The sequence below is a fragment of the Barbatula barbatula genome (assembly GCF_947034865.1).
Source record: "Barbatula barbatula genome assembly, chromosome: 21".
NCBI classification, from domain to species: Eukaryota; Metazoa; Chordata; class Actinopteri; order Cypriniformes; family Nemacheilidae; genus Barbatula; species Barbatula barbatula.
This window is the reverse complement of record NC_136784.1, coordinates 20,883,845-20,953,514: the sequence shown is the minus strand read 5'-3', so window position 1 is coordinate 20,953,514 and position 69,670 is coordinate 20,883,845. Positions and strand designations below refer to the sequence as shown.

Sequence of the window (69,670 nt, the reverse complement as noted above, 5' to 3'; positions counted from 1 at the left end):
GGGTAGACCACTCAGGATCTCCTCGTCCCGTCCAGGGGCCAGACATGGAGGTTCCAGAGGTCTGGTCTCGGATGCCACAACGTGCCCTTCCCCTGAGAAAGAAGGTCCTTCGTCAGGGGAATCTGCCAGGGGGGAGTTGTCGTCAGGAGCATTAGCTCCGAGAACCAAGTCCGGTTGGGCCAGTAAGGCGCAACTAGTAGCACTTGATGCTCCTTCTCCCTGACCTTGCACAGGACGTGTGCAATGAGGCTCACTGGGGGGAAGGCGTACTTCCGCTTGTCCCGCGGCCAGCTGTGCACCAAGGCATCCGTGCCGAGGGGGGCCTCGGTCAGGGAGTACCAAAGCGGGCAATGGGTGGTGTCCAGGGAGGCGAACAGGTCCACCTGTGCCTGCCCGAACTGCACCCAAATGAGCTGGACTGCGCGGGGGTGGAGCCGCCACTCTCCACGGGGCGTCGACTGACGAGAGAGCGCATCGGCTGTCTGGTTCAGGTCGCCCGGGATGTGAGTGGCTAACAGGGACTTCGTCACCTGCTGGCTCCACAAGAGGAGGCGTCGGGCGAGTTGCGATAGCTGCCGTGAACGAATACCACCCTGTCGGTTGATATACGCCACAGCAGTCGTGCTGTCCGACCGGACCAGCACGTGCTTGTCCTGCACGAGGGGAAGGAACCTCCTCAGTGCAAGCAGCACCGCCAACAACTCTAGGCGATTGATATGCCAGCGCAGGCGGGGGCCCGTCCAGAGACCCGACACTGCGTGCCCGTTGCACACAGCACCCCAACCCTGCAGGGAGGCGTCGGTCGTCACCACGACGCGCCTCGAAACCTGCCCAAGAGGGACCCCTGTCCGCAAAAAGGTCATTGAAGACCATGGGGTTAGGGTGCGCCGGCAGAAGGGCGTGATCGGGACGCGCCTGCTGCCGGTGTGCCACGCACTCCAAGGAACTCTGCTCTGTAGCCAGTGCTGTAGCGGTCTCATGTGCATCAACCCGAGGGGGACCACCCCCGCCGAGGACGCCATGTGTCCCAGGAGCCTCTGAAAACGTTTCAGAGGGACCGCTGGCTGCTGCCTGAAGTTCCTCAGGCAGGTCAGCACCGACTGGGCACGCTCGGAAGAAAGACGTGCCATCATGGAGACAGAGTCGAGTTCCATACCGAGGAAAAGGATGCTCTGCACAGGGGAGAGCTTGCTCTTCTCTCGGTTGACCTGTAACCCCAAATGGTCTAGGTGCCTGAGCACCAGGTCCCTGTGTGTACACAACAGATCTCGCGAGTGTGCCAAGATGAGCCAGTCGTCGAGATAGTTGAGTATGCGCACCCCATGGGGTTGCCGAGCACCGTCCTGCGGAGGGTGCGAGCGGCTGTGAAAAAGACCCAGGGAGAGAGACAGCTCTTTTCGTGAGAATGTGGGCACCAGGCCCTAAAAAGGGCCCGGCTGGTGTTGCTGGGACGGAGCAGGTACCGCCCCAATCCGACCCTCCAGCGATGTAGTTGCTTGGGTCGGGCCCGGTGAACTCGATCTCCCTGGGTTCACCCCGTCAGGAACGCTTCTGCTTCTGCGGAGGTTGGTGACGGGATGGTGCTCTCCTCTTCGACGTCCTTCTCCGGGAGGCCGCCTGTGCAGGGGGCGCTGGGGCCGGAGTCTGAGTCGAAGAGGGGCGGGGCTGCTGGGAAGCAGACGCTGCGCGGGACCTCGACGGACGATAGGCGGCCGGGTCGCGGCGGGGCAGGATATGTTTTATCGCCTCCGTCTGCTTCTTTACAGTCGAGAACTGCTGGGAGAAGTCCTCGACCGTATCACCAAACAGCCCACCCTGCGCGAACCTTCTCAGCGTCCCGCATCTGCGCAAGGTTCAACCAAAGGTGTCTCTCCTGGACCACTAATGTGGACATCGTACGACCCAGGGCTCGCGCCGTCACCTTCGTCGCCCGAAGAGCGAGGTCAGTGGCAGTGCGTAGTTCCTGCATAATCCCTAGGTCGGACTTTCCCTCGTGCAACTCCTTCAACGCCTTGGCCTGATAGACCTGCAGGATGGCCACAGCGTGAAGAGCCGAGGCAGCTTGACCCGCAGCGTTGTAAGCCTTCTGATGCCACTGCTGCCGCAGAACGGGAAGCACTCGAGGTGGCGGCTGATTCTCGGAAGAACGCAGCTACCCGTGAACGCAACGTCTGAATTACCATCCGCCCGCAGTGCGGGCAAGATGTATCCACAAACGCTGCCTCAGCGTGCTGGAGTCCCAGACACACGAGGCAGAGATTGTGTCCGTCCCCTTCCTCGATGAGTGCGCCGCACCCACGAGCACAGCGGGACATGCCGCGCTGGAAAAACTCTAAGCCCTGAAAAGGGCTCGCTCTTTAGAAAGATGCCTTGGAGGTTGCCGAGACGCCCAGGGGAAGTCACAGGAAAAGGGACAGTCCGCTGCACCACGTCGTAAGACCAGCAACACGTAGATATTTTCTGCGGAGTCGTCAAAATCAGGATGCGAAGGCTCCGAAGAACAAAAGGTGAATGAATGCGGCACGCCGGCTCCCTTTTATACCCGGATATCCGGGGGCGGAGTCCGGCATGCAAATTTCATTAGCCAATTTTCATTGGCCTGTTCAAGTCAGTCAGAGAAGGTAGGTTCTCAAGTCAAACCCCATTCTGTCGACACAACGTCGAGAGACCGACAGAAAGGGAACCGCGAGCCGTGCCTGGCTTGGCGGTGGACTTTTCCGTAGCGCACTTCTGTGAGGCGGTATCCGCCAGGGAAGAGGCGTAGGGGCAGAAAAGCTCCGCCTAGGTCCTTTGTTAATTAATCATCATTTATCAAACATGTTTTATGTTCACTAATTATTTACTTACACTTATGGTTTAGAGCACAGCATTTTAAAATCCATGCCTGAAACTTTTAAAACGCATGATCACTCTACTTGGTGTCATGAAACAGGGTGAACGTGGTGGAAGAACCCAAGTGCAAGGCAGCAGGGACGATGGGGTTAACAAAAATACTTTAATAACAAACCAGAACAAAAACACCCACGATGGGGAAAACACTAACTAAACTAAATACAAAAACAGAAAACAACCACTATCATTCATGATTCTGCCACTAGACTAGAAAATCAAGACAAGAGAAGGCTGAATCATGACAACTTTGAATTGAAGCATTATGTGCTAGGGATGGGCAAATTAAGCCTCATGAAACAATGAGGCTTTCCCCTGAATGTTTCGGGAAAAGATTCGAAGCATCAAGAGTGTCGAGAACAGCGCCATCTGGTGCTTATTTCTAAAAAAAGAAGCCAGAAGCCTGTGGAAGAAGCTCTGTCAGCTGACGTAAACACAACACACTCCAGTTTCATTGTTGTGTTCAAATAAAAGCTCCTTGTCACATACCAGGCATCTCACCTTCTGAAAAAGGTCATATGAAAGTAAGAAATTATATACAACAATAAAATAAGTTAAATATTAAATAACAAATTAATATACATACATTTTATATAGTATATATATAGTTTTTTTCAAATTGTAATCTTTTTTTTGATGCATACAAACATTGGAAGCTGTAAACTCAAAACATTCCTAGATTAGAGAAATCTTTCTTTTTTGGCTGCTGCCATTGCTGCCTTACAAACCCTTCACCAAATACCAACACCAAATTACCTAAAAAACAAAACAAAATAAAAACATTTACAAATCAGCTGTCAAAATTGCAATTAAACCTAAATAACAACGTTATGAACATGTTTTATAAACACCATTATTGAATATACCTACTTGTTTATTTATAATATCCATTTTACATGCAGAATGACATCTTTTTATAATGATGATATGAGCTGTTCACAGCTTTAAACTATGACGATCTCAGTCTTGTTTTTGACTACTTTAGTGTAGTTAGTCCTAGTCCTGTTTTGTCATGTTATTGTATCCATTTTGTTCTGTTACCCCCTCGGGGGTCTTTGTTTTGTTATTATTATTAAATATCTGTTAACCCCTTACTGGGGTCCTCTGTCCGTGTCTCACCACCCGTGATCATGACAGCTGCGTTTATTGTTGCTGGAGACTCTGACCCAAATTTCCCAAGCATGTTTCTTGTCACACCAGAGGAAACAAAACTATGTGCCATGTTTACACAAAGATGGTAGGAGCTTACTCCGTGACCCCCCTCCCCCACCTGGGACAGTCAGATCCCCTTTCTATGTTTCTCACCCCAAGTATTCACCCCTAATCAATCGTGTAAAGTCATCAGTAAGGACCATCAAAGTGTGTCCTGCGGGGGCAGACTTCACCCTCCAGGAAAGGCTGTTCATACAGACATTGACTGGTACTTCTCCTCTGTACTGGATTTCATCAACACAGATCATCACGTACCCAAATCAGAAGCCACGGATGAATAAGGAGGTGCGCCTCCTGTTGAAAGCACGCAATACTGCCTTCAGAATAACGTGGGGGTCAGCTGTGGCCTGGTGGTTAGAGTGTTGGGCTTGTGATCAGAAGGTTGCAGGTTTGAATCTCAGTACCAGCAGGTACCTGAAGTGCCCTTGAGCAAGGCACCTTACCCCTGATTGCTCTGCAGTAATGTGACACTGTAGAAAAAAACTACTTGTAAGTCGCTTTCGATAAAAGCATCTGCCAAATGAATAAATGTAAATGTAGATCAGGTGATGCACAAGCCTACAGCCGGGGATCGTGGCAAAATGGCGCCCTGATCAGTCAGATGTTGAGGAGCTCCGTAAACTTCATTGTTTAATTTGACGTGTAATGCAGCAGTTAAAGTCTTTTGGACTCATCATTTGTACCAGATCCCATTTAACAGGTTGTTGCATTGGTTGTCACTCAAAATGTGGAAATCTGAGAAAAGAAAAGGTAGAAATGGACCTCAAATGGATGCTAATGCTAACAAACCTGTTAAGGCATCTCAAGCCCGCCAAGAACTTCTGATGGACAACATGCATGACTACTTGAACAACGATGCTAACTCTGCAGTGTTCATGCTGTGTGAGGAAGAATGCCCCTGTCTTCCAGAATCCCTGTGTAAGCCCCCTGCTATCAAACAACGCAAGATCAAGAGTGTTGACACAACTGCCATCCTCTCACAACTTAGAGAGTTTTCAAGGCTGATTAATAATCGCTTGGACGCTTTGGAAAAGATGGTAAGGGAAAACTCGCATGTGATCGCTCGTATGAAAGAAGTGATTAACGAGAACAACAGGCAGATTTCGGAAGTGAAAGATGTCATTGACTTTATTAGTGCTGAAGTTAAAGTCTGAAAGTCAAAGTCAGCGCGACTGAGTCACTAGCTAAAAGAGTCGAGTTCAACTCGCATGAACAGGAGAAACGGATTCTGGACCTTGAGGCTTACTCTCGTCGGTTGAGTCTCAGAGCTCATGGGATACTTGAAAGTGAACGAGAAGATGTCCGAAATAGGATCATCGATGTTTGCCAACACCTTCTACCAGACGCCAGAGACAAACTCTCGTGCCGGATGCCGTGGACACCGTTCATCGCCTGGGTCACAAACGTCTGAACGACAGCAAGTCAAGAGGAATCATTGTCCAGTTTACCTCCCGTTTTCAACGCGTCCAATCTGGCGCGCTGCTAAAGATTCAAAAACCTGAAAATTTCCAAGGATCTGTCTCCAGCGGATAGAGAACGAAGAAGCAAGCTATGGCCCGTCATGGAAAAGGCAAGAAAAGAGAACAAGCGAGCTCACTTTGTGGGTGGAAAAGCTTTTGTAGAAGGATCTGAAGGATTCCCTCCTGACTAATGGGTTTCTCGTTTATTCTGATCATCTTTTGACTTTAATACTGATTCCATCCTCTTGGCTGGTTGGCCCTTTTCGATGTTCTGGTCTATCATCAGTCAGTTCTGCCCAGGATACCGAAGACACTCATCTGACGGTGCTACACTCTTGGTTATTGTAAGACATGTAAAATTATGCCCCTTTACGTGGTTTAAATAGTTCTACTTTAGAACATGTTACAGTTTCTTTCTTTTTTTATATATTGAAACGATCTAGTATGTTTCAGACACTTGTGTTGTCTGGCTTGTATAATACAATACGGTCTCGTATCGATCTGGTATACTTATGTTTTCATATTTCATTAAAAGTATTGCTTAATTGGAATTTCCTACTGTACATCAATATCTTATTCAGATTTTTTGAGTTGCGGTTCCCATCATGCTCATTCCTTGACCGGTTAAAGCTCTTCACAAGAAGTTTCTTGTATAGGTTATCTAGGTCTATTCAACTCTTTTTTTCTTTCTTTTTTTTCAATTTCCTTTCATTTAGGTCATGTCTTTATCTGTTGTTTCTTTAAATGCTATGGGCTAAGAAATCAAACTAAGCGAAAGGCTGTTTTCTTATATCTTAAACAATTCAAAACAGATTTTTGCTTCCTCCAAGAATGTCACTCAACTATAGAGGATCTTAATTTCTGGAGGTCACAATGGGAACTGGACATATGGATGTTTCGTGGTACGACACATACAGCTGCAGTATGCATCTAAAAAAATAAATTTAAAGGAAATTTGTTGCATAATGTGAGTGATCAAGATGGATGTTATATCTGTCTCGTTACTGAAAAATCAAATTTGACGTGTATTCTTGTTTGTGTTTATGGCTATAATCAGCAGAAACAAAATGAAGCCTTCATTAGTCGTTTAGAGGATCAGGTGTTAAAGTTATTAACTAAATACCCCAAAATAAGTATGGAATTTGGGTGAGATTTTAATGTTGCCTTATATGGCAGCATAGACAGATGACCTCCAAAACTCCATGACAATACTAGTTTATACTTGAAAATGTTTATGCAAAGATTCTCATTGATCGATAGTTGGAGAGTGTTACACCCCTCTCAGAAGATGTTCACATGGATTAATAACTCTCTATCCTCGCAATCTAGAATTGACATGTGGCTTATCTGTAAAGAATTATGTAATACTTCTTCTGATATTTTGCCATCACCTTTTTCTGACCACAAGAGTATCTTTATTTGTAAAAAAAATTCTACCTCTGACAATATGCACGGATTGTCTTCTTACTGGAAACTTAAAAACTCCATTCTCTCTTACAGGGAAGTAGAAGATGAAATTAACAAGATAATTCACAAAAATTGGAATAAAGCAAGAGAGGAGAATAGTTACAGCAGCAATTGGGAATTGACTAAATATGAAATTTGCAAATATCTTAGGAAATTTAGTATTGATTTGGCAAAAAAGAAACAACGGCAAAATCACCAAACTTTTATTTAAAAATATGGATGATTTCCTTGACTGTGAAAAAGTCGAATTGGTTGATTTACAGTGCAAATTAGACAACATATATATACATAAAGCTGAAGGGGCATATATTAGAAAAAATGGATTGAAGAGGGTGAACAAAACTCAGCACGTTTTTTCAGGTTGGAAAGACAGCAAGTTAAAAACAGCCAAATGCAAAAAACTAATGATTAATGGTAACATAAGTGAAGACCCTAAAAGTATAGCAAAATTCTGTGCCGTAGATTTGTATACTTAAAATTTTTCTCAACAACATAAGAATGATTTCTTTAAATCTTTACCTAATATAAACCAGTTGAGTGATTTAGATAAACACTTTTGTGACGCCACTATCACATTGAAGGAAATATAGGAAGCTATTAACTGTTTAAAAACCAACAAATCTCCTTTTTAATCACAGTATAGCACCATTCTTGTTAAATGTTTATAAGGAAAGTATAGAAAAACTATAACTTTCAGCCACATTAAGTCTAGGATTAATAACTCTTACCAAAATACCAAAATCGATACCAAAATCAAATAAAGATCCTCTCTTAATTGACAATTGGCGCCCAATCACACTATTAAATAATGATTATAAAATAATAGCTGCAGTCCTAGCAAAAAGATTAAAATCTGTTTTGAACTCTATAATTGACGAAACACAGTCAGGATTTGAACAGCAGAAAAGACACATTTCTAATAATATACGGCTAGTGTTAGATATGTTAGACTATTCAGAATTAATTGACAGTGATGGCTTCATTTTCTTTTTAGATTATTACAAAGCCTTCGACACATTTGAACAAAAAAATTGTATTTCATCTCTTTGAAAAATCGGCATTGGTGATTTGTTCTGCAGGATGGTCCAAATGCTTTACATAAACGGAAACAGCCCTATTAAGCTAAGCAATGGTAATCACCTAGATTTTTATAATAAAACGAGGAGTTAGATGTCCAGTTTCCCCTTACCTATTCCTAATTGCAACACAATTCCTTAGCGTACATATCAATAACAGTTGTTTAATGGTTACAAAGGGACCTGTCCTTAAAAGGTCAGTTCTAAATTAATTAATGAGGTTTTAATAAAATTAGTATGGAAAAATAAATCTCATTTATATGAGAAAGTCAGTCGTATTAAACTCCTATAATAGTGGTGGTTTTAATTTTATTGATTTTGATTCTCTTAATAATACATTTAAAATGAATTGGCTGAATCAGTACCTAGCCAAACCTTCTTCTATTTGGAATATTATCCCTCAACTTGTTTTTTCACAACTTGGTGGCATTCATTTCCTCTTAATGTGTAATTATGATGTATACAAACTCCCTATCAAACTCTCCAACTTTCATCGTCAGGTTCTCTTAGCATGGGCACTAATTTATAAACATAACTTTTCACCACAGAGATGTTTTATTTGGAACAATAAGAACATTTTATTCAAGTACAAATCTCTATTTTATGATACTTGGTTCAGTAAGGGTTTATTTTTGGTAGAGCAGTTATTTAATAAACAAGGTATTTTGTTCAGATATTCAGAATTTCTTTCAGAACACCACATACCAATAACCCCAAAAGAATTTGTTACAGTAATGGGTACTATTCTATGTTCTAGGTACAATTATTATCTGTTCATATCCACCTGTACATTAATGTTCATAGTATATAGTCATCTGTATATATTGTTCATAGTATATACCTACTGTCATATTTTCATAAGAACATACCTACTGTAAAGTATTTTCATAGTCCATGCCCACTGTATAATATTTTCTCAATAATGTATTCTGTATTTATTCTAACTTTATATCCTGCACTTGCTAACTGCACTTCTGGTTAGACCTACACTACATTTCATTACACTGTACTTGTATATGTGTAATGACAATAAAGTTGAATCTAATCTAATCTATTCCTTCTGTCTCATATATTTCCTTTTTAAAAACTGTAATTAGTCCTCCCCAGTATCTACTAATTGATGGAACACATGTGAGAATAATTGCGCCATCAGAGGACGAGGCTGTCTTTGTTAACAGGAAGAATTTCCACAGCATCAATGTGCAAATAGTGTTCAATGCGGCCTGTAAGATTTTGGACATTGTGGCTAAATGGCTAGGCTCCACACATGATGCGAGAGTGCTCTCTGAGAGTGGCATCAGACAGCTTTTTGAGAGACGCTATGTGCCAGCTAATTGCCACTTGTTAGGGGACAGTGGCTACCCATGCAAACCATGGCTCCTTACACCTTACCTCCAGCCACGCCAAGGGCCCCAACTAAACTATAACAGGTAAGCCAAACAATACAAAAATCATGGAAATGAAATGCAAGTAATATGTTAGAGCATCCAAGTAGTGCAATATTTTCATGAAATAATTAAAGGTCTGTATTCTATTGTAGGGCCCACAAGACAACAAGAGCGGTGGTGGAGCGTGGCATAGGCCAGCTTAAGAGGCGCTTTCATGTTCTCCACGGAGAGTTGCGGCTGAGGCCTGAAAAAGTCAGCAAAGTCATCATAGCCTGTGCAATATTACACAATATTTGCAAGGTTAGACAGATTGCAGAACCTCTGGAGGATGGCGATGAGGATGGTGGTGAAGAAGATATTCACATTCCACAGGGGAACCTAGCCCAGAGTGGACTGCCTTACAGGGCAAACTTCACAAATTTACATTTCAGGCAAGCTGTAGCCCCATGTCATTTGAGAATTTGTGATGGTATTAAGAACTACCACAGTTTAACTGCACATCACCTGCAATTGTTAAATGCAAGACACAGAACACAATCTCTAAATGGTTTATTTTTTAGGTGTTCAATTTTAAGGCGGTAGTACTCCTCCTGAAGGGAAAGGACTTTTTTTTGTTGTTCAAACACATCAATTGTGAGTTGCAATCTTCTCTCCTGCAGGGATGCTGACGGAGCAGGTGCTGCGGATGGGAATTGTGTTTGATCTGCCGGGCTATGCAGATGGTGCAGATGGTTCAGGCGGCAATCTTGTCGGCAAACTTGATGGGCCCGGTTCTTGTGATGGCTCCATGCTACAGAAATACATAGGCCTAGTTTAATTATTGTTTTGATTAAATTAATTTAATACGATGAGCATGGATAACACATGAAATGGCTTCTGCAATGAATAAACACTGTTGATATGAATAACCCTGTGTCCTACCTTTGCTGCATTTCAAGGGCCTGCATCATTGACGTGTCAATGCCTGTTGGCAGCCCGGTGACAATGTCTTTCAAGTCCTGGGACACTCTGAGGTCAGTGTCGGCCACTTGGGACAGCCGCTTTGCAGGTGGTCCACCCCCTAGAAAGAAACAGTCAATGAACACAGTACTTAGGCATGTAAATTAACTTTGCCAGCAGGAGCAAGTTGGCAGATTATGTGGTAGGCTATAGTATTTTGCTCACCTGTGATTGAGGATTCCCGCCTGTGTGCTGCAATCTCATCTTTTGCCTTGGACTGCAGCACATACCACCTTTTCTCACAATCGTCACCTGTCCACACCACCAGTGGAAAAGAGGCATTGATATTGTGTCCCAGGCGCGCCTCTTGCCTTGGCTAGTGACAGTTGGGCCAAATTTTCCTCGTAACATACCTTTATGTTCGTTCACCAACTGGGCCAGCAACAAACCTTGCTCCTCAGTCCAGTTCGGCTTGCGATTCCTTTTTTCTCCATTTTCTGTGTTTGTAGGATATTTGTTAACTAGCCTTCATAAATAGACCAGCCAGCAATCACAGACATTGATAAAAGCTGAGCCGTGTTACCCTCGTTAAGACCACACTGAGTTGTAACGTTGCAATTTCTACTTCATTAAGGACAGCCCCTTGAGATAGGCCATCTTGTTTTCAATGGGGTCCATATGGGAGTAAAAGTACAAAATATGCCAGCTAGGATATTAATCTGAGCAAATAAGACACGAATCATTATTTGAACAGGGTGTAATGAGCTTAAGTTTTCACATATTTTAGATTCTAATGTTAGGCTATAACCCTATTTTCTTGAATGTGAAATATTATTTACAATTACAGTCTGCATAAGATTAGAGTGTATAATTATGTTTATTGATTTGAGGGTACATCCTTTGCTCATTATCACCAAAACTTCATTTTCATCAAACTTGTAGGATCAACCAATCACGGCTTTTGAAATGATGACTCATACCTAGCAACGGGGTCAACCACACCTCTTCAATAAGATAGGATTTTCCATCCATTCCTTGCTCAAAGTTCACTGAAAATGTTCTGGAATCACTTCTAAGCTAAAACTCCTGGCAAGGAATTTTTAGGTTAAGTTAGGAGCTCTCTGAGAGGATTCTCAGAATCTTTAGGGATACGGGCCCTGGTCTTTACAGCAGAAATAAAGTGAAAGAAATCTCATTTAAGCTCATACCCAAGTTCTATCCTGTTGAGAAATGTATACAAAGATTTAAGTCTGATATTGATCTAACATGCTCTTTTTGTTTGAATTTTGATGAAACAGTGGTTCATCTTTTTTGGTCATGTCACTACACTTTGGAATGATATTGATGCTTTTGTTAAGTGTAAGATCTGGCCAGGCTTCTCAATACACATGAGAAACATTATATTTGGCTACTTTGACTCAGAGCCCACAAATGAGAATATCTGTTTTGTTATTAATTTAATTATTTTCCTAAGCAAAGTCACAATTCACAAATGCAAATTCTCAAACAGTAAACCTGTGTTCTCAGTCTTGTTAAAAGAAGTAGAAAATTAACTAAATATGATCTCAATTTCTACTAATAAGAAAGCTGTAAGGACTGTAAGAATTTGTACTGTTTTTGATCTCTTTATGTCAATATCTTTGTATTGTAATCTGGCCCTACTTTTCTTTTTTTATTTCTTTTTATATATTTATTTATTAGTTTTTTAATTTATTTATAAGTATATATGTGTCCTATTTGTTGTTTATAGATTTTTTGGTTGATATTATGTGATGTATACTTTCTCCTTTGTTATGTTCCTGTTCTAAGCATCAATCATAAAAACCAAGCCTACAGCCCATCCAGAGCTAACCTGAAGGGCATCAAAGAGGCCAAGCACTGATACACAGTGCCCTGCATCTCAGCCCGAGCCCGACGGGACCTGACATATTTACGCACTCGGGCTGGGCTTCGTACCAATTTTACATTATAGTTCCCAAGCGGGCCGAGCTTCGGCCTTGTTTTCGGCTTGTCCTCCTTTTAAGATATTAGAAATTCATTAATATTTCTAATTTATATGAGAAATTAAATAAAGAAGCGATAAGAAGTTGCTGAATTTAAAACATCTAACAAGTTTACATATCACGCTGATATGTTCCTTCAGGACGAGTTGTAGAAGAAAGGAGGACTGGACTAAAACTTTTTTAGATATTGTTCTTGTGGCTGTACTCATGTTAGAAGGCTGTCTCGTTTTCTGTTATTTCTGTTTAGACTTTTTCCATTGATAAGTGTAAGGTAAAACAATCTGCACGTTGTTCATTATTATTATTTTAAGTCATTTCGATTTTACACGTGTTCTTTTGTTCTCAGTGCGTTGTTCGCTGTTGCAAGCAGCAGAGCACTTCAGTTTATTAAAAAAGTGACCTTATACTGTGGTGGTGAGAATAAACGATTAAACTAACATTGTGATATACTTCAATTGTTGCGTTTTTTTCTTTATTGCGTTTTCTTTTCTTTAAACAATCTTTCGATGTTATTGCCACTTTCACAAGTTCGCCCCCGCAAATTCTGGCTGCAGGTAATTACGATTTATGCAGGACCGAGCCCGAGCCCTGAGCGCCTATCCCCCCAAAAATTGCGGACGGCGCCGGACAGTGCACGGTGCTGGGCCCTGATGACCCCCAAAAGATGCAGAAATCCGGTGGACCGCTACCGGCGCTTCGGCTGGGCGGGTTGGGTAGAACGGTTGAGATTTCTTGGCATGGCCTGCGGCAGTTTCCGGGAAGCAAGCGGAGGTTTAGAAGCAGTGGGTGCTCGGCGATATTGGTGTCGAGTGTGAGATTCCTGTAGTGCTGAATGCGCTGGTTCCTGAGGCTGTTATCACTGCATGCTCCGTGCTCTGGCTCCTGGGGCTGGTGCTACGGCGAGGCCAGCACCCTTGAGCGACCAATGCGCGTTGCGTGACCGATGCATGAAATAGCTTGTGCTCTTGTGTAACCAATGTGTGTTGCGTGACCAATGCACGTAGGTGACTTGGGCCCTAGTGCGACTAATGCGCGATGTGTGACCAATGCCCGTGAAGAATAAATAGACACTGGTGTTTGGATGTTGGGCGGGAATACGGCGAAGGGAAGCTGGAGCTGAGGATTGATGGTGCGGGACGTAGCTTGTTGATTTGGGATGGGTGTTCGCGGAACGCGAAGGGGAGGGAGGGTGGACTAAGGGGCACGTTGGAGGATGATCTGCACACCGCGCAGGAGATATTGGGGCAGTTTAGAAAAACGCGGTTGTGCAGGTCTGTATCCAGTGCTCCCCAGTACGGACACTGGTTCCAATGAGCTACGCGGATTGAGCATTTGGCTGAGAACAACTTATGGTATGTGTAGAAATGGGAACCTCCGTAAGAAAGCGCGAGCTCCGCGATTATAGCGAGGTAATCGCTGAGCTCGCGTCTCCTGTGTGGCTGAGCTGAGCATATGACCTCGGTGAAGCGATTGAAGGCGATTGTGAATTCGGTGAACGAGAGTATACGGGATGAGTGTTGTGCTGGGTTTTTGTGTGTGATTGTGAACGGACCGCAGTCGATTTCGCGGTCCGGGGCGGGCGGGGGGAGAATGGAGAGAAGAGACGCTAGGTCGAAATCCGCACCTGACAGTATCTGTGCTCTGAGGGCATTGGAGACTGGAGGAGGTTCCTGAACTGGTGCGTTGAGCGGGGCTGGCATTTGGGTAGCCGTCAGAAGGGAGAAGGAAGACCGGGCCTGTGGGAGGGAAAACAGGGAGGGTATGGGGGCAGCTGCTCTGTCAGCTGCGGCGGCCTCATGGGGTTGCTGACCGCCGGGGCTGCTGGCCATGGACAATCAGGTTGGTCCGGGGGGGCGTAGCCTCTTTGGCTGGCGCGCGGAGGTGGACTCACGCGGGCTGGGCGTCTTGTGGATGGTGCGAGGTCACCGCTCGGTGAGGAGTCGTTCGAGTCATCGTCCCGGACTTGGCTCCTGCTTGCTGGAGTGGTGTCTCTTCCTGGCGGATGGTGGGCTTGGAGCCACCTCCGGGCGGGGATGCGGATGTTTCCGGGAGCGGCTGGCTATGTTTGATGAGGTACTTTGCCCGGCGGTCCGCGCCTCGGGCTGTTCAGAGGTGAGTAGGTAGTATAACTCGGGTTTTTTGAGTCTCCTGGCATACTGGATGTTAGCGTCTTCTAGAGCTCGTTTAAGCGCGGGGATCGTCCATTTCTCTATGGGCGGGATTAAGCGAGATGCTGGAGAATGGGATGATGCTATAGAAGACCCGGAAGACCTGGGAAGGGAAGGCGTCCTGGTCGTTTTGCTTCTTGGGGTGCTGGCTGCCTCGCGGAATGGAGGACGGCCGCGAGGTGTAGAAGTAGGCGGTTTCTCTGTCGAGGGCCGGGTGGAGTTTGCTTTCGGTTTGGTTTTGTGCTTTCGGGTAGAGCTCGGATTTTTGTTTGGGCTCCGCTCCCTGCTCACGGATGATGCGGCTGAGAGGTTTTGCTCGCTTGAGGAGTCTTCGCCTGACGTTTCTGGGGCAGGGGTAACATTGGAGGTAAAGGAAGGTAATTTCCTGGACTCTGCCATGGTTTCCGCTGCGGATCGATGCGAAATCGGACGAGATGATTGAGGTGAGGAGCTTCTCTATATTTATATGTGTTCAGCTGACGCTGGTTGGATAATTAGTCTGATTAGCGATTATGTGCTTGGTGTGCGGTAATTTGCCAGGGCTACTCCCGAACTTTGTTTATTAAACATCATTAAGTGTTGATCTGATAGACTTAAATGATCAAACAGTCAACTCATCATCGGGCGTTAGCCGCTTGGTTGTCGCTTTAAAAAATCTACAAGTTAAATTTACCAATAAAATGCTCCAAAAATGTTTCTAAATTAACTTAATAAAGGAAAAAATATTTTTTTTAACTACTTTGCCATTAAAAAAAACAAAATGGAAACTATTTTAACGGCTGCAACAGTAATGGGATGTGACACAACAACTAAAAAATATCGGGGCTCACTAACTTGGATCGCTTCTGTCCATCATTTATTTGAACAACTCTATATCCATCACACTACTACTCACCTCAACTTATCATTGTATAAACTCATCTGTATATTTCTGTTTATAGTAATAACCATATGTATACCATGTTCACTGTACACACCCATCTGTAAACTACTTCATAATACAGATGTGTTCCTGCTATTATGCAACCACTGTATATCCTGCACTTGCTGCTATTGCACTTCTCTTTAGACAAAACTAGATTTTGTTGACTTGTGTAATGAAAATAAGTTAAACAACATGGTGCAGTGTGAACATTTACATTGAGTCATTTAGCAGATGCTTTTATCCAAAGCGACTTACAAAGAGTTCAGGGAGCAATAAGCGATATGTCATAAAAGAGCAATAATACAATAGGTGCTAATACAAAGATACTAGTTTCAACAAAAGCTCTTAACTTAAACAAAACACTGCGTCTCTTTCTAGACTCTTTCATCAACCGCTCAGGATTGGAAGCCTGGTGACAGGAGCTGGAGCAACGGGGGTGAGCTGGCATTTGACACTTTCCAAACTACTGGGGCAGTGCAACTGGCACTTAATGCAATGGGTGCTTGACTTTAGACAGCGCTACAGACTGCAAAGTATGTTTTATAGAAAAAATACCAGTTGTACATCTACATCTTCTCTCAGACAAAATTATGATTAAAGTAATTTAATCCTCATGTTGTGTTCAATTCAATTTTATTTATATAGCACTTTTCACAACGTGCATTGTTCCAAAGCAGCTTTACAGGAGAAAATAAGACAAAAACACAAGAAAGGGTAAAACACAGTTCATGGTGTTTATATAACAAGTTAAATGATTCTAGTAGATAATATCTAATGTCAGCATCTCCTGGTGGTTTATTTAGCATATTTTGCATTAAGTGAATGCTTGTGTCTTTAATCTAGATTTAAATTGGGCGAGTGTGTCTGATCCTGGAATAATATCATGAAGGTTATTCCAGAGTTTAGGTGCTACGTATGAGAAAGCTCGACCCACTTTGGTGGATTTAGTTATTCTAGGTGTTATCAAAAGAGTTTTGAGATCTTAGAGAGCGTGATGGGTTGTAGTGTGATAGAAGCTCTGTTAGGTAGGTAGGGGCTAAACCCTTTAAGGCTTTATAAGTGATTAAAAGAACTTTAAAGTCAATACGATACTTAATGTGTAGCCAGTGAAGGGTTGATAACATTGGGGTTATGTGATGGTATTTTCTGGACCTGGTTAGAACTCTGGCAGCTGTGTTCTGAACTAACTGTAGTTTGTTTATTGATGATGAAGGACAAACACTAAGTAGCGCATTACAGTGAAAGGAAATTACAAGACATCCAATGTTTTATATCTTTGATGCACTCTGCCAATTTGGATAGCTGGGAGGAATCATCTGGTTTTGATGAGATATATAGCTGAGTATCATCTGCATAGCAACAGAAGCTAATTCCATGTTTTCTAATAATGTTTCCAATGGGCAGCATATATGGACAATAGCAGGGGTCCTAGAACCGATCCCTGAGGTAATCCATAATTTACTTGAGTTAGATTTGATGATTTTGACCTGAACATTTTTTTACCCCAAAATGTTAAGTTAATGTTTTTGGATTGGACTGAACTGAACTTTGTTCAAAAATTTTATGACAACCTCTCACAAAATAATGTTTTTTTGTTGATTTTGGGTTTTTTTTCCCCCGCCTTGTTATTACACTTGAGGTGTTCCCGGGTCAAAATAAAATGCCTAACATAGAGAGCTAACAATTTACTCAATAAGCTATATTATCACCAAATATTGGATTCAATCTTTTTGTCAATATAGCATACTGAATGACTAGCTATCTTTGGTAGGCGGGTCATTTTGACCCGGGAACACCACAAGTGTGATTCTGGTACACAATTAATCAAACTGTCATTTTGTACACAATTAAAGCATTTCAAATGAAAACTCAGATTAAATTATGCTTTATTAACAAAGGAGGAGCGCATGCAAATCTTTACGCAGCTGCCAGCTATTAGCCATTACATCTCCCATCCTATCAAATCAAACCCTCTAAATAGTTAAAAATCGCCTTACCTCCTTCACCCTACATGTTTGTAGCATCCCTCCTCCACCATCTAAACCTCCTTCTACCCCTCCTTTGCCCAGCTCGGGCAAACACAGAGATCTGAGCCCTTGCCTCGGACAAGGGGGAAAGCATACCGACCCAGAGCCCTCTCCCTGGGCAGCACGCCAAATACGCATATACTTTCTCTGCTTAACTTACCTATCTCCTATTAAAATATTTGCTAAGGCAAACTTGTGAACTAGGCTTATGTTTAATCTGTTTAAAAAAGAAACCCAAAACCAGTCCTAAATGAAAGAAACAAGTTGACAAAAAGATTATATCTATAATATGGTATATCGAGTGATTTATAAGATCTCTGTGGTAGGCAGGATTTAACCTTTTCCTTTCTGGAGTTCTGTCTAGGAGTCATTGTCCATGTTAAAAAGACCAGTGTTCTTTATAAAAGTAGATATTTATAAAAGATACACATCTATACACAAAGGCAGAGTAAATGGAGCACACACTGTACATCCATACGCTGCATTAGTGAATGTCTTTGGATTATATTATATTCTTCTCCATCAGCCCGACTGCACATATCAATCAGTGATTGGAGGGAAAAGTTCACTAGCGTCCTGTGATGTAGCGCAGGATTGCGTTGGGCACGTCCATGCTTTCATCTTTCACGAGCACGATGTCATAAGAGTTTAAATACGACTGCTTTCTCTCATCCACCTGAGAAAACACAACAGCATATTCACTCTCATCCACTCTCTGGATTTACTGTGTTTTCTGTGTTCTTTAAAGATTTACCTTGTCATTTAGGTATCCGATCGTCAGGATGTTCTGCATGTCGGTGACTCCGTCGGCCATGTTGAGATCTCCGAGCGAGTCTCCGAGTAGGAGAACATTAGAGCGGCTGTGAAGCTCTTGAAAGTGTTGAGTGTTTAGCAGCGCTCCTTCACGTTTGTTATATATGTGAATCAGCTGGCCTTTAAACGCTCTCAACACACCCTGAACACATGATGAACATCAAACTGAACATGTCAATCACTTTCCATCTATCTCAAACACACGGGTAAATGATGGATGTATAACTCTCAAATAAATATGATGGCATTTAAAAAAAAAATATTTGGTTCATGTAGAGCTGAAGCAATGAAGTCAAGGGAGAGTTAATATTCTGAGATGATCTCGAGGATCTTCACATCAGATGTTTTGTTTAAGAAGGTTTATGGCATTATAAGGATTTCATAAATTGACGCCATCTGAAATCAAGTCATGATTATTTCAGAATGTGATGACGAAGATGACAAACACAGCTTCTGTTCACGAGTCTGTGAAATCTCTGTGTCATGTTATTAAACGCTTTTGAGATCATGAATAAATTATCCGAACAAATGTGTTTGTGACTTACAGACTCATCAAAGTCCATGTAGTTGGAGACGACTTTGACATTGGAATAGAAAACACCAGCCTGTCTGATCACCTCCTCTAACACATCACCAATCCCAGCCGAGAAAATCAACAGAGGAACACACGTCACATTCAGATGATGAAAAAACTCCTGGTATCCAGCCCTGACAACACACACAACATCAGTACTGCCGAAAAACACACACACACAGTGTAATGATTTTGTGTGTCGGTCAGATGACAGTAACAGAGTTGTTGTGTTACCTCAGCATGGCTTCAGATTCTCTGACAACATGAGCCAAATCATCTTTCTTGATCTTCTGCTGCACCAACAGATCATGAGCTTTAGTCCACCTGCGCACACACACACGAAAGACAAACTCCATCAGAAACAGTACAACATACAAACACAACAGAAATCATCACAGACAAACAATATACAGGGTGCTTCAAAGGAATAAGAGATGAAAACTTTGATTTCTGTGCCTCTCACCATTCCACCATGAGCGGTAACTTCTCCTCCGCTGAGCGTGTGCAGTCGATCTCAATGGGATAATATGTATTCAGAAGATTCTCAAGCTACACAAGACGCATTTCATCATCATCATCAGCTTATATTTGTCATGTCATGACAAGTCAAATGAATGTTTTGCTTTCATACCTCAGCTTTACACGCTTCACTGATCAGTCTGTCGTCTTCCAAAATATCTACAAAAACACATCTGATATTATACAACATGAAAAACATTTCATAGGCACATTTTCTGAAGGCGGTTGCGTCCTTCATATCATTGTAAATATCATTTATCATTACTCAGTTTCTGTGAATAATCAGTCTATGTAACCTATGTACTGTTTTAATAATTCACTAACACAATATAAAGCTTTATGGATTGAAGGGTTATAACGGGAGGTGAATTTGTTTTAATGGATACTATTATCGCTACACTGGTATTATATTGGTGTGATGTAATTCCTATGTGAATAATGCCCAAAACACACTCTAAAGGGGATTTGTAATGGTTTTATTGGAAACAATTAGAATTTCTGTAATGGTTTTTATGGTTTTCTTTCAGCAGGGTAACTAAACTTATACTGTGCTTCACACTATTGACAATATTGAGCTGAAATGTAATAGCAATGTCTGTCAAATAAATCACAATTAGATATTTTCCCCAAAAGGCACAGGCCTAACTGAGACACTATGTTAGTATAGAATATTTGATATTAGTGTTATATAATAGAGGCCTGCTTTCACAGACGAGCCTACGCTTTAGTCAGCACTGTGTCTTAGCCAAACTAAGATATTCAAGTCTTAAGAAAACACATGTCTGTTATTTACTGTGAAGACAGCTCAAACATTGATTTGAGTCTGGGACAAGTCTTGTCTGTCAAACAGGGCCATAAACTATATGATACATACTTTCTATAACACTATTTTATCTCTCTGTATTCAAGTATTTCTTTACATGTGAAGTCCATTATTCAAGTATAGTAGGAAAACAGGGTGTTTTATACAGTTACTCTATGATGTTCTCTTCTCGTTTATTGAGTACACTTGCCTTTCTAGGACTCTGCACTATTTGAAAGTCGACTTAAAAAGCTCGTAAATGTTTAGCTGTCCATCCGCACACTACTGATCTGTTGACAGGTGTTTTCATCACTGCAGTCAGCAGAAGAGAGAAATGAACACCCTCAGTAGTGTTCACTCAATAACAACAAACACTACAGCTTTGATGCTTATCATATGTGTTATGATGATGAATGTATTGACTCACTGTGACAGGTGGGACAGCGTTTTCCATTGTGAGCGAATCTGGTGAGAGTCATATCAAAATCTGAGATCACCTACGAAACACACAAACACAATGCTGTCATTCAAACTAAACGTGTGTGTGTGTGTGTGTGTACCTGTAGTGTACCTGTAGTGTACTGGATCCAGAGTTTCTCATGGAGGTTAAGATCTCTTGAACTCTCGCCGGCTCTCTCATACACACGTAACTCTTTAATAACTCTGCAATCTGATAAACATCAAAGTTAATATTTATAATGAAAACATACAGTACATTACAAACATCATCAGGTGTCTTCTTCCTTCAGTTTATGATGTTATGTTGAATGATTGACACTTTAATATTAAACACAAACACCATGACAGACGTTTCATAAAGAGAGAGAAAAGAGCTTGTGTTCTCAGAGAATAAGTCCCACCTTCTAAATAGAAGAGCCAATCGTCAATTGTTAAAGTCACGTTGTCTCTGCTTAAGCTCCGGTTTTCATAGAAACATGACGTGCACACATGTGTTAGCTGCTTGCGACCTCAGCAATCTAAAACATTGTTTTCATGATATTTAAGCCTCATAGAAAACATTCATGTGTCAGTACATCTCCAATCTAGACTATAGCCGGAGCTGCTATGTCCTCTGAATCACAGCCATATTACAGCTGGCTGATGAGAACACTGCAAACTGCGTGTCTGTATAAAAGGTTGTTTATTTATCATTTTAATATAGCTTTATGCAAGTAATCTTATGGATATAGTGTTTTATACTTAGATTTTAAATATATACACGTGTTACTGAAGTGGATTCTTCCTCTTGAACAGCATCAGACTGAGGAGGATGTTCATCATCTTGAAAGACCCCAGTGAGCACACAACAGCATTAGCAACAATGAATATTATCTTGTTTTAACTGTTGAACTGGACTGTTGCCTACATTATTTGAGCCTGTTTATTTAATTACTTGTTGACGGAGTGTTAAGGTGTTAGCATTTGTTGTGCCATTTAAGTACTGTGTTACTGTTACAGCTAGACATTATAGTTTTTCACTTAAAAGCACGAAGCTAGTTGATCGCTGTTTGATCCGTTGCCCATTCAAGTCGTTCAGGCTTTGTTTTGCTAATCGAGAAGGCGTGTTCATCTCTTTTCTATTGGCGCTCATCTCAACACATATCTAAACACTGTCTTCCTGTAGTACCACAATACATATCAATCCCTGTACACATCCCACATTGGGCCTCATTCATGAAACAAGAGCAGAGTGATTTTTTGAGGAAATCGTTGGTAACGTTGTTTTGACGTACATTTTCATATTCATATTCTCAAAATGTTAGTTGGTAAAAAGAAATCTACACTTGTTCAATACCATGTGTAACCAGAAGGTAAAACCGCACATACGTCTTTTATCATTTTTTACTTTAAAATGCAGAGCTGTACTACACAGCCGTCCAATCACAGAGGAGAAGAGGCGGGACAAACCATCATACAAAACAGCGAGAAGTTAATATGAACGGTTAATGCATTTTCAAATCAGATAATATTCTTTGAAAGAAGATACCAGTAACAAGTAGGCTAACTGTTGAGGATATTCTAAATCACAGCAGCCAACATCTCCAGAATAACGCTCAGTGCCTCCAAAGTGCTCTCCGGCGCCACCAGCTGGTCGTTCTCAGAAGAGCATCAGGTGTTATTCTAGCTGGCTAAAAAGGCTTTGATGGACACAGTTTAATAGATTCATATATTGGTAGACACATAGCTTATAAGTGTTTTATGCATTTATGCAATATACTGTAATGTAGCCAAACCAGAGAATGAAGTCCAGAGGTTTCCACGTTCCGAGATACATCATTTGCGTAGATGAAATTCGTAGGCGGGATTATGCTAATTGTGAATGAGCGTGCATTTTTACATTTATTCATTTGGCAGAAGCTTTTATCCAAAGCGACTTACAAGTAGTTTTCTACAGTGGCACATTACTGCAGAGCAATCAGGGGTAAGGTGTCTTGCTCAAGGACCCTTCAGTCATGACCTGCTGGCACTGAGATTAGAACCTTCTGATCACAAGCCCAACGCTCTGACCACCAGACCACAACTGACCCAGGGTCAGCTGTACATGCGCGCCTTGTTTACAAATGATTGGAAATCATTAACATACATTTTACTACAAAATCTGAGGTTTACGAAGTATATGTGTGTGTGTTTCTCTTCTGTGGGTTCGCAGGTGGACTTTTAATGAAGAGCTGAATAAAAGCTGGTTGATCTCTCCAGCACCAGCGATGTTCAGATTGTTAAACTTTATGATTTGGCTTTGCTCTTTTGTTTTGAATTTAATGTTTTACTTTATAATAAATCTATTTCCAATATACTCAAGTTCACGTGTGCCCTCCCCATTCATGTTACCCGTCTTTGAGCCGAGTAGTCGTAACATGTGGCAACTTGAACTTGTTAGTGTGCATATGTGTGTGTGTGTGACTTTAGAAACAGTGTCAGGATGTGTGTTCATACCTCTATGACCCTTGACCCTGCAGCATCAGCTGAACCGTCCGCACCGCCTCGTCCAGCAACACTCTAGTTTTGAATAGATGAACACACAAGTCAGACAGAAGTTATAATATACCTCATCTATCTGTTGCATTTGAGTGCTTGTTCAATAAGCCTATGTTCCAAACTACCTAAGGATTATTACATACTGTTACCTATATATATTTGAATACATGTCATATTTACTCATAGTAAAGTTCACTAGAAATGTCCACATGTTTTTGACGTGTACAGACTATATATCAAGTAGCCTACAGCGGTCTGTTGACCATCAACTCCATCCTAGCGAGCGCTTATAAGCAGTGACATTTAACGACTAAGAACCGTGACTCGAGACTAAAGGCAGTGGAGCTAATGTAGTTCACACCTCCTCTACAGCACCGCTGTCCTCCGAACTGAACCCTTGTGAAACATGTTCGGTTACTGTCACGCGTTTGGCGGACTCGAGAAGCTTGAAGTCTTTCCTCTTCTGACCGTCCATTGTCCAGCTTTCACTGACCCTTAGCTTGTGTTGCGCTGGAGACATAAGCGATCGAGTCCCCTCTCGAAATCAGTCCCTTTAGGACCCCGAGAGATTCCGTTGGCTGAACGAACGCTGTGTAGGTCCTCGTTTAGCGCCTGATTGCAATTCTTACAAAATGACATGAAGATTGATGTCAGATTTATGTCGAACTTTGCTCAAATGAGCGTGATCGTGTTTTACATTGAGCGCTTGCTATGCTAGTATGTAGATGAGGCTATAGGTAGTGAAATCACACAAATCTCGTTCTTACCGTTTTAGTTAGCTAATGTATCAACTAGCATAGCATAGAACTACCCCGTGTTCCCGTTCGCCTACTTCACTAGAGTGCGTACTTCAGAGTGCATGACAAAACAGATTGAACACATACTAACATGATCTTACTACCAATCTGTATTATCGTTTCATAGACTGCACACATTACACTGTGTGTTTACAAATGTCTTAAACAAACCCTTCACATCAATCTGTCTATATTAGACAGCAACCTGTCATTTCCAAATCACATCTCAAATGTCACAAAAACAGCCTTTTTCCACCTAAGAAATGTTGCCAAATGATGAAATATTCTGTGTGTTGCTGACGCAGAGAAGCTTATTCATGCATTTATGACCTCAAGACTTGACTACTGTAATGCACTACTTAGTGTTTGTCCTGCATCACCAATAAACAAACTACAGTTAGTTCAGAAAATACCATCACATAACCCCAATGTTATCAACCCTTCACTGGCTTCACATTAAGTATCGTATTGACTTTAAAGTTCTTTTAATCACTTATAAAGCCTTAAAGGGTTTAGCCCCTACCTACCTAACAGAGCTTCTATCACACTACAACCCATCACGCTCTCTAAGATCTCAAAACTCTTTTGATAACACCTAGAATAACTAAATCCACCAAAGTGGGTCGAGCTTTCTCATACGTAGCACCTAAACTCTGGAATAACCTTCATGATATTATTCCAGGATCAGACACACTCGCCCAATTTAAATCTAGATTAAAGACACAAGCATTCACTTCATGCTAAATATGATAAATAAACCACCAGGAGATGCTGACATTAGATATTATCTACTAGAATCATTTAACTTGTTATATAAACACCATGAACTGTGTTTTACCCTTTCTTGTGTTTTTCTTATTTTCTCTGTAAAGCTGCTTTGGAACAATGCACGTTGTGAAAAGTGCTACAGTATATAAATAAAATTGAATTGAATAATTATGTGATCAAAATATTTCAAGCATGTTGTTTATATATAAAATGAAATAAAAGAATGAATAGTTAATACATAAATACAGCGATTATTGGCATTTATTATTTGGACTGAAGCTATAGTTAAACAACATTTATACCAGAAGACAGAAGGATTCTAGGGAATTTTACTTATTTCAAAGTCACATTGTAAAACATGTATAGGCCTACCTCCAATAAAAAAAGATAGGATGGGATAGCAAACAAGATAGAATTGAAAGATTAAAGATGCCATTTAAGTTTACACTCAAATCTATATATTTTAGGCCACATTCTTCATTGTCTTTTATTCATTTCTTAAATCTTACTGTTTGAAACTGGATTAATTCAATTAACCTCGATATCCAGCTGCTTATCAATGCAATGACGATGACGTCACTGGCGATAATTAACGCAACAGTCTGCAGGTGTCGGCGGTGTTTCCTGCGCTAATAAAGCTGAGCGCGTTCACGCAGCGTGTCTGCTGTAACAGTAGAGGATCATTGAATCATGATGAACGCGCAGGCGGAGAAGAAAGAAGACGCGGTGCCGCGACTGCAGCTGTTTAATTGCGCGCACTCTGACTGCGGCGCGACCTTCACGCGCCAGTGGCGTCTGCGGGAGCACGAGAATACGCACACGGGCGCGGTGAGTCGCGTGCGTGCGCATGACAGTGACGGGACCGGTTGACCGTGAGTTCTGACCGGACTGTCTTCTTCTCTCCTCAGAAACCTCACAGGTGTCCGCTCGAAGAATGTGGGCGGAGTTTCTCGCGTCGCTCGCACCTGAGGAGACACGCGCTTCTGCACGACGGCGTCAAAATGTTCAGGTCCGCAAAGAATGTTGTTTTCAATTGATCCGTTTACGACTAAATGACGCAGTTCCATGTAGCGTCAGGGTTTAAAGACGTTCTGTCATGTGATCTACAGCTGCACTGCCGCCGACTGCACTCAGAGCTTCTTCACAGCTGATAAACTGAACAGACACGTGTGTTATAAACACGACACGCGCGACTACTTCAAGGTTCCTCTCTTAGAAGATTAACTCGTCACAGAAATATAATGACATGATGTTGATCTTACTCACCACAAGCCGTTTCTCTCTCAGTGCAACTTTCCACAGTGCGGGAAAACGTTCCGGAAGCGGCGCGCGCTGAAGCTTCACAAGGCGACGCACGGCGAGTCGAGCTTCAGGTGCGCGTGCACGGTACATTGTGTGTGTTGAGTTGTGTTGTGTTGTGTTGTCTCTGACTGTTGTGTGTCTCAGATGCTCGAAGGCTCGCTGTGGTGTGAGATTCGAGTCTCACGTGGCGCTCAAAGCTCACAAGAAGAGACACGCAGGTGAGAAACTCCTCCAGACACCACGTGCAGATTGAAATGTTGTTTACAGGTGATGTGTGGAGTTGAAATGAATCGTCCGGTCAGCAGCTCTGTTGTAAAGTGAGAGTTGAGTTGTGGTGATCTGTGGGTTTTAAATGTGTGTGTGTGTGTGCGCTCAGGTTATAGGTGTCCTCACGCTGACTGTGCCGTGAGCACACACACCTGGGGTAACCTGCTGAAACACAAGTCCACTCATCCAGGTGATGTGTTAAAGTGTGTGTGTGTGTTTGTGTTTGTGTTGTGCTCTTCATCTGAAGTGTTGTGTTTGTGTGCAGTGTCGTTGTCCTGTATGGTGTGTACGAAGGTGTTCAGGAAGAGGGACGCTTTGAGGAGACACAAACGCACTCATGCGCTACAGAAGCCGGTTCTGTTGTGTCCCAGTCAGGGCTGTCAGGCTTACTTCTCCACCACATTTAACCTGCAGCATCACATTCGGAAGGTTCATCTCCAGCTGATCTCGCACCGCTGTGCTTTCCCCAGCTGCAGCAAAGCCTTCGCCATGCGCGTGAGTGATGCACATGGCTGATGTTGTGTGCGCTTCTGATGGGTTGCGCTATTAACCGCTGGCTTGTGTGTGTGTGTGTTATCAGGAAAGTCTCGTCCGTCACATGGTACATCATGACCCTGAAATGGCCAAGTTCAAGGTGAGAGGCGTTCATTACACACGAGGCAGTAGCTGACGAGAGTCTTAATCCAGTGGATTCTCTTCATGACTAGTGGCTGATGGAGTGGGTTTAACTCTTCTGCCGTGCTTCTGTCTTTCAGCATCGACACACGCGCAGCAGCAAGGGTTGGCAGAAGCGTTTGGAGGGGCAGAACCGTCGTCCTCTGATTGAAGATGTGAGTCAGCTCTTCTCTTTACGCATGAACATCGGTCACAAGGTGAAACGTGAAGCCAATCTGAAGGGTCTCTTTAATGAGCGCAAGATTCCGCACCGCGTGGATCCTGAAGTGAACCTGCGAGATCTCTTCAGCGTCAAACCGCCTCAGACCAAACTGTCTGAAAGAAAATGAATTGAGCCCTAACAGCAGGTTTTCAACACATACTACTGTGGATAATTTGAGTTTCTGTATGATGAGAATGGCTGAAGAATATTTCCGTTATGTACAGTACATGAGTACAGCTTTTCTTTATAAAAGGGCTTTGTTTTTTGTTCACCTGCATTATGGCTGAATGCTAATAAACAGTTTTTTTTGTAGAGTTTCTCTTGGCTGTCTTTTAATGTTTGCCGGGGAGTTTTGAACTGACACAAGGAGTTTCTCAATCAAATGTTTCACACAGAATGTAGAAAGATTTTTGCCTTCTGGAAGAAAAGCTTGTTAAACCAAACCCTTGTGACATTGTGTAAATCTGAGGTGTTGTGCTGTAGATGCTGGTGAATATCAGAGTAGAAAGATGTCTTTATTCGGTTACTGTCCTCATTACTAAACTCTCTGAAAGAGGACGGACAGAAATAGAGATGTGACTGTGTACAGTAAATCAGGCTGAAGTATAAATGCACCACACGCAAAAACAACTACAATAATTAAAAGGGAAATAACTGCAAGTGAATGATTTGTTAGAATTCAAATGTTAAAGTGTTTGATTTTGAAGTATGTGTATAAAATGCGGTTATGGTTGTATGTTTTGTAGTTTGAACACATAACCCTTCACTTATAAAATGAAGGCTCTTAACAGCAAAACTATTTGAGTTTCCCAAAGAACCTTCTCTTTACAAGTGTTAAGGTAAACGGCCTTAAATATTTTTCACGTCGTGAAGTTCGTATGTTTGCATCTCAAAACAGAATGAACAGTCGTGTCAATCCTTTCTGAAAGTGAAACCAGTATATTATATAGATTCATTACAAAGTGAAATATTTCAAGCCTTTATTTCTTGAAATGTTGATTATGGCTCATTGTGTCAGAAATTAATATAGCATCAATGGATATTTATTGATTGCTTTCCTGTATCTCAGTGGTAAGAGCATTGCCTTAACAACGCAAGGTTGTGTGTTGTATCCCAGGGGATTGCACCTATGTGAGTCGCTTTGGATAAAAGCATCTGCTAAATGTAAATAGCGCCTTCAGGTCATCTGTTGGGTCTGGTGTCTCATCATAGATTCTCTGTGGGGTTCAGGTCAAGGCCGGTTTGCTGGCCAGTCAAGCGCAGTAACACTGGGGTCCTTGAAGCAGCTGTTGGTACCTTTGGCACTGTGGGCAGGTGTCGAGTCCTGCTGGAAAATGAAATCAGCATCTCCAAAACCTGTCAGCAGAAAGAAGCATGATGTGCTCTGAAATGTCCTGGTAGATGGCTGCGCTGACTGTGGACTTCAGAAAACACAGTCATAATAATCAACATTTCAAGAAATAAAGGCTTGAAATATTTCACACTGTGTGTAATGAATCTATAATACAGGTGCTGGTCATATAATTAGAATATCATCAAAATGTTTTCACTAACTCCATTCAAAATGTGAAACTTGTATATTACACATTACACACAGACTGATATATTTCAAATGTTTATTTCTTTTAATTTTGATTATTATAACTGACAACCAAGGAAAATCCCAAATTTAGCATCTCAGAAAATTAGAATATTGCTTAAGACCAATACAAAGAAAGGATTTTTAGAAATCTTGGCCAACTGAAAAGTATGAGCATCAATACATTTGAGTTTGAATTTGGAGTTGAAGTATGGTTTGATAAATGTATTTAACCAGGGAAAGTAAACCCATGCTGAGATTGAAGTGTCCTGTTTAAAGACAGAGAACACACATCATTCAACAAAACACGCTTTGGAGAATCCAGTTATTAATTATGTGCGATTTTCTTCTCTGAACAGTGAAGTCAGTATTCAAGCAGGATTGATCGATTCAAGTATAGCTGTCTAACCTGCTGTTTATTACAGATTTGATTGTGATTGAAATTAGACAGACCGCTTCTGTTATTTACAATTATTCATTTGGCAGACGCTTTGTCCAAAGCAACTTACATGTAGGAGAGCATATAAACATTACGGGGAGGAGGAGGAAGTTCAATAGTCCTTTGCTAACAAACAGCTACTAGACCAGTTCAAGCAAACACAGCAATCTTTCAAGAAGAAAGGTTTATTGTGGAACAATGAAATAAAACTTTTACAGCCGGTTGCACAGACAAGGCATAGTTAAATGAGTAGGTCATACAAACACATTCCTGGTGTACATCTTGACACAAAACAATGGCACAGATATATATTTAAGGGCATGTTAATGTCAGTTAAGACATTCATTTCACACTTCAGTCTTGTCTTTGAAACGTGATGATATCATGTGCAATACATGTGATGACTGGTGTTTTGAACAGATGTGTTTCAGATCTCCTCCAGAGAGACGGCCGGCACCAGACCTTTCCTCTTACCGCTGCTCAGCTTCAGAAAGCCATCAGTGTCTTCACTCTTCCCCACACAAATCTGTGAAACATAACAGAAGGAAACAATCGATCAGGTGGATCACATCTCCAGACGTGACCTAATAGCAAATGTGACAACAATAATAAAGGCAGCAGGTCTCCTGTATGTACAGGAAAAGTTCACTGAATATCATTTGTATAGTGTGCGGGAGTGGATCGAGCCAGAAGGCAAAAAGAACAGGACTGAGAGGTGCTCATGAACATATCACTCATTCATTAGAAGGACAGACATGTTATGATGTATGACGTCTGCCCATAGCTCAATACAATAAGATGTTATGAGGTCATTAAACAGACACTGCTAGATTCAGAAGACAGCTCTATAGACATTCAATGACGTTACCTGTGCCTCTTTAACAGTCATGTGACCAAGATCTCTGTTGCCATGGACACCTTGTGTTACCTTCCAGACCCTCTCACCTGGACGCACTCGCTGCACAAAATTAGCTGGAAAGAAGCCCACCCTTTCCCCACATTTACCCTACACACACACACATGTCTAGTTTATTATCTCCGTAGGAACAGTCCATAGACGTTACAATTTTTATATAGTAAAAACTGTATATTTTATTCCTCTAAACCTAAAGATCATAGAAAACTTTTTTTTCCCCATGGGGGCCTCAGTATTGTTCCCCACAGTGACACGAGTCCTAATGAGCTGGTGTGCATTCAGGTGCAGGTCCCCACCAGTATTTAAAGACAAGACCTACACACACAGATGAATCCTCACCTTCCACCATTCTTCACTAGAATCATCTATCACCTGAACTCTGTCACCAGGACTGCAGAGAGAGAGAGAGAGAGAGTGAATGTATTACTGTCTATAACACAAGATAGACCCGGCCCGCACTCACTGTAGTTCCAGGTCCTTTTGCTCTTGAGGTATGAACTTGTACAGCACCACATAAGTGTGAAGAGAGGGAACTTTAGGAACCTGAAGAGAAAACATTCAAACACTGCATCAAAATGTAATAAAATCATTCAGAAGTCCTTTAAAAATGATGCATAACAACACTTTACCTGTAACATCTCATCCACTTCATGTTTGTCATTTTCAGACTCAGAGAAATCTGTCAATGAAAGAGAAATCTAAAACAGTTTAAGGCGCCACGAAACCCCTAACAACATTTATTTCAATGTTAACAGAGTTGGTTGTGTTGCAGTTCATAGAAAGCAATGGGAGTTATTACAGTAGAGAAAACAAGTTCACTTTTTGCCTTCCGGCTTTAAAATCCTCATCTGGCCAAAGTCAACAGATGTGACGGGGCGAAGTACCATAGTACATTGAAGACGACTCTGTGTCTCATAATTATTCATGAGACTGTGTTTTCTGATGGATAAATGAAGAAGAAACTTACCAGGAGTTACTCCAATAATTATATTATATGAAAACACAATATGTGGTTTATATGGAAGCCCTTCTCTGCTGAAAGTGATAAATACATGACGGTTATTGAAATAGTGGCCATTGGAGGGCCGGAGCTCATGTGGACCGGTACAGCTCAATGTGTCACTTTCAGAACTCAAACAGACGGAGAGGATTTCCAACACTGACAGGAGGCCGGACCGCTCACGAGTTTAACCCCGCTCGTCATAGATGCGAGTGATGCCGGAACAGCGGCAGACTGTGTTTTACTCAGGAAAGTGGACTTCTGGACTCGCTCATGAAGGCAGTCTGTGTCAGTAATGTGGAGGACTTTTCCATCTCTTCAAATGCATTAACTTCTGTAAAACTGATGTGACCTGAAAGTATGATCGGTGTAATGACCATAAAACAGGTAATGACTCATACTGTATATTTTAATCACTCTCTCTCTTGTGCCTCACTCTTCTTCTCTCAATTCTTATTTATATAGCGTCTTTCACAATTTGCATTGTTCCAAAGCAGCTTTACAGGGGAAAATAAGAAAAACACAAGAAAGGGTAAAACACACTACATGGTGTGTTATATAATAAATCCAATTATTCTAGGAAATAATATCTAATGTCAGCATCTCCCGGTGGTTTATTTAGCATATTTTGCATTAAGTGAATGCTTGGCTGTAAAGATGTGTCTTTAATCTAGATTTAAATTGGGCGAGTGTGTCTGATCCTGGAATAATATCAGGAAGGTTATTCCAGAGTTTAGGTGCTACGTATGAGAAAGCTCGACCCACTTTGGTGGATTTAGTTATTCTAGGTGTTATCAAAAGAGTTTTGAGATCTTAGAGAGCGTGATGGCTCGTAGTGTGATAGAAGCTCTGTTAGGTAGGTAGGGGCGAAACCCTTTAAGGCTTTAAGGCCTTACAAAACACTGGATAATACATCACACACAACACAGACATTCATAACAGAGACTCTCACATACCCTGTGACCTCACAACACATAATCCACTGTTGTTTAATGAAGGTGAACTCAAATTCTCTCTTCTGTTTCAGTTGCAGTGAGGTAGACTGTAGCAGAAAGGGGGGTTTCATGACCCTTTAATGTGCTCCTGTTCTGCTTCTCAATGTTCTTATAAGGAATCTGATGGCGTAGAAATCTTTTGTACAACAGACTGCATGTTTTGCCCTTATTGAGCGTTCACATGAAACTGATTTATGTGCTCAGAGAAAACCCGAGCATGAGCGCAAGACATGTGACGTCAGAGAGCTGTAATGCACATTTATTTCTCTGTAAGCTTTACATTATTGCTGGGATGTTTCTTGGTGATACAGTGAGTATGCAGTTTTGTTGACATCTCGTTCAGTGCTTCCAGATCTCTCTCTCTCTCCAGCAAATACAGATTAGACTTGAATCAGAGTGTTATAGTGAAGTCATTGTAAAGATGATGTTTCTGACCTTTCTCTGTGTGTTCAGGCACATCTTCTCTGTCAGCAGATAAACATTCATTCATTTGCTGCTCGTCCTCTTCATCCTCGCAAACAAAATACAAATTTCCTTCAACAATACTGAATTATGTATTAGGTTTGGTAACATCTTGGAAGGTTTCAGACACACACATCTACTGTATGCTTTATACACACCAGGCTTTGTGTGGGAGACTCGCAGAAACTAGATCGAGCCAGAGAGGATCCAAAGCGTAGTGTAGTGTACACAGGGTCCACCTGAGCCGCTGTCATCACAAATGATACAAAACACTGGATAATACATCACACACAACACTGACGTTCATAACAGAGACTCTCACATACCCTGTGACCTCACAACACATAATCCACTGTTGTTTAATGAAGGTGAACTCAAATTCCTCTTGAACATCCCAGACTCATCAAAAGAAACAAGAGCATAACATCAGAATCAAAGAGATGAATAGGTCACTTAAATATCCAGAAGAAGATTATTAGAATAAAAATGCACAGCTCAACATACATATGAGCAGGATGAGTAAATGTCATTATACGTGAACGTTGTTTCAGCTATACATTTCTTAAAGAGTAGTGAGATCTGACAATAGTAGAGACAAATCAAACATACTTTGCCTTGACACGCTTGCTGTGAGAGTTCAGAAACACACCAGAGATGAGCTCCCATCTTACATGTCTTACAGTGCAGTCCCTGTTTAGAATTGCCTAAAGAACAAGGACATCACTCATCATTATTAGCTCTGTGCTAGATTTACACCACACACCTGACATAAGAAAAATAAATCATGTCAACACTCCAAGATAACACATTGAACTGATTGAGTTCCACATACTAAGACGTTGGTCTTACAGCAAACAAATGTTCAACCTGAAAGACATTATGATTCAAATACATCTCGCACTGGCCAATGTCACTCAACACATCCAATCATCATCAAGTCTGAGTCTGTCAACAGAACCAACGCAGTTCAGCTGTTAGTGACTGTGTGTTGAGCACATCCGGGCCAAACCTCTATCACGAGGAGCTTGTGGTTCTCCAGCTTGAGAACTGGTTCACTGCATTGCAGTGTTGATGGGATCTGTGGTCTGCAGTGAAACTGGAGCGAGTAAAAGAGCTCTCTGTGGTTCCCAGCAAACACTCTCCAGTGGCAGGAAGAGAACATCATGTGCTGGTAGTGGAGAAACTGGTGTCGCTGAATGATCGGCTTGTATTGTTGCACTTGCACTGGAATTATGCAAGAAGGCTTCAGGAGGAGATTTCCTCTTTATAGGCCTTTTTCACGAACGCTAGGGAGCATATCTGGTTCAGAGTTAGTTGTGTAAATCTATTTCTGGCAGTACATGCACAAGTGCTATAGCAAAGAGAGACTGGACAGTTGTAACCCAATCAATGAAAATGCAGACACATTCTAAAGCACAATTTTAAGACAGCAGTATTTCTTACCGATATGTTTTTGCCACGCATATAAAAATAGCTGTATTTTCTTTGGATTAAGTGTAAATTGTACTCTATTGGTACTAATAAACAGTGGCAGATACTATTTGGACCTCAGTTTTGTTGTGTGTAACAGAGTGTAAATCATTATATAAAACAAACGATGAAAATTATGGTAACTTATTGAGATAATAAAGTCCTACACTACGCCTAAACTTTATGAATAAATTATATATTTATATTTTTTTAAATGCCTTAATGATCTGATATGTAATGGTAAAAGGTAAAAAAGCGATTTCACCCCAGGTCTCCAGCATCAGAGCTATACTTTGCTCCTTACACCCTGGGGTTGCTGATCAAAATGGCGTCGTTCTTACCCTTTCTCTATTCCAAACAGATACGGGTGGGCAAAGTTAGTGCAAAGAGGTTCAACCAACAAGGCGGTTGAACTGGTAAACAGTAATAAGATCAGTTCTGTTTCATCAGTTATCAGATAATCAGATACCGAACGGATCATCCAAAAAGCAGAACTTCAAAGAATGTTTCATAGAAGTTCAAGTTTTACAACAGTATGAGATGTGTGCATGGAATCTAAATCAGTGTATAACACAGAGCAGCTTTCTGATGATAAAGTCATTGAAGAGAATATTAGGTCATATCAGTGATTGTTACAGATTAGATCGTATCAGTTTATCTTTGAACAGGTGTAACAGCAGTAAACAAAGACTCAACAAAACACTGCTCCAGCTTCTCTTCATCGATTCTGCTCAAAGCAGCTCAACAGGGGGCGGGGTTTATGCAAATCAAGGGGTTTGTGATGTCACTAACCTAGGAAGAAGGTTGTAGTCCTTTTTTCTTGTTTTCCAGGAAAAATGTCTAGAAATTCTTGAATCAAGATGCATTTTCTTGATGAGCAAAATTACCTATAATAATATGAAATTTCAGTGAAATAAAGATAATCTTTTTCTTAGTCAATCATTTCAAGATTATTTTTCTTACCCCATTGGAAGGTTGTTTTGCTTGTTTTACGCACAAATTCACTGAAATTGTATCTTTTTTACTAAAAGCAAGAGTAATTTTCTTAGGTCAGTTAGCTCACCAAGAAACTGATTTTTGATTTAAGAATCTTTAGACTTTTTTACAGGAAAACAAGAAAAAAAGACTTATTAAGAAAGTCATTTTTTGCAGTGTTAAAAGTGTTTTCTGTGAAAGAGAATATCTCCATTTGCAGGGAACTTTGAGCGGAGTAAGATCTCAAAGACATCATGAAGCGTACACCTCCAACTCTCTGCTTACCTACAATAATGTTCTTGCACAGATGGCAGCTGGTTGGTCGCCGAAACACGTGCTCCAGGAAGAAGTGTTTGAGTGGTGGGCGTGTCTGTGTGGCAGAGGGGGCGGGGTTGGAGCTGATGCTGATGGGAGGCGTGGCTGCGCTGTCTGATGATAGATGAGCATCATTCTGAGATCGCTGGAAGAAGTTCTCCACACTTTTACTCCTCATGAATGTGAGCGAACGCTTGAGACGCAGAAGCTAGCGGATTACAAACCACAAACAAACACTTCGGGTTGTGCACTGCAGTATGTAGGCCTACAGTACACTGCAGCAATGATCACTGCAATCAAATGTTGAATTGATATACCATTATATACCTTAGAGGTCTACTGCATGCAGTGAGATTGTGGATGCATACGTATCTGGAATGTTCCAGAACAAGAAAACGAGTGGACGTAATAATATGACTGAAGCTTTTATGTTTTGAGAGTAGGCCTACATTTTTATGAGGAATATTAACTGTCCGTCATTCAAATGTTTTAGTTTTAGTATTTTTCTCAATGGAAACGACACAAACAACGAACTAAAAGAAACACCAATAATGAATGTAAATAATATCTAACGTAAAAAAACGATAGTTTCTGTGACAGATGCAGACACACGTGTGAATGTTTTAATAATAGCCTAATGGAGAATCAGGACACATATTTTGAATCGCCTACATTTAGACTATTTTTAATGCAAAGGATGAATTTAAAATGAAACTTTAAAAAACATGACATAAAGCATCGTGGTTTTCATTTTCTCAGGTCACTGAAGCCTATTTCTGTATTTACTGAGGATGACAGTTATGAATGCTGTTAGCAGTCAAATATCAATAAAGTGAAAAAATAATAATGATTTGTCATATGAACAGCACGCGCGCGCGTGTCGTACCTTCTGCGCGGTCCCGCTGGAGTCTGCGGCGCGCTCGTGGATCCGCAGCTCGCTGATATCGTTACTGATATTCATCCGCGATCCAGTGAAACGCTTCAATAAAGTGAAAGAGACAGATGTCTGTCTTTCTCCTCAGATCCGTGTGTCAGTCAGTATATGCGCTGTACAGTGACACACACTCTATACATAGTGATGTGATCCAGTTTACTCAGACCACTCCTCCTGAACACATGCCCTGAATCTGACAAACTAGATCAGATGCCTTAATGTCCTCCACTAAACTACGTTCTGTCCTTTTTTCTCCTTTAGTTAAGCATTTAATGTATAGCCCTTGTCCAAAGGTGTTGCGCTGTGGGCTTTATTTAGTTTACCTCACCAGGTGTATCTAGGAAGGTATAAATATAATTATAGGCTATAGGCTGATGGTGCAAGTTATTCAATATATTGACAAAGTCACAACGCTCGTGATGGATTCACTTGTTATTTGTGACAAAAACGCTTGTAGATTTGAAGATTGTGATAGAGTTTAAAGGGGTGATTCACCAGAAATAGTTTTTTTTCTTTGCCTTGTCGGGTGTCGGAACAAAAGATGTATTTGATAGTAGCGAATGCTCACCCAGACCTGCCTGAAACGGCTCGTGTAACCACAGCCCGGTGAATCTACGTCAGTTCGTGACATGATTTGACTAATCAAATGAGTCAAATCAGGATCTTGTAAAACTCATTGTACAGTCGCGGGCGCAGCCATGTCGCGGCGACAATGTGTGTTTCGTTGTGAAAAGAAATCCTGTTTGTTTGCCCTTCCAAGGGACGATACAACACAAATCGAATGGTTACATTTTATTTTCAACACCAGAGAAGTACAATACAAATGTTCAGGTTTGTGCAAAGCATTTCACCAACGATTGCTTCACGAATCTGTGAGAGATCAAGACCGGCTGTGCACGGAAGCTTTTGTTATTAATGTGGGGCAATTCCAACAGTTAAAACTCTGCAAGGACTGTCTGGCGCTTCAGATTCACAGCCTGCAAGAATATTTTCATTGTAAAAGACTTTGTTACGCACTAACGCGAGTTGAGTTGAACAACACCACAATGGTGTTGTTTCTTTGTGTGATGTGCAAATGCAGACACGCACGCAACATGGAAAAAAAGACAAAATAAGTCCTAATAATCAGTAATTCTGTTCAACTAGTGGCAACACGTGTGGTGTAGTCTTTGAGGAGTCGCGACAAGACATGGCGCAACTCTGGTTGATCAAGAAGGGTATTCGACCAATCACTGCGCACTGGTGAACTGGCCAATCATAGCACAACTCGCTTTTCAGAGAGTTTTGCTTTGTGAAATATCAGCGTTTCAGAGAGGCGGGGCAAAGAGGAGATACAAACATGCACGGTGTGTGGAAAATACAGTGTTTTTAAACCTTAAATCGTGTTTACACATTACATTACATCTAAAGCAAACAAAAATAATATTTGTTTTAGCCGCGTCAAATGACCCCTTTAAAAGTGATTTAGACTAATTTGTTGCCATCTACTGCAGAACATGTGATCGTTTAATGTAAAGAAAAGCACACACGATGATGACCCGAGAGAGAGATCAAGCTGACCGACCCCACAGAATCATCATCTCTTGTGGTGGTTTCCGGGCGACTCGATGATACTTTTCACAATAAAATCATTGTTTTAGGATGAGCTGTTTTTATTAATGATACACGCTAGCAGCGCCATCATGACGTCATTGTTTCTGATCATCTCCCTTTCATTTCATTAATACACAAGCCCTGCGTCCCGATCCGCATGTATACTGTCTACTGTCCTAATAGTGTGCGGAAGTAGAATAAGTGTGGCACAAATCGTAGTATGTTGAAAACAGTAGTCAGGTCCGTAGCCAGCCAGTTGAAGGGGGTTTCTTTTTTTCAAAAAGTGGACCTTTTTGCAGTTCTTCCCAAGTCCTTTTGTATTTAATTATGAGGTTCAAATACTTCATTTTGGTGACCTTTAATGCACTAACTTGCTGGATTAGCTTGTCTGCTGGTATCTTAACCAGCACGCTTTTTGATGCACCTAAAATATTTATTGCATTGTTGTCAAATTGCTTCCTCGTGTAACACTTTTGTCAGTCCATACACAGTTCATAAGTTTAAAGATCACACTAACAACAGAATAGATTTAATGAACTTTACTGAAATGCTTTGAAAAGTGTAACTCTCTCTCTGTCTGCACGCACATACACGCACGCACATACACGCACGCGCGCACACGCCCAGCAACAATAATCATTTTAATTTGAAACAGCACCGCAGAAATTTGTCACAAACATCGATGACAATAATCACATGAAAAAAAACGAGTTAAATTCTGGACCTGTGGCAGTGAGGGGGAGGGGGGGTTCGTTCGAACCGGAACGCGCGGATGGGATTTCACACACTGCAGTGAGTAGAGCTGTCGCTAGAGGGCAGTCGCGTGCGCGCAGTCGCTCGTGTCCACGCGAGAGAAGAAAACCGTGTCCCAGAAAGCACCGCGGCTCGTGAGATTTGCCAGTCATCTTGTTGCGTGTTTATCTCTCCGTGTTTGTCTTATGCGAGAACTTGCTTGTTTCGCCCTTCAGATATTAAGAGATTAAACCCCGGAGCGCCAACATGAAAGAATTAACGGCAAAGAAGCGCGAGAAGTCGCGTGCGGATAAAGAGAAGACGTGCGCGGAACCGCAGGACGTTGAGATGAAAGAGGACGAGCAGAAAAGCGTGAAAGAACAAGATCAGCTGACACTAGAAGGTCTGAACATCACACGTCACATTGAACATTATCACTTTAATCTGTGTGCGAGATTCATGTCAATCAAACCGGATGCGAGGAACCGATGACATGATTATAAACGGGCTGATACACAAGTGACGTGTTTCATCATGTGTGTTCAGATTCATGTGTGTAGTGAGATCAGTGTGATGCTGACGGAAAGATTCACGTCACACACACACACACTGTACACGCAATGAGGTGGGTTTCACTTCGCTGTGTCGTCATCAACACAACAGATGAAGAGTCAATTAAATCAGTTCAAACTCAAACTTTTGATGGAAGGAGTCAAATCATGAGATGAACGTTTGTGTTACAGATCGTGTCAAATATCAAGACGGTGTTAAAGAGTCCAGCGCTCTGGCAGACCATGAAGATGATGATGATGATGATGATGATGATGTGATTTTCTTGCAGATATTAAGGAGCATGTGAAGCAGATCGAGAAAGCCGTTCTGGGGAAGGAACCTCGATTTGTTCTCCGCGCCCTGCGAGCTCTGCCGTCCACCAGCCGCCGGCTCAACCCTAATGTTCTGCACAAGGCCATATCAGGATTCTTCACGTCCAACGCGGCTGGAAAAGAGTTTCTGCTCGGCTTTCTCCAGCAGGTGCTGAAGGCAAACAGACTGCAGTACGTTCAGGATTCCTGAAGGTTTGTCTGTCTGACCGTGTTTATGTGTCTTTCAGCCGGCAGAGAGCGAAGGAGACGTGCAGTTCAGACCTCGCACGGGTAAAGCGGCGGCGGCTCCGCTCATTCCGGAGGTGGAGGCGTATCTGCAGCTGCTGCTGGTGGTCCATCTGTCCAACCTGAAGCGTTACACTGAGGTAACTTCAGCCGTCCTCTCCTCATCGACAGATGACATCAGAGGGTCTCGAGAGCTTTAATGTCATTTGACGTTTGTAACGGATGTGTGTCTCACAGGCTCAGAAAGTGTCCGATGACCTGCTGCAGAAGATCAGCTCTCAGAACCGCCGCGCTCTGGATTTGGTGGCCGCTAAGTGTTATTACTATCATTCCCGCGTGTACGAGTTCTTAAACCAGCTGGACGTTGTACGCAGGTCAGTGACGTTCAGCCCGTGATGTTTCCTTTGATGACATTGTGTGCTCATATCTGTGTTCTTGATTGATGTCAGTTTCCTGCACACGCGTCTGAGGACGGCGACGTTACGTCATGATGCTGACGGTCAGGCCACGCTGCTCAACCTGCTGCTGAGAAACTATCTGCAGTATAATTTATACGATCAGGCCGAGAAACTCGTCTCAAAGTCTGTGTTCCCTGAACTGGTCAATAACAACGAGTGGGCTCGATATCTCTACTACACCGGTCAGTTACTTTCACTGTCTTCTGTTTGATTCATGTTTCTGTGCACTTTGTTTTTTTTATTTGCATCTTTGTTATTTGTTGTCATGTTTTTAAATATGACTATATACAGTACGTTTATTTCAGTTCTAGTTTTACAAATGTTAACAAACGATTTATTTTTAGTGAAGTGAAATGTTTGCTTCATTTCTTCAATGCTTTAGACATATTTTATTGTCAGTTGGTATCAAAGTAACTAAAAGAACAACATAAGACACTTATGACGACACATGGAAGGTGATGTCATTGTTGAATGGATGATGTTGATTGGTTCAGGTCGGATCAAGGCCATTCAGCTGGAGTATTCAGAAGCGAGGAGGACTCTGACAAATGCTCTGAGAAAAGCTCCTCAACACACTGCTGTGGGCTTCAAACAGACCGTACGTAACCTCACTCTCACACACACACACACACACACACTTGGGTTGTGTTTGTGTTGTGACGGTTGATCGTGTGTGTCTGTCAGGTTCATAAGCTGTTGATTGTAGTGGAGCTGTTGTTGGGTGAGATTCCAGACCGTCTGCAGTTTCGTCAGCCGTCTCTCAAGAGATCTCTCATGCCGTACTTTCTGCTCACTCAAGGTGCTCTCTCTCTCTCTCACAGACACAGACGCATGCACTGTTAAAAAGATCATCTGCAGATCTGTGCACCTCTAGTAGTGAATTGTTGAGATGTTCAACGACTCTTGATGTCCATTATAGACACATGTGTCATATTTCATGCACTGATCTCGTGTGTGTTTCTGTCCTGATCAGCCGTGAGAGCTGGAAATCTTGCTACGTTCAACCAGGTATTGGATCAGTTTGGAGAGAAGTTCCAGACAGACGGCACATACACGCTGATCATCCGCCTGCGACACAACGTCATTAAAACAGGTGTGAGATCACATGTCGTGTCACAATCGTGTTGTTTTATTGGCTGTTAGCTGTTGATGGAGTGTTTGTGAATATCATGTGACGTGAGGGCTTCACACATGTCTAGAGAGATGGTGGTGATATTATAATGAAATCAGAATGAGATTGTGAGGTTTGTGTGCAGGTGTACGGATGATCAGTTTATCATATTCACGCATTTCTCTGGCTGACATCGCACAAAAGCTTCAGCTGGACAGTCCTGAAGATGCCGAATTCATTGTGGCCAAGGTCAGACACAAACACTCTACTGCTTTTATCAAATGTTTGTTTTCTGTTAGATAAGCTTTTCAACTTCTGAAACCTCCATAGGATTGTTTAACTGCTTTATAAATGACTTCTGTAGAGGAGATGGTGGTTTATTGCACAGCTCGTGAGAAGTGTTTGTGAAATGTTGTGATGTTTGTGTGTGCAGGCGATTCGTGATGGTGTGATTGAGGCCAGCATTAACCACGAGAAGGGTTACGTTCAGTCCAAAGAGACCATGGACATCTATAGCACCCGTGAGCCTCAGCTCGCTTTTCACCAACGCATCTCCTTCTGTCTGGATATACACAACATGTCTGTCAAGGTAGAAAGAAGCCCAACAGATTTGACAGTTTGTCTTCCTGACTGCTCATGTGCCTCAGATAAGTGCTCAATGAGACACTCATGTGTGTGTGTGTGTGTGTGCGCAGGCGATGAGATTTCCACCGAAAGCTTACAACAAAGACCTGGAGTCTGCTGAGGTAACAGCTGTGTGTGCGTGAGACGTGTGTGTGTGCGTGCGAGACGTGTGTGTGTGCGCGAGACGTGTGTGTGCGCGTGACGTACGTGTGTGCGCGAGACGTACGTGTGTGTGTGTGTGCGCGAGACGTACGTGTGTGTGTGTGAGACGTGTGTGTGTGCGCGCGAGACGTGTGTGTGTGCGCGCGAGACGTGTGTGTGCGCGCGAGACGTGTGTGTGTGCGCGAGACGTGTGTGTGTGCGCGAGACGTACGTGTGTGTGCGCGAGACGTACGTGTGTGTGTGTGTGCGCGAGACGTACGTGTGTGTGTGTGTGCGCGAGACGTACGTGTGTGTGTGTGTGAGACGTGTGTGTGTGCGCGCGAGACGTGTGTGTGTGCGCGCGAGACGTACGTGTGTGTGCGCGAGACGTACGTGTGTGTGCGCGAGACGCACGTGTGTGTGCGCGAGACGTACGTGTGTGTGTGTGAGACGTGTGTGTGTGCGCGCGAGACGTGTGTGTGTGCGCGCGAGACGTGTGTGTGCGCGCGAGACGTGTGTGTGCGCGCGAGACGTGTGTGTGCGCGCGAGACGTACGTGTGTGTGCGCGAGACGTACGTGTGTGTGTGTGTGTGCGCGAGACGAACGTGTGTGTGTGTGTGAGACGTGTGTGTACGTGCGCGCGAGACGTACGTGTGTGTGTGTGCGCGAGACGTGTGTGTGTGCGCGAGACGTACGTGTGTGTGCGCGAGACGTACGTGTGTGTGTGTGTGCGCGAGACGTACGTGTGTGTGTGTGTGAGACGTGTGTGTGTGCGCGCGAGACGTGTGTGTGTGCGCGCGAGACGTGTGTGTGTGCGCGAGACGTACGTGTGTGTGCGCGAGACGCACGTGTGTGTGCGCGAGACGTACGTGTGTGTGTGTGTGCGCGAGACGTACGTGTGTGTGTGTGTGAGACGTGTGTGTGTGCGCGCGAGACGTGTGTGTGTGCGCGCGAGACGTGTGTGTGTGCGCGAGACGTACGTGTGTGTGCGCGAGACGCACGTGTGTGTGCGCGAGACGTACGTGTGTGTGCGCGAGACGTACGTGTGTGTGCGCGCGAGACGTACGTGTGTGTGTGTGTGCGCGAGACGTACGTGTGTGTGTGTGTGTGCGCGAGACGTACGTGTGTGTGTGTGTGTGCGCGAGACGTACGTGTGTGTGTGCGCGAGACGTACCTGTGTGTGTGTGTGCGCGAGACGTACGTGTGTGTGTGTGTGCGCGAGACGTACGTGTGTGTGTGTGTGCGCGAGACGTACGTGTGTGTGTGTGTGCGCGAGACGTACGTGTGTGTGTGTGTGCGCGAGACGTACGTGTGTGTGTGTGTGCGCGAGACGTACGTGTGTGTGTGTGTGCGCGAGACGTACGTGCGTGTGTGTGTGCGCGAGACGTGCGTGCGTGTGTGTGTGCGCGAGACGTGCGTGCGTGTGTGTGTGTGTGTGTGCGCGAGACGTGTGTGTGTGTGTGCGCGAGACGTGTGTGTGTGTGTGTGCGCGAGACGTGTGTGTGTGTGTGTGTGTGCGAGACGTGTGTGTGTGTGTGTGCGAGACGTGTGTGTGTGTGTGTGTGTGTGAGACGTGTGTGTGTGTGCGCGAGACGTGTGTGTGTGTGTGTGTGCGTGAGACGTGTGTGTGTGTGTGTGTGTGCGAGACGTGTGTGTGTGTGTGCGAGACGTGTGTGTGTGTGTGTGTGTGCGAGACGTGTGTGTGTGTGCGCGAGACGTGTGTGTGTGTGTGCGCGAGACGTGTGTGTGTGTGTGTGTGTGTGTGCGAGACGTGTGTATGAGATGAAATCAATTTTCATATATGTTGACAGGAGAGAAGAGAGCGAGAACAGCAGGATCTGGAGTTTGCTAAAGAGATGGCGGAGGATGATGATGACAGTTTTCCTTAAGTCTTCATCTTTTTGATTCTTGATTTGTCTTAAAACAGAATAAATGTCTCTCCTGTGTTTCTCATCTGCCTCAGCTGTGCTCAGTCATGTAAGATGAACAGCTGATGTTTTTCACTTCTGTCATAACAACATATATATATTAAATAATTGTCCTAACATAAACAAGACAATTGAGTTTTGATTGAGCGCTTTTATTGGAGACAAGTGGAAGGTTCCTGACATGACAGAGGTCGGCTCATGTTATAATATACACGGTGTGTCACTGAATTACATGTGATCACATCTTCAGGTCTCTGGTGTGGCGTCAGCACACCACATGTTGCTGAAACGTGTTTTAATAATGAATCCGCATGACGATATTGTGCAGGATTTTGACAACTTCATGGCACAACTTCATTGAACATCCTATTGGCTTAACAGTGTCTTTACACCTGGCTACATGAACACACATAACCCATTTCACATTTGTCATTAAGTGAAAGATATTTTAAGAGTTATAAAATTTGACGAATAAGAGACGACAGCTTCTTCTGGTGTCTGTCCAGTCTTATGTTTCTTCAAAACGTCTGGAAACAAACACATCACCTGTTGATTTGATCAAGGAATCAATGTTGCCTTCACCTGCTCTCAGAAATGTGATTGTTTTTAGAATGAATGAAAGACGCCAGATTTGTGCTTGTGTGTGTGTTGGGAAAATCTTATATCATAATAGATTTCAACAATACGTCATACTGTAGATTGATCACTACCTAGTCAGCTTGTTGACTGTTGTGGAATATTGGTGAATTATATGCCGTGTTTGAAACCTACCCTTAGAAAAATAAACTGGGGTTCAAATCAAAAAATCATTGTTACTACACTTCCCCCTGAGAACATTTTTCATAAGGGTACAGCATGCTTCAAATGATTCTTCATAAATGTGAATGTACTAATTTAACAACAAGACAAGTCAATGAAGCTGCGTGAGCTGTTAATGACAGAGATGGAATTCTTACATTTACATTGAGTCATTTAGCAGATGCTTTTATCCAAAGCGACTTACAAAGAGTTCAGGGAGCAATAAGCGATATGTCCTAAAAGAGCAATAGTACAATAGGTGCTAATACAAAGATACTAGTTTCAACAAAAACCTGTTAAGAGAAAGAGGGTTAGTGTACCTTTTTTCTCTGTCCAGTTTTCACAGAAGAGATGAGTTTTAAGCAGTTTTTTGAAGGTTGTGAGAGATGTGGTTGACCGGACCGCATTGGGACGAATGTTCCACCAGGAAGGAGTTGTGAAGGAGAATGAGAGGGAAAGGGATTTAATGTCCTTATGAGAAGGCAGAGATGGAACAGTCGAATAAGAGATGAGTAACAGCAAGTTTGTTCTACATCCCAACCTAGAAGATTGTCTTATGCACAAACCGTCAGATAAACATTGAAAGATTTCTATTTTAAGGCTTAATACTAAATAACATGTCAATAAACATATGTTTATCAAACAAGGATTAAGTTTGTGTTTAATCTCATTTTTTTACAATAGTAATCAAGTTGAGTTAGACTGTTGGTTTGGTTAAATGAGACAAAAAGTAAAGTGAAACTTTGATTTGCAAAGTAGCGTGATGTAGCTTCACATTCTCTAACGTTTTGTACATCTCTCTTTTGAAGATCTCTTCAAGCCATCTGTGATATGAATAACAAGGTTTTGCAAAAGTTTGACAAAATGATCAGTGTCTCATCTTGAAGCATCTTGGAGACGTTGTCACAGTTCCTCTGGATTGAATCTGTCTCAGTTTGTTCTGTTTCTTCGTGTCATTCCAAACAGACTGGATGATGAGGAGATCTGGTTAATGATGATAAAATACTAATTGTCGGAGATTTTAATATCCACATAGATAGCGCTAACGATGCATTAGCTGTGGCGTTTACAGAACTACTACAATCTTTTGGGGTAATACAACACATTAAAGGACCAACTCATCGATTTAATCATACACTAGACCTGATTATATCTCACGAAGCCGATCTAACCAATATAGATATTATCTTTTAACGGGTACTTTGCTCACGTCAGGAATCAGCCCTTTAACTCGTTATCGACAGGGTAGAATAATCACCTCCGCTACTAAAGATAGTTTCACAAAGAGCTTGCCAGATCTGACTCCTTTACTAACCATACCAATAAATAAAGAATCGCTCGATGTCATGACCAGCAAATTGGGTACTATTTTCTCTAATACATTAGAAGCTGTTGCACCTACGACGTCAAAAAAGATTAATGAGAAAAATATTGCACCATGGTACAATAGCACCACTCGCGCCCTTAAAAGAGAAACTCGCAAACTAGAGCGCAAATGGATAAAATCACAATTAGAAGTCTTTAAAATGGCGTGGAAAGAGAGTGCAAACTGTTATAAAAAGGCACTAAAAGCAGCAAAGGCTGAGCACCTTCGTAACCTCATAGAAACCAACAAAAACAATCCAAGGTTTCTATTTAGGACAGTCGCTAAATTAACAAATAAACAGACACCACCTGACCTGGCTATTCCGCCGCACCTCGGTAGCAATGAATTCATGAAATTTTTTACAGAGAAAATCGAAAACATTCGTGACAAAATTGTAAAAACTCAACCTCCAAATCTGTCCTATGAATTAGCACCAACCATCGCTCCAAAACAAAGGCTCCAGCGTTTTTCACCTATAAAACAGGAAGATTTAATAAAATCCTGCTTGACCTTAGTGCTGTGTTCGATACTGTAGACATTACATTTACATTTATTCATTTGGCAGACAAATTTTATCCAAAGCGTAGTTTTCTATAGTGTCACATTACTGCAGATCAATCAGGGGTAAGGTGTCTTGCTCAAGGGCCCTTCAGTCATGACCTGCTGACACTGAGATTAGAACCAGCAGTTGAGCAGAAAATTTCGAAGTTGAAGTTGAACTAATACTGAACAAATACAGTAAAAGATCTAGACGTTATATTAGACAGCAACCTGTCATTTGGAAATCACATCTCAAATGTCACAAAAACAGCCTTTTTCCACCTAAGAAATGTTGCCAAATGATGAAATATTCTATGTGTTGCTGACGCGGAGAAGCTTATTCATGCATTTATGACCTCAAGACTTGACTACTGTAATGCTCTACTTAGTGTTTGTCCTGCATCATCAATAAACAAACTACAGTTAGTTCAGAAAATACCATCACATAACCCCAATGTTATCAACCCTTCACTGGCTACACATTAAGTATCGTATTGACTTTAAAGTTCTTTTAATCACTTATAAAGCCTTAAAGGGTTTAGCCCCTACCTACCTAACAGAGCTTCTATCACACTACAACCCATCACGCTCTCTAAGATCTCAAAACTCTTTTGATAACACCTAGAATAACTAAATCCACCAAAGGGGGTCGAGCTTTCTCATACGTAGCACCTAAACTCTGGAATAACCTCCCTGATATTATTCCAGGATCAGACACACTCGCCCAATTTAAATCTAGATTAAAGACACAAGCATTCACTTCATGCAAAATATGATAAATAAACCACCAGGAGATGCTGACATTAGATATTATTTACTAGAATCATTTAACTTCTTATATTAACACCATGAACTGTGTTTTACCCTTTCTTGTGTTTTTTTCTTATTTTCCCCTGTAAAGCTGCTTTGGAACAATGCACATTGTGAAAAGCGCTATATAAATAAAATTGAATTGAATTTGGGGCTTCCTGTATAAAATGGAATGTGCGTAGAAACGATCCTAAATTAGATGGTACAGGTGCCCCTGTGATTCATAGAATGCAAACACAGACACGTGTACGCCTCTCTTTTACATGTGGAATCTATAAGTAGCAAATGATGGTGAAATTGCGCGCAGCTGAACGGTCTCAGATCCTTGGAAACGATGTCTCATGTCATTGGCATATAGAAGAGCACCTGCCAACGTCCAAATCCTTTATGAGCAGCAAAAATGTTTTATTTTTCCAAAAGCTTGTAGCACTCAGATCAGCAAAAGTGTGCATGTCTGCTCAGACCCTGACGTGACGCTGAGACTTTGTCCAAGTCAAAGAGTCAAAGGTGTTTATAAATGTCAAGGTTCCCCTTCACGATGAAATCTCACGCTTTCTAAACGAGGCCTTGATCTCTGCTGTCAGACTAACCTCACAGGATTATTACAATGAATGATTGTTTCCCACTACAGCAAAAGAAAACATTTTTAACTGGTGAAAATACTAGTATTCTAATAAGTTTGGCCACCACTGTGTTCATTCATACTGTAATATGGTTATTTATACCATGGTGTGTTTGAATACTGGTGTGCATTAAAACCCTTTGACACACGGGTAGCTCCAGTCAGTTTAACAGTGTTATTTTAGATCAGTTGTTTTTCTGTTAACCTCAGTAACAGCTTTAACTCAGCAGATGGCCGCGGTATAACAGGGATAATCCACAGCTAGCCGTGCGTTAAAGGATTTTACTGTAATGCACCTTGGCTTGAGGTCTGGTGGTTCATGGCCTCCTTATATTGTGTGTGTTATCAGATATTAGGAATGATGCTGATGTGATCTTTCTGATTTGATCATTCATAGTCTAAGCGCTGCTGCTTTCATATGAGAATAAGTATATAGATGATAAATATACAGTGTAAATGGATAAACGGGGAAGTTTTCTGTGAGTGATGACACAAGGTCAATCCAGTTATTAAATCGTGTCGTGTTTGGTTTTCCTGCAGTGATGAAACGGAGGAAGTTCCAGCAGTTCTTGCGTCATCTCGTGTGATCGACAGATGCGTTTGAATGACTTCAGGGAACAGAAGAAAACACTTTGACCAATGATTCATTCAGACAGACAGGAAACTTTTCCTTGTTCTCTGTGACTGTACGTAAGCTACACAAAGTCATGGATGTTTCCCCGGTTGATCAATCTCATCGTGTTTAAATAGAGCCATGAACACACCGACACATTCATCACTTGTGACTCCGCCGAACACCATGAAGTCTCCGTGTGTCCGTGAGTGACGCTTCTCTACGGGACTCTGGGTATGAGTCGCTTTTATTGTTCGTCGATGCTTAACGAAACTTTCGCTTTATGCCACAGTTCTCGCAGTCCACTGCTGTCTCGCGCTCCTGTACGCCGCGCCGCTGCCAGAACGTGACGCGTTGACGCGTGCGGCGGAGCGCGGCGTGAGTTTGGCGAAGAAGATTCTGGACTTCATTCCGCACGTGCACGACGCATGCGTCCAAACAACGGTGAGTTGGTTTACCGTACGACCACATCAAATATAATGCCACGGTTAGAAGCTCGTGCTGTTAATGACGTAAGTGTGTGGTCGCTTGCAGGGTTTGACCCTTGAACTCTCCGCTAAAGGTCATAACCTGGAGTATTTATTAAGCGAGATTGGGATTCCTGCAGCTCCGGTCCTCAAGTCCATCTCGAAGGGTCACAGTCTGGTAAATATGTGAATGAAAGCAGGCTGTGGGTGTCTGATGATGATGATGATGATGATGTGATCGTGTCGCTCAGGCCGAGAGTTTGAGTCGTGTGCTGGAGGGTTTGGATCTTCATCAGGACCTCCTGCAGAAACTCACAGACGTCTTGAGGTCCACTGACACGCTCCAGCTTCTGCTAGCAGATATCAGAGATCTGGCCGCTCAGGTCCAACAGGTATCCATCTCTCTTCTGTCATATGAAGAATGCTTTTATTCATTCACCAAGAGCACAGATGTGTTATTTATTCATATTTGTTGATGTGTCTCAGATCTGCGTCTGTTCTGTTCCAACATTCAGATCTTCATTGATATTTCTTACTGACAATACACATCATGTTGATTCATCAGATGCAGCGGCTGGCTCAGATTCCTGTGACGGTCTCCCAGAGAGACTTTCCAGACATCTCTTCCCGTCTCAACAGTGATTATAAAGTGCAGGTGGCGGCTCATCTGTCACTGCAGCAGCTGCGCAGGTTTACGCAGGACGTCTTCCGCTGTCTGCGTCACATCGCCGCCTCCTGAAGAAATCACACTAAACCACCTGCACAAGTGTTTGTCACGTCTGCTGTGTTATCTGTCCCCTTTAACAGTGTAAGATCTACTCATGGTCATTGTAAATATTTATTTATTTATTTATTTAATTTATGTCACAACAAATGTGGCTTTTAGGAAGTCTTGATTGTGTTGATGGGTCTTAAAAACAATTGATTCTCAATACTGAAGAATACTGTCAAGTTAATAAACTGTGAAATGTTTAATTTCCGAAAACTGACGTCTCTTCTTTTATGCAAAAATGTGTTTCATAGTTGTACTTCATCATCTTCATTAGTCGCCTGAAAAGCTTGCTGGAATCTGCTCTATAATCTCTTTTACACATGTTCCCATACCGCAAACTGATAGATCGGATATCCATACACACAGTAGATCTACAGGGCTTTGGCAAAACATTATCAACATCCACTGCTATAAAGGTTAATGTTATTTGTGAAAGAAAAACTTTCTTTTAATGCTTTCATGAGTTCTGTCAGGTTCCCTACCGCCATTAGCATGCAGTTTGGATTGGTGGTATGGTTCTGATCTAGTCCAAATCTCAAGCAGCAGATGTCATGAGTAAAGACATTTAAGTGTAACACATAATTCAGATGTAGTTGAGACTTACGAAAAGGAATAACAGAAGTCGAGTCTGGATGGTAAATACGAGTGGAGTTGGGGATGGAGGAGGGTAATTTGCTCCTCAGGAACATGATAAGCTGCTCTTAGCTGATTGAAATTTAAACGGAAGTTATGATAGCTTCATATTTCTATAGGTAGATGAGGATCAGCTGAAGCGAGCTTGACTCACGTGCCCTGCCAGATCTTGAGAACGCTATAAGCTTGATTTACATGTTTAACCGCTGCTAAACAACACAACCGAGACAATATATAGCGACAAAAGACAACAACATTGGGTACTGCAGGCTTATTTTCAGCCCAGCTAAACATCATAACCCATCTATTGGGGTTTTACCTATCAGGCTTAACAGTTGGGTTCATCCCTTTTTAACCCAACACTGGCTTGAAATCAACCCAGCATTTTAAAGAGTGTACCACATGCTGAGGTTATATTTTGTTGCTATGGTCTAGGTTGTGTTGTGTTTAGCAGCAAATAATACATGTCACTGATGAAATGGGTGACTTGTCAGATTTCTAAAGGGGATAAATTGTGGCCGGTCATTTAGCAGAAGTAGCTGTAACATTAGCAGCCCAATGTTTATTTCAAGAGCAACTCTCAGACGAACTGAAGATGTTCTCATACAACATTGTATCTACGCAAAAGTGGTTTGATCTGTTGTGAGGAGGTTTTAAGATGCATTGAAGGCAAACAGTGATCCACCAATTTTTCAACACCAACAGACGACATGGCAGCCCAAATCATCACGGACTGTGGAAACTTCACACTGGACTTCAAGCAACAAGGATTCTGTGCCTCTCCGCTCTTCCTCCAGACTCTGGGTCCTTGATTTCCAATTGAAATACAAAATGTACTTTCATCTGAAAAGAGGACTTTGGTTTTCTGTAGTCCACAGTGCACAATGCAGATGACCTGAAGGCTGCTATCAAAGCAACCTGGGCTTCCATCACACCTGAGCAGTGCCACAGACTGATTGCCTTTGATGCAGTTATTCATGCAAAAGGAGCCCCAGAGTATTGAGTGCATAGAAATGAACATCCTTATTTTATTGATCTAATGTAATATGCAAATTTGGGGTTAACTTCCAATAAAGGCTTCAAACATTTCACTGTGTGTGTAATGAATCTATATAATATATTGGTTTCATATATTGGATTTTTTTTTAATGTACCTAATATCACGATATGGGCTCATTTTGTTCTCAGAATATGCAACTTCATATAGTGGTTTGTTTCTTTTTCCAGCCTATATCTATAAATGCATCAAAGGGAATTTAAACATTTTAAATTAGCTAAATAACAGCATGAACCATCTGACTTGACGTAGATGATATCCTTCCATTTATTACCTGCAGCGCAGAGAAATCGCATCAAAACAACAGAAACGTTTTCATGTCGTCATTTATTAGCTTTATAATGACTACAAGAAACTCAAGCTGATGAGAGTTCCCAAACTGCATCATGTGAACATCAGGTCCAAATATTCAATACAACGCAGCACTTTCACCATCACGCTCATATTTCACCCTCATATGGGTTTCATTCATCAAACGTAATGTTTTGTGGGATTCTTGAAGCATCAGCGCACAGAGCGACTTTCAGTACAGAAAACAAAAACAATCTGTCAGGGAGGCCACACATTAATAATGACAAACAAAACAAGTTTGACGTTAGCTGCCTTGCATCGCAAAGCAAATTTATCAAAGCACCACAACTGCTAAGGAAACGTTAAATTTTATTTTTTTCATATCAATGGAAAAATATAACCTCATACAAATGTCTGATTCTGTCCATTGTCATTGTTTAAAAGCTCAGTGAATGACTTGAATGAAGTGCTGGCAGAAAACAAACACACACACACACAAGCAAAGCACATCAATGTAAATGAAACAGTGACATGTTTATTTGGAAATTTGTGTGTTAATGAATGTTTAAGCACAAGTCCGTCATCAGTACTCGCATGGATTTGGCACTCATTATCCTGCAAATCAAATGAAGGGGGAATAAAGTGAGACGTGTAAGTGCTTGCCGATCAGATTCCACCTCTCCAGTGGCGGTGTTCCTGTATTCCTTCCCTTTGCAGGTCAGGTGAAAGCCCGGTAGAGCCCATACTAACATACTAAAGAGAACTAGAACAAAAAGAAAAACCGAAAATAAAAGTAAGAAAAGACTGCAGTGAAAAGCAAGATGGATGTCCATCATCTGGTTCACCCATCGCCTGCTCCCTCTCCCATGTTCACGTTTACAGAAGTGCATCTCACGGAATTTGCAACAAGATTTCTAATGTTTTATTTATTAGCGGTTGAAACAGAGGGGATATAGAGCCCCCCCCCGCTCATTCACACACACACTCCAGTCACGCCATTATAAACTCCAGCAGCAGCATCATCATCATCATCATCTCTGCCCCGTGTTCTCATGTCTCAAGTGCATCGCATCATAGGGAACAATCCACAGTCCTAACTTTGTTTTGAATAAGTGCCAAAAAAAAAAAGAGTCCACATAGGAGTAAAACAGTCCTGTTGTTCACTAACCGGGGACAGATATGAGCGTGCGCCTGCACTGAATGTTGTCATCTACGGTTTATTGGTCGGGTCAGAGTCCACACATGAGGAGGGCTTGAATCGGTGAAGGTTTTGGGCCGCTGTGTTTTCTGCTGGAATTAAATTCTGAAGGTGGTGTGATGTCTCTCACGCTTTCTCTCTCTCTCTCTCACTCGCTCTCTCTCGCTCGCTCACATTCTCACTCATCTCAGCGCACACATCACTTCTGCTTTGACTTGTGTTCAAGACAGAAGAAACCTCAGTGGGTTGGATTTCCATTACTCTTTCCACAGCCAGTAATCTGGAACACACACACACACAACAACGGAGAACACATTTAAACACCGGCATCCAAAGGTTAGTGTCAAACCCGCACACTATATCTGTAGCATGCATACTGTAAACACATCGACAGAACTTCAACGATGAATGAAAGTAAACTCGCGGATCTCAGGCATGTGATAAGCCAAGGACAAAAAATAAGGAAGACTGCACGCACCCTCACACCCCCCCACAAATAGTCTTTAATGTTACAGGATTAAAAACAGGCAACCGTTTGCCAAAAATTTATATTTCTCACTTAGCTACAAAAACAAACTATTATAATCACCCAATTCTGACTGGCAATTTTGGAAATATCAGTTCAAATGTTGATTGGTTTAACAACATTTAATTAAATGGGTCGGTGCTTTGTGCAAACATCTTATGCTGATGTCAAATAAGATGGCATTAACAAATGGCATCCCTTGAGTAGTTTGTAATAGGCCTACTTCAAATGTTATTGTTATCAGTCGCATCTACATCATTCATAAAGTGTTTGTCCGCATTAATCAGCATGAAGCTGCATGTTGCTGTTTTAGTATATTTAAATGCATGCATTCGGTAGAGACTTCAACACGTTTATAATAGATGGTGACATTATCCACCATTTGTAAAGTTTCAAGCCATGTAATCGTGGAATGGCCTGTTTTAGTCTCTGTATAGAGATAATGTTAAAGCATATTATATAGACGTCACAAAACACTGTTCAGATCCCCACTTAAATGAACAACACCACGCGCTTTCAGTACCAAAACAGCTGTGTTTAGGGTCTATATTCAACTCTGGATACATAAATATAACTCCCAAATCGATGTCCTGAATGAAGCAGAGCGGATCCTGTTGGTCGGCTGTATGATGACCACACACTCATCCCCAAACACCCACCCTCAAGCCAGTCACAAATGAAAATAGAATTTATGCAATTTACGCAGGTGATCCCAGCGAGGTCAAAAAATACGGAAATCTGTATTCATACGGAAAAATTAAATCCCTGAAATCTGTCGTAACGCACCAAGCTTGGCTCTTTAACTTGCGCAGCTCCTTTGTGGCCCATGTGGCCAACGTCTTGGTCTTGCTGGTCTTGGACCTCCGGCCTTCTGTCAGCAGATCATTGATCTGTGGTCGAACCTCCACCAGCTTCATGACATCTTTGCCAAAGGTCGTACACAGATCACTAAAGAGAGAGATCACCAAATGAAACTCATCAGCTCCTACTGAAGGCATCTCTTTAAACCCCTTTCATTAAGAAACGGGTGTCACGCTCCTAAACAATGTGATGATGAACAAGAACCACGGTTACACAATGTGTACAAATATCTATAATACAGTAATATTCTATACAAACAATATACTGACATGAGTGGACAGGAATTACGGCCTAACATACAGACTTATCTTTATTAAATGGGCTTCTCATCATAAACAGTTTAATGACCCATCGAAAAACCTTGTGGGTTGCCTACCTAGCCTTCGTTGACATGAACAAATCCCACATGTATGTGGCAGTTTATATGAAGTAAGATCTTACCCAATGAGTCCTACAGCATTAGCAACGACTCCATCTGAATGATCCTCATCCTCAGCGATGTGATGAATGAAGGACAAAATAAACTCCACACGAGGCTGCACCAGCATCACATCAGCTGCGCACACACACAGTTTTTATTTCAACCTTCAGTCAACATTCAGCTATTTCATGGTCAGACTATACTTACGGTGTACATTCTCCTGGTCTCCCTTCAAACCCTGAATGATGCCAGTGTACGCCTCCAGACAGCCTTCTCTCAGCTCATTCAGATAATCCACCATATCATAATCCGTCTGCAACACACACCAGCACACTTGTACTCCACAAACAAATAAAACACCATCTGAATCCCCCAGCTTGTGTTGCAAAGCTCAGAACCAGTCATCGGATCACCACAGATGAATGTACCTTGTCCACTTGTGCCTGTGAGGCCTGCTGTAAAGTGTCCAGCACAATATCCAGATACTTCTTGAATTCTCCTCCAATGGCAAGAGCAATATCCCCAAAGGCCGACAGAATCTGAGGTTTCACAGACCTGTGCACATTCTCATTCTACAAACACAGAGACAATCCTTTTGTGTACAGCGTCAGTATCCAGTGTACAGTGTGTATACATTCAGGGATTTTGTAAGTTTGCCTACTTGCCATCAAATTTGTAGACCCTTCATTTCTTTATGGTTTAAATTCTGTTTCTATCAGTTAAAATAAACTTGCAAAAATCAAGAAACACAGTATATAAAAGTTATAAATTGATTGGCATTTCATTGAGTAAAATAAGTATTGGATCCTGGAGCAAAACAAAACTTTCTACTTGGAGAAACTCTTGAAACGGTCAGCAGGCACACACGTGTCAGGAGACATTTTGGTCCAGTCCTCTGTTATTCTTTAAGGTTTCTTGGTTGTCGCTAGCAAACTTGAAGTTTTAGCCTCCTTTACAGATTTTCTATAGCACTAGGGTCTGGAGACATTTATAACGCTTTTCGCAATTTCAGCTAATTTCACTTCATCTCAGTTTGCTTTTCCAACGCAGTTTCATACCCCTCCAAAGTTGGTGGGGATTATAAACATATCATCCTGGTTGGGCCGCCTCTACTACCGTTGCATCATTGTGAACGCGACAGACACACGCAAAACACAGGAGTAATGGAGCATATCGATGGCGCATGACAGCAAAACAAAATACTGCTTAAATACCAGTTTGGGAAATCTTACAGCAAAGAACAGACAACAATCACTTGGTTGCTAGACAGCACACGAGGGTAAGCTAATGTAGCATTTAGAATTGCGTTTAATGCGTATTCATGTGTGGCAAATCCAATGACTCCGGTAATGATTCGCTCTGCCATATTACTGATCTGTGTGTATACAGGTCACATTATGGTATCGGTACAGTACGCTTGGAATTTTGGTACCATCAGAGCACAGAACTTTCTCTAAAGCCTTTTCTGAATCATTTCGATGTTCATTGACAAACTTCACATGAGTCAGGTGGACTTCTTCAGCAGGATTTCAATCTATTGTGGCATAGCGTGTTACCAATGGTTTGTTTGCCAACTGTGGTCCCAACTGTCTTGAACTCATTAAAAAGCTTCTTCTGTGTAGTTCTGGGCTGATCTTTAAACTTTCTCATGATCATCTTTACCCATTGGGGAAATCTTGCAGGAAGCTCAAGACAATTGATGTTTTTTGTATTTCTTTGATTTCCAAAAAGTCACACCAACAGTTGTCTCCTTCTACCCAAGCTTGTGTCTGATGTTCTTGAAGCCCAGGTCTACAATCTTGTCCCTGAACATTGTCCGTTCCATAAGCTGACGTAAGGAGTACTTACATAAAGCGACGGGATTAATCTGTGTGCCATAAAGGCACATAACCAATCTGTGGAAGCAAGAATTCTTACTGGATGCTCAGGGATCAAATACTTATTTTACTCACTGAAACGTAAATCAATTTATAACCTTTCCTGATTTTCTTTATCCGTTACAATAAACCTACCATTACAATTATAGACCGATCATTTCTTTGTCAGTGGGCAAATGTACAAAATCAGCAGGGGATCAAATCATTTCTGTTTTCTGAGAAATGACACAAATGGAGTTACATGTGTTTGTGCTATAATGTGTGTGTGTGACGTGAGACTTACACCGAGGTTCTCCAGCAGTAACTGCATGATTTCATCACAATAAGGCAGAATATTGGCCATCAGAGCCCGACACAGATCACACACCAACCCCACAGCAGCCAGACACACCTGAATACACAAAACATCACCTTATGCATCACTTCACAAAAACTACAAATATTCTGTGTGAAAAGGTGTAGAGTCCCGCAATATCCGGTGTGGCCACGAGCAGCCGCAAGGCGGCGACACACCGGGTGAAGTAGACTCTGCTTTCTCTATGACGATCTAAAATCCCGATCTGCATAATCTCAGAGCAGCGGGAAGAACAATCGTCAACATGGCACAATGTCGCACAACACTAACCTGATATTCAGCGTAATTCTTTAGACCAATAACCAAGAAAGGCTTGAAGGCCTCCATGTATTTCAAGAAGTCACTGCCCAAGACTGAAAACACAGAAAAATAGAACGTTGAGTATCTGCGGACATCCAGCTGTAATGTTTGAGCTCTGCAAGCCCACACTGACCTTCCACCAAAGTACTGACGGCCATGAGCGCATCCTCCTGAACGCCTCCCGAGCCGGCCGTGCTCTGAAACATGCGCAGCAGAGACGCCATCACCACATCAGAGATCTGAAGCGCGTCCTGATGCTGAACCTTCCTCAACACATTCTATTAAAGCACACAACAGGTACAGAGTTCAGTACACACGAGCGAGCGCTGATGTGAGAGAGACGCTGAGAACATGCTGACCTGCAGGGTGGCACACAGCAGAGACTGCAGATCATTGAACTGGATTCTGTCCGATGTGCTCTGGATGTGAGACTAAAGACAAACATCTTCTCAAACACGTACATCCAAACATACAGCTGAAGATGAATGAAGAAGTAGTTTCCTCACCTCCATCTGCAGGACCTGCTGCAATCGCTCCATGATCACCAGAGTGGTCTTCTGTACGGCGGGGTAACAATCCTTTGCGCTGTTCTTCACAATCTCCATCAAAGCTTCATACGCTGCGCTGCGCAAGTTATTCTGATGGCCATCCGGCCTAAAAACAAGCAAACGCAACACTTATAAAAACAAACCGTCAAACAGAAGAGGACCTAAAATGCAATGGTTTTGACATGCTACAATTGTTTCCACGTTGGAAAATGTATGACTTCTTCAGAACACAAAAGATGATATTTTGAAAAACGAAAGTCAGAAAGGTTTAAAACTTTCAAGTAAATGATTAAAGAATTTAAAGTAACTGGTCACCTGAAAATTTATCACATTACACTATAAAACTACATTTTTAAGTTTGAAAAGTGGGGTATCAGAATAATCAAACAAATTTCCCTGGATGCGAGTAGCGAGGATGCACACGCCGCCACGAACGATGGAGACGATGCACATTCGTCGGAAAAGACAGAGCCAGTTTTTCAGCGATGATTACAAAGAGTCTAGCCGAGATGAGTGGGAACAATTCTTGCTGGAGCCATGCATTCCTCCACATGAGGATCCAATCAAGTGGTGGAACGAAAACATGATGCGCTTTAGTAAGCTTAGTCGCTCAGCGCACCGTTATTTGTGTGTCCCAGCAACATCTGTGTGGCAGATATGCCGGCTGAGTTTAAAGCATAACGTTAAAGCTATATGTACGTTCTGTACAAAAATTAAGCGGCTGCCTGCTGTAATTAAGAAAAAATATGTTTTGCCGAAAATAATGTCTGCCTGATTAAACTTAATTTAAATTAACAAATATTGTAATGTAATATTTGTGGAAATGCACATCCCTATTACTCACATACTGATCTGAATCAAAGCAAACACCTCGGAGGTCATTTTTAGACGATCTTTCTCTCCAACGTCTCTCTGCTGTTTCTCCATAGATATCTATGTGTATCTCTGCTAACAGACTTTGTAGCGCCGGTCCGAACGTGCGTCTGCTGGAAAGTCTTAATGCAGGTCCTATCGCAGCTCTTTCCTTACTTTTATACTTCAAATCCTTTTATTTTATGTTATAAGACATCGCTCTTTCTAATGCCTGCATGATCTCTTCACTGCGTCAACAGAAGACACGCAGTCGCAGCCGATGACATCTTTTTGTACAAAACACTCCATTGAATGCAATGGCAGCCTGCCTCCCAACATGGCGGAACGTTAAACACAGCGTGACGTCGATTGACAAGCTCCATTAAATCACTTGTTCACCGCGGCACCGAAACCCATCGTCATTTGGAATTTTTTTGAGTTATAAATCATTTACTTTAGCCAAAGACCAAAGCTGTTCAGCGTATTGCAGCAAAGATCAGATGTACATATTTGTGGTTTTGTATTTTTATTTAAAAAAATACTGAACCCACCATTCATTCAAGCAATTATAAAATGCGTCATGCACACAGTGGCATCTTCGACCAACCAACAGCAAAATATTGGCCGGTGGGAAAATGAAATCCCTATGCATGCTCGTGAGACACCTGCAACAACACTTGACGTCCTCATGAATACCTGTCTGTGGTCTCCAGAAGTTTCTGGACGATCAGCTCAAAAGATGAGGACAGACAGTAGGTGCTGGGCTCCTCCTGATCCTCAGCAGCATCCGTGGCCTCATACGCCGCTTCAGCCAAACTGGAGAAAGCCTGAAAAGAAGCATTAGTTTTGACTACAAAGTGCAAAGGCGAGAAACTCATGACCGCAGTAACGAATCAAGACTAACAGATGATGAAATCAGTGTCATCATTACCCAGCAGACATTTGAGGCCACGCGAGGCTCGGCCCCAAGACCCTCGATCAAGCACTGGAGCAGAGGGGCCAGATACACCTCATTGATGGCCGCCTCGGGCAGAAGATCACAGATACGTCCTAATGTCCAGGCCGTCGTGTCCCTCACCACCACACTGGGGTCCTTCATCAGCTCGATGAGGGTGGGCATGGCCTATCACACACACACAATAATTACATCTGAACATCACAGCACATACACACATACCTCTTCTGAAGATGAGGGTCACCTGAACCACGAGCGGCTTGAGCTGGTTGAGTTCAGGTCCCTCCAGGATGGAGCCAAATGCCATGACAGAGGCGTCCCGGTAGCGCCAGTCAGGATGTTTGATGTGTTCCTTGATAAAGGGCAGGACGTGTGGGACGACATCGTCCTCGCAGCACGTGGCCAACAGCATGAGACACACACCTGCAGCCTTACACGGGTTCCAGTCGTCGTCATCGTCGTTCTCATCCTTCAAGACAACACATCAAATTTTGTGCATCAGCCCATAGATAAACCTTCCAAAATCATCTGTGTTCAAACCTCCTGCTGGGACCACAAACACACACGTTGTCAATTACCTGTTTGGTGAGCGTTTGTGTGAGGATGGGCACCAGGTACTGTAGAGCTCCTTTAGCATAAAACTTGCTTGTGTGCTCTGGAGGACGTCCCTGTTCAGATGCCTACAGACACAAACACGTCATATGTCATGACTCTTCATTGACAAGAACACATCTCGTTCATTCAGTGAGTGTGTCGAGCATCACCTCTGTGGCTTCAATGGCCAGATCCATTTCCTCATCACAGACGTTGGACCAGAACTCAATTCCCTGTAAGGCCACTTCATCAATGTCACTCTTCATGGCCTCTATTGTGATCTGAAGAGAACGAGAGTCTAAGGTAAGATCATGACAATCTCACATCGCATCAGTAATGAATGAAAACACTTACAGCAAATAGCGCAGGGCCCATGTACGTCTCCATGTACTGATAATATAAGGACATTATCTTCACCAGGTTCTGTAGCGCAGCCACTCTCACCTACAGATCACAAAACATCAACACTTCATCCACACACATACACATGGGTCAACACGGCTTCCTGTCCACTCCACATATAATGTGACGATGACAACGACGGTGAACAGGGCGGAGGAAACTCACCCTGGTGTCTGGACACTGAGTGGCTTCACAAACCACCTGCATGATGAAGTGTCTTTCTGTCTAGAGGAAGAGAGAAAGCGGGAGACACTTCAATAACCAGTAAAGACAAACTTAACAGTGATTTGATTATTTATCAAGAGAGAGAAGAGGCTTTGAGCAAAACCAAACCCTCCCAAAGCACCACATGATTACTGAATTCAATGAGCACAGGAACGACCTGTGACCTAAGCAAACGCTGATTGGCCGAACACCACACCGCTCACAGTTTCCTCCATCATTCTGCTGTTAAATGACGCGCTATCGACCGGCTTGCGTCACTAAATAGCATTGATAATTTCAACATCATATGACAACAAGTTAGCAAGACATGGAAAAACCAGATTTGAGAGTTGTGGATTGTTGTCTCTAACGGCTGTTGTGGCATTAAACCCTTGCAGTGGCGCAGTTTCATTATTGTCAGTGAGACGTTGGTAAAAGAAACTCATTTTTGCAATTTCTTAATCAGAAATTCATTAGGAGCTGTATTATTTGATACAGCTTCTAATGCATGTTTATTTTCTAAAGGTTTCTAAAATGAACGTGCCATCAAAGCTTTGCAGATATTGATTTAGTTTGGTTGTGCTTCAGCCCTTTCATTGCTGCTTCACATGTTGTTTTTAAGGTCCAGCCTACAACTGTGCATCATTACACACCCTCTGGCCAAAGATTTAATGCCCTGAATAGCCCCTAACACCCCACCCCTGAATGCGCTGACTAGCACAGCTGGGGTACCATAAGCGAGGGTGTGGCAGTACCTCTTTATCAAAGTTCGCTTTGGTGAACTCCAGCGAGTTGAGCAGTGCATTGGTGGCAGCGAGTTTGACGTTGTTGCTGGGCTCCTCCTTCCTCATGCCCTGTATGATGGCCGTCAAGATCTGGTTGGCATTGTCCTGCAGATGCTCCGGATCCTGACGAACGGTTTCAGAAAAGGTTTCATGTGAACAAGAGGTCTTACAGAGTTACAGGACAGATGTGTGACACGAGGACTTACAATGTCCTGGCAGATATAGCCAATGGCCTCCAGCGTGGACTCTTTCATGTGCTCTGTGCTGCTGGGACCCGTCACATTGGCCACTAGCTGAGGGATGAGCTCTGGCCACTGATTCACCGGGATCTCAGCACATGCGATACCAGCCACACACTGAGACGCCGAGCTCGGCCTGTATGTCTCTGTGCCGAGGGTCTGCAGGACCTATACAGCAGAACGGACACTCACTCATTACAAACATACTCGCTCAGCTTTTGAACCCACGCAGATAGATCAATAAGCTCAAACACTAGACACATCAAATGAATAATAAAGTCGATCTCGTGGTTATGAAAGCCAAGGCAAAGTTTCAGTAGCAAATGAATCCGGTCAGACCAACGTGATCCTTCAGATGGCATTCTAATGCACCTCAAAGGATTACACAGAAATATAACTCGTGATAAATATTTCATACAGCTGCATTGTATTTAAAGCCGTAAATGAAACATTGGAGTTTGATGTATCTATTCATGTACAGTATTATGGTTCAGGCAACAATGTTTGTGAAGTGTTATGTTTTGCTGCCGCAATCATTTAAAAACTAATGTGTTATCACGCTGTACAGCCCATAACCATGAAACTAACACTGGTTGAGCTCTAGTAAAGAGATCACGCCCCTTCATCTCATTTAGGTCCTGTACGATAATCAGAAATCCTTGTTACTATAATGACGACACACATAAATGCCATGCTTACATAATTCTTGATCTCTCTGCGAGCGCTAGAATCGATGGCCAGCCATCTCTGCTGGTTCTGTGTCTTGACTTCTGGATCTTTTGATGTCAAAGAGTTCTTGACCTGCAGTCCGGCAGCCACACGAGCCACTTGGGTGTTCCCAGGATTCGCCAACACCTTCGACAGCTCCACCAGGAATGTGGGCTGTCAGAAACAAACAACACTGACGTGAGAAAGGAAGACTATATACCACACATCTCCCTTGACTGGCATTTAAATGACACTGCCCGAGCTGCAGAAACTTGCATACCAAAGCAGTGTTGTTCACAGGTATCCCATGCAAAACAGGGTTAGGGTTAGCGAGGCAGTGAGATTGTAAAGCAAGTTGTCTTTGGTTTCAGAAACAGACATTGTTTTCTGGATCCGCCTTTCTAAAGCATTGATTATGAAAGAGAAGTTCAGTTTGTGTTCTGAACATGCTCGTGATCAAACAACGATATGTAGGGTTATATATCTTGATGCTTTAATGTGTGTTCAGCTGAAGAACTGAAGTCATGTGCGCGTGTGAATGACGGCGTGACTGATGCAGCAGTGGATGAAGTTCTGATCTCACCAGGTTCTCAATGGCCGCCCGCTCCAGAAACTTCTGCGCCGCCTCCAGTTCATGTCGATCTAAAAGCACAAATCGTCATCATTACAAAGTGTGATCAATCACAGACACGTCGCGTTATTGCTCTCCCGCCAAATACACAACACAATCACGTTCACATGCGCGTGTTTAAAATCAACACGATGCAGCTCTCGCGCACAAATCACGCCACCACATAAACACACTCGCGATCTCCTCGTGTGCACGGTTAACATGTACAATCACACAACGGAAGTTTGGGAGGTTCAAGTCATGATGTGCGATAAAGAGACGCTAATCATGCTAACGGCTAGTCACTTCCTGACTGACATGCTAACCGGCTAACTTCTGCAGCACTAACGTGCGATGTCGCGTGAACATCAAAGTTTGTTAGTGAATGTGTTATAACACGACTGATCGACAGTTATAACGGAAGTGTGGTGCAAGTGAACTGCTGTGTGAATGAACAACGCGACAGTCACCGCAACTTAACGTACAGGCCGGCAAACACACACACGCGCACACACACACTAAACAGACATGACCGTGTTTGTGTGTAAGCGTTCAGTGCATGACGAGCATGTGTGTGTTCGCTAGCTGTATTCACGCAACATGTGTGTGTGTGCGGGACGCGCGTGGCCTTGGCTTTATTAGCCGCCCGCTAACACGGAGAAGCCCACGAGCGCGCGCACGCACAGAGTCATACGTTACACATTCAAACACACAGAAAACAGCTCGTCCGCCAAAGCAATAAGAATAAACGACACGCTGTCGAAAAGAAGTGTCGTGTACCTGGGGACACGGTTTTCTCGAGGATTGTGATGAGCTCCATTCTGACGCGCGCAAACGCGACGACACCTCTGAAGTGACGCGGACGGGAAGGCAGAGATGAAGAGAGTTAGCCGTTCACAGTCAAACACACGTCCACGCGCGATAATGAAGAATATCGTGACAAATTCTCGCTATCTACACGCGCGGTTAAGCGCTTCTTGTCGTATGCCGACGTCGCGAGGAAAAGGCCGCGCGGAACTCCCGCCCGCGGAATGATATCACGGACTGACGTCAGGAAACCCCACCCATCCCCTCGAGCGCGCATCGTCACAGATTTAACGTGGCGCTGCGCAGACGAGTGGGTGTATGACATCGAAGTATCGCGAGAGCCGATCGAAAACTCGAACACACCGAGGTCAGAGAGAAGAGGCTTGTTTGAGATGCGCCTGTAATGTAGGCGGCTGCAGTATATGAGGGGAGGAGTCAGAAAAGACCTTTGAAGTCGGACACTTCGTGAATCTCGCTGTTTTGTCGCTTGTAAACGTGAACAGTGGAGGAGATCGCGTTCGCGTTTTTTATCGCAGACGAAGTGGATGTAATCGAAATACCACTGTTTTTACACGAAGATGGTTACAATAATAATCACTGAATGTACTGTGAAATAATGTCCAAATAAACAGCTTACACAACAACATGTAACACATTTTCAAGGATTGTATAAACAAATTGTAAATGAAGTAAATAGCAAGTTGCTTTTGAGAGACAGAGGTCATAACAAATGTTTATAATATTTAATAACACGCAGGTTTCTGCCACCATTTCACGTCCATTGTATTTTTCCATACCATGCAAGTCAAAGCTGTATTGTAGCAAACATTCTTCAGAATTTCTTCCCTTGTTTTAAGACCCAGACACTTCTCAGATGAAACCACACAAAGATGAGGCATAATGACTAAACGGTCCATTTAGATATGTATGTGTGCATGTATATTTTTAATGGATTAATTTATTAATTCACACAAACATACAATAAAATAAAGAGAAATTTACAACAAGGAAGAATTCTATTGAAGAGAAATATAAAATAAACGCATGTCCTAATTCTTAACTTCAGGCGTGTTTTGTTTTTGTTTCGTTTGCATGTAAATATAAATAAACAGATGCGTAATCTAATTCTTAGAATGAAGAGAAAATGTATCAGTTGACATTCTCAGCCAATGAGCTTGAAGCTGTGTCGTCAGTCAGTCGTTTCCCATCATGCTTTTGAATAGCGCAGTCGGAGGAGAGCAACTGCGAGTTTTTTGGCACACGTCAGCATGACATCAGAGCAAAGCGGACGTAACTCGGACACTTTTCTAACGGGCATGCAGCTCGCGGTGATCGCCGGTGATCGGTTCTGCGCAGATTTTGCTCATCTCAAAAGCCAAGAGTTTGAAAAACAGAATTTAGGCTCACTTCCTCATTTTTTATTTATTATCAACATTTATATTGAAAAAAGTACAAGGGGTGCATTTCAATATTTTGTATAACAATACATTTGTAAACACAATAGCCTACACAGAAAACAGAAAGAAGTGAATCATAAATTGAAATGAACAATAATCCATCCATCCATTTTCTACCGCTTATCCGGGGCCGGGTCGCGGGGGCAGCAGTCTAAGCAGAGATGCCCAGACCCAAAGCTCAGGACCATAGGTGAGAGTAGGAACGTAGATTGACCGGTAAATTGAGAGTTTCGCCTTGCGGCTCAGCTCTTTCTTCACCACGACGGACCGGTACATCGACCACATTACTGCAGAAGCTGCACCGATCCGTCTGTCAAGCTCCCGTTCCATCCTTTCCTCACTCGTGAACAAGACCCCGAGATACTTAAACTCCTCTACTTGAGGAAGGAACTCTCCACCAACTTGAAGTGGGCAAGCCACCCTTTTCCGACTGAGGACCATGGCCTCAGATTTGGAGGTACTGATTTTCATTCCAGCCGCTTCACACTCTGCTGTAAACCGTCCCAGTGCATGCTGATGGTCCTGGTTTGAAGGGGCCAACACTACAACATCATCCGCAAATAGCAGAGACGAGATCGTGTGGTCCCCAAACCTGACACCCTCCGGCCCCTGGCTGCGCCTAGAAATTCTGTCCATAAAAATTACGAACAGAACCGGTGACAAAGGGCAGCCCTGCCGGAGTCCGACATGCACTGGGAACAAGTCCGACTTACTGCCGGCAATGCGAACCAAGTTCCTGCTTCGGCCGTACAGGGACCTGACAGCCCTTAGTAAGGGACCACAGACCCCATACTCCCGAAGCACCCTCCACAGGATGCCACAAGGGACACAGTCGAATGCCTTCTCCAAATCCACAAAACACATGTGGATTGGTTGAGCAAACTCCCATGAACCCTCCAGCACCCTGTAGATGGTGTAAAGCTGGTCCAGCGTTCCACGTCCTGGACGAAAACCACTGTTCCTCCTGAATCCGAGGTTCTACTATCGGCCGTATTCTCCTCTCCAGTACCCTGGCATAGACTTTCCCGGGAAGGCTGAGAAGTGTGATCCCCTGTAGTTGGAACACACCCTCCGGTCCCCCTTCTTAAAAAAAAGAGGGACCACCACCCCGGTCTGCCATCCCAGAGGCACTGTCCCCGACCGCCACGCGATGCTGCAGAGGCGTGTCAGCCAAGACAGCCCCATAACATCTAGAGACTTGAGGTACTCAGGGCGAATCTCATCCACCCCCGGTGCCTTGCCACTGAGGAGTTTCTTGACTACCTCAGTGACTTCGGCTTGGGTGATGGACGAGTCCACCTCTGAGCCCTCAGCCTCTGCTTCCTCAATGGAGGACGTGACGGTGGGATTGAGGAGATCCTCGAAGTACTCCTTCCACCGTCCGACGACATCCCCAGTTGAGGTCAACAGCCTCCCACCTCCACTGTTAACAGCGTTGGTAGGGCACTGTTTCCCTCTCCTGAGGCGCCGGACGGTTTGCCAGAATCTCTTCGAGGCCAGTCGATAGTCCTTCTCCATGGCCTCACCAAACTCCTCCCAGTCCCGAGTTTTTGCCTCCACAACCACCCGGGCAGCAGTCCGCTTGGCCTGCCAGACCTGTCAGCTGCCTCAGGAGACCCACAAGCCAACCAGGCCCGATAAGACTCCTTCTTCAGCTTGACGATTTCCCTTACTTCCGGTGTCCACCACCGGGTTCGGGGATTCCCGCCTCGACAGGCACCGGAGACTTTACAGCCACAGCTCCGAGTGGCTGCTTCGACAATGGAGGCGGAGAACATGGTCCACTCGGACTCAATGTCTCCAGCCTCCCTCGGGATCTGGTTGAAGCTCTGCTGGAGGTGGGAGTTAAAGATCTCTCTGACAGGAGACTCGGCCAGGCGTTCCCAGCAGACCCTTACAGTACGTTTGAGTCTGTCCAGCTTCCTTTCCTGCCATCGGATCCAACTCACCACCAGGTGGTGATCAGTTGACAGCCCCGCCCCTCTCTTAACCCGAGTGTCCAAAACATATGGTCGCAGGTCAGATGAAACGACCACAAAGTCGATCATCGACCTGCGGCCTAGGGTGTCCTGGTGCCACGTGCACTGATGGACACCCTTATGCTTGAACATGGTGTTCGTTATAGACAAACTGTGACTAGCACAGAAGTCCAATAACTGAACACCGCTCGGGTTCAGATCAGGGGGGCCGTTCCTCCCAATCACGCCCCTCCAGGTGTCACTGTCGTGGCCGACATGGGCGTTGAAGTCCCCCAGTAGGACGAGAGAGTCCCCAGTCGGAGTACTTTCCAGCACCCCTCCCAGAGACTCCAAGAAGGTCGGGTACTCTGCACTGCCGTTCAGCCCGTAGGCACAAACAACAGTGAGAGACCTAACCCCGACCCGTAGGCGCAGGGAAACGACCCTCTCGTTCACCGGGGTAAACTCCAACACATGGCGGGAGAGCTGGGGGGCTATAAGCAGACCCACACCAGCCCGCCGCCTCTCCCCATGGGCAACTCCAGAGTGATGAAGTGTCCATCCTCTCTCGAGGAGTGTGGTTCCAGAGCCCAAGCCATGCGTAGAGATGATCCCGACTATCTCTAGTCGGAACCTCTCAAGCTCACGCACCATCTCAGGCTCCTTCCCCGCCAGCGAGGTGACGTTCCACGTCCCTAGAGCTAGCTTCCGTGTCCAGGGATCGGGCTGTCGAGGCACTCTCCTCCGACTGCCGCCCGATCCACTACGCACCGACCCCCTATGGTCCCTCCCGCACGTGGTGAGCCCACGGGAAATGAACAATAATAATGATCATTAAAAAAGAATGAGCAGAGTAAGGGAGTAGAAACGAATCAATTTAACATTATATTTCTGTTCACTGGTGATCTAATAATTACTTCTACTATTTTGTGTGTTTTAACAACTATAAGAATTAATAACTTCAATTTATAAAGCAAAGCTTGAATGATATAGGATTAGAAGCTATAACTTTACTTTTATGGATTTATCTTTTGCAAGCAGCACAGGACTCATTGGCCAATGTAGTGAAGCCAGTGTTGGAAAATAAACACAGGACAATTTCTTCTTTAATATCAATCAAATTATTGACCAAATTAAAAATCAATAATGAAACCTCAGTCCGAAATAATCTTGTCACTATAAATCTAAAAAACAAGTGAACCGCTGATCCAACTTCATCACCACAAAAAGCACAATCTGGTTGAATAACCAAACTAGGACAAAAGTCATTTTCGGGGGTAAAAGTTGTGGAGAATTTTTATGTGAAGTTCTATAGCTTTGTTTGGAATTACAAAACAATTCTGAAAAGTCCAGGTGTTATAGGAAAGTATTGAAGGGTATATTTGTTTCCATTAAACCCTTGCTTTCGTGGCAATACTATGTGTACAAATGTAAGTTTTTCTGATATGCCATTTATTGCATTTGTTTTTGTCCATTCCACCTATCATTAAATTAGGAATTTCTTCCATTAATCTAGAATATTGTAGAGATGACTTGATAAGGTGTAAAAGTTAGGATTCCATTGAATACAACTAAATGAATGTTTTTTTTCAACACATTGTTTGTTAAATATAGTTCCATACAGTGCACTTATGAGGTGAAAAGTTTGTATGAATCCAGTGCTTGCTTGTGAAAATTTGAATGCTTGATGGGCAATTTATTACATTTAAAATGACAACTCTACTAAAACTATAGCCCATACATGTCTTCCAAGCATACATTGTTTGACCCGGTTAATTTAGAAAAAAAAGAGTTGAAATCAATAGCATTGAAGACTCCAACATCATAATTCCTAATCATTGTTTTTCTTTTGTTGTAATCGGCCTTGTTTTTCCAAATAAATTTGAATAGAACAGAGTAAATTGCAGATATTGTTTTAGTGTCAATATATAATGATAGGGCCGGGCAAACCATTCTTGATATTCAGCCTTTGACAGCAACGTCCTTCCTTGTATAGTTAAGTATAAAGTCTTTG

General features: G+C 42.9%; 6 protein-coding genes and 1 long non-coding RNA gene across 13 annotated transcripts; 4 read left to right on the top strand and 3 right to left on the bottom strand.

Moving 5' to 3' along the window:
* Positions 1-14,842: 14,842 nt before the first annotated feature.
* LOC306910577 lies at positions 14,843-20,228 on the top strand. The gene is made up of 3 exons (XR_013788176.1): positions 14,843-15,045; positions 15,906-15,963; positions 18,915-20,228. It is a non-coding gene; the product is annotated as an uncharacterized lncRNA (long non-coding RNA).
* LOC306910576 (7-methylguanosine phosphate-specific 5'-nucleotidase-like) lies at positions 16,146-25,333 on the bottom strand. Of its 4 annotated transcripts, none has more exons than XM_079485199.1 (11): positions 25,176-25,333; positions 23,600-23,862; positions 23,197-23,259; positions 20,823-20,932; positions 20,690-20,727; positions 19,573-19,619; positions 19,405-19,490; positions 19,176-19,265; positions 18,913-19,075; positions 18,309-18,509; positions 16,146-18,230 (listed from the first exon to the last, which is right to left on the bottom strand). In XM_079485199.1, exons 2-11 carry the CDS (start codon positions 23,756-23,758, stop codon positions 18,123-18,125), a joined length of 1,065 nt encoding a protein of 354 aa, XP_079341325.1. In that variant the 5' UTR covers positions 23,759-23,862; positions 25,176-25,333; the 3' UTR covers positions 16,146-18,122. The 4 variants fall into 4 exon arrangements, with proteins under 4 accessions (XP_079341325.1, XP_079341323.1, XP_079341324.1 ...); XM_079485197.1 differs by having other exon boundaries at positions 20,690-20,759; positions 20,834-20,932; positions 25,176-25,263; XM_079485198.1 differs by lacking the exon at positions 25,176-25,333 and adding an exon at positions 24,006-24,124 and having other exon boundaries at positions 20,690-20,759; positions 20,834-20,932.
* A 54-nt stretch (positions 25,334-25,387) lies between these two features.
* On the top strand, positions 25,388-28,114 carry 42sp43 (P43 5S RNA-binding protein). 2 transcript variants are annotated; one of them, XM_079485196.1, is made up of 9 exons: positions 25,388-25,631; positions 25,712-25,812; positions 25,913-26,006; positions 26,091-26,176; positions 26,250-26,323; positions 26,482-26,562; positions 26,638-26,867; positions 26,953-27,006; positions 27,128-28,114. In XM_079485196.1, the coding sequence occupies exons 1-9, from the start codon at positions 25,494-25,496 to the stop codon at positions 27,374-27,376; spliced, it is 1,107 nt and encodes a 368-aa protein (XP_079341322.1). In that variant the 5' UTR covers positions 25,388-25,493; the 3' UTR covers positions 27,377-28,114. The 2 variants fall into 2 exon arrangements, with proteins under 2 accessions (XP_079341322.1, XP_079341321.1); XM_079485195.1 differs by having other exon boundaries at positions 25,435-25,631; positions 26,482-26,867; positions 27,128-27,583.
* Positions 28,115-29,694: 1,580 nt separating this feature from the next.
* Positions 29,695-36,413, bottom strand: LOC306910825 (SH3 and cysteine-rich domain-containing protein 2-like; the record flags this gene model as incomplete). The annotated part of the gene is made up of 11 exons (XM_079485676.1): positions 36,287-36,413; positions 35,371-35,608; positions 33,250-33,344; positions 32,967-33,039; positions 32,799-32,887; positions 32,614-32,689; positions 30,813-30,862; positions 30,647-30,726; positions 30,523-30,574; positions 30,136-30,273; positions 29,695-29,793 (listed from the first exon to the last, which is right to left on the bottom strand). The coding sequence occupies exons 1-11, from the start codon at positions 36,359-36,361 to the stop codon at positions 29,695-29,697; spliced, it is 1,065 nt and encodes a 354-aa protein (XP_079341802.1). The 5' UTR covers positions 36,362-36,413.
* A 2,254-nt stretch (positions 36,414-38,667) lies between these two features.
* Positions 38,668-44,825, top strand: psmd3 (proteasome 26S subunit, non-ATPase 3). Of its 2 annotated transcripts, XM_079485687.1 has the most exons (13): positions 38,668-38,814; positions 38,896-39,062; positions 39,501-39,691; positions 39,771-39,908; positions 40,006-40,142; positions 40,218-40,408; positions 40,721-40,824; positions 40,911-41,025; positions 41,200-41,319; positions 41,483-41,586; positions 41,771-41,926; positions 42,033-42,083; positions 43,914-44,825. In XM_079485687.1, the coding sequence occupies exons 2-13, from the start codon at positions 38,927-38,929 to the stop codon at positions 43,989-43,991; spliced, it is 1,521 nt and encodes a 506-aa protein (XP_079341813.1). In that variant the 5' UTR covers positions 38,668-38,814; positions 38,896-38,926; the 3' UTR covers positions 43,992-44,825. The 2 variants fall into 2 exon arrangements, with proteins under 2 accessions (XP_079341813.1, XP_079341812.1); XM_079485686.1 differs by having other exon boundaries at positions 38,712-39,062.
* Positions 44,826-48,702: 3,877 nt separating this feature from the next.
* On the top strand, positions 48,703-50,227 carry csf3b (colony stimulating factor 3 (granulocyte) b). Of its 2 annotated transcripts, none has more exons than XM_079484255.1 (5): positions 48,703-48,984; positions 49,072-49,223; positions 49,314-49,424; positions 49,498-49,638; positions 49,812-50,227. In XM_079484255.1, the coding sequence occupies exons 1-5, from the start codon at positions 48,921-48,923 to the stop codon at positions 49,983-49,985; spliced, it is 642 nt and encodes a 213-aa protein (XP_079340381.1). In that variant the 5' UTR covers positions 48,703-48,920; the 3' UTR covers positions 49,986-50,227. The 2 variants fall into 2 exon arrangements, with proteins under 2 accessions (XP_079340381.1, XP_079340382.1); XM_079484256.1 differs by having other exon boundaries at positions 48,705-48,984; positions 49,762-50,227.
* Positions 50,228-52,351: 2,124 nt separating this feature from the next.
* Positions 52,352-64,616, bottom strand: kpnb1 (karyopherin (importin) beta 1). The gene is made up of 22 exons (XM_079485184.1): positions 64,215-64,616; positions 63,408-63,466; positions 62,816-62,998; positions 62,084-62,284; positions 61,848-62,000; positions 61,054-61,113; positions 60,841-60,930; positions 60,657-60,767; positions 60,471-60,572; positions 60,137-60,361; positions 59,869-60,060; positions 59,634-59,764; positions 58,044-58,191; positions 57,897-57,968; positions 57,671-57,815; positions 57,508-57,590; positions 57,166-57,273; positions 55,434-55,577; positions 55,213-55,318; positions 55,026-55,140; positions 54,510-54,671; positions 52,352-53,477 (listed from the first exon to the last, which is right to left on the bottom strand). Coding segments are annotated over exons 1-22 (2,631 nt in total). The 5' UTR covers positions 64,255-64,616; the 3' UTR covers positions 52,352-53,476.
* Between the last annotated feature and the right edge of the window lie 5,054 nt (positions 64,617-69,670).

Bases quoted from the DNA above. Each gene is read 5' to 3' on its own strand.
- LOC306910576 (XM_079485197.1), bottom strand. From the start codon at position 23,758: ATGTCTCCAGCGCAACACAAGCTAAGGGTCAGTGAAAGCTGGACAATG. The intron at 19,620-20,689 runs GTGAGTCAATAC...GTGTTTTTGTAG, and splicing joins ACGCTGTCCCACCTGTCACA to ATATTTTGGAAGACGACAGA. The intron at 18,510-18,912 runs GTAAGTCACAAA...TCATGTGTTCAG, and splicing joins ACATGGACTTTGATGAGTCT to GGTGTGTTGAGAGCGTTTAA.
- 42sp43 (XM_079485195.1), top strand. From the start codon at position 25,494: ATGATGAACGCGCAGGCGGAGAAGAAAGAAGACGCGGTGCCGCGACTG. The intron at 25,813-25,912 runs GTCCGCAAAGAA...TGTGATCTACAG, and splicing joins GACGGCGTCAAAATGTTCAG to CTGCACTGCCGCCGACTGCA. The intron at 27,007-27,127 runs GTGAGAGGCGTT...TCTGTCTTTCAG, and splicing joins CTGAAATGGCCAAGTTCAAG to CATCGACACACGCGCAGCAG.
- psmd3 (XM_079485687.1), top strand. From the start codon at position 38,927: ATGAAAGAATTAACGGCAAAGAAGCGCGAGAAGTCGCGTGCGGATAAA. The intron at 39,909-40,005 runs GTAACTTCAGCC...TGTGTCTCACAG, and splicing joins ACCTGAAGCGTTACACTGAG to GCTCAGAAAGTGTCCGATGA. The intron at 40,143-40,217 runs GTCAGTGACGTT...GATTGATGTCAG, and splicing joins CAGCTGGACGTTGTACGCAG to TTTCCTGCACACGCGTCTGA.
- csf3b (XM_079484255.1), top strand. From the start codon at position 48,921: ATGAACACACCGACACATTCATCACTTGTGACTCCGCCGAACACCATG. The intron at 49,425-49,497 runs GTAAATATGTGA...CGTGTCGCTCAG, and splicing joins TCTCGAAGGGTCACAGTCTG to GCCGAGAGTTTGAGTCGTGT. The intron at 49,639-49,811 runs GTATCCATCTCT...TTGATTCATCAG, and splicing joins TGGCCGCTCAGGTCCAACAG to ATGCAGCGGCTGGCTCAGAT.
- kpnb1 (XM_079485184.1), bottom strand. From the start codon at position 64,254: ATGGAGCTCATCACAATCCTCGAGAAAACCGTGTCCCCAG. The intron at 59,765-59,868 runs GTAATGATGACA...GCTTCTTTTCAG, and splicing joins TGGCCTCAAATGTCTGCTGG to GCTTTCTCCAGTTTGGCTGA. The intron at 55,319-55,433 runs GTACATTCATCT...TGTGTGTTGCAG, and splicing joins CACAGGCACAAGTGGACAAG to ACGGATTATGATATGGTGGA.